Source organism: Nicotiana tabacum, chromosome 3 (assembly GCF_000715075.1).
Source record: "Nicotiana tabacum cultivar K326 chromosome 3, ASM71507v2, whole genome shotgun sequence".
Lineage (NCBI taxonomy): Eukaryota > Viridiplantae > Streptophyta > Magnoliopsida > Solanales > Solanaceae > Nicotiana > Nicotiana tabacum.
In genome coordinates, this window is record NC_134082.1 from 180,345,663 (window position 1) to 180,417,751 (window position 72,089).

General features: G+C 39.2%; 5 protein-coding genes and 1 non-coding gene across 17 annotated transcripts; 2 read left to right on the forward strand and 4 right to left on the reverse strand.

Annotated features, from left to right (window-relative positions):
* The first annotated feature begins 4,255 nt into the window (after nt 1-4,255).
* Nucleotides 4,256-5,747, forward strand: LOC107803175 (uncharacterized). Its single transcript, XM_016626809.2, has 3 exons — nt 4,256-4,399; nt 5,006-5,182; nt 5,341-5,747. Exons 1-3 carry the CDS (start codon nt 4,385-4,387, stop codon nt 5,593-5,595), a joined length of 447 nt encoding a protein of 148 aa, XP_016482295.1. The 5' UTR covers nt 4,256-4,384; the 3' UTR covers nt 5,596-5,747.
* A 213-nt stretch (nt 5,748-5,960) lies between these two features.
* TRNAR-CCU (transfer RNA arginine (anticodon CCU)) lies at nt 5,961-6,033 on the reverse strand. The gene has a single exon. It is a non-coding gene; the product is annotated as a tRNA-Arg (tRNA).
* Nucleotides 6,034-13,561: 7,528 nt separating this feature from the next.
* On the forward strand, nt 13,562-17,096 carry LOC107760943 (protein NUCLEAR FUSION DEFECTIVE 6, mitochondrial). Of its 12 annotated transcripts, none has more exons than XM_075250273.1 (5): nt 13,562-13,824; nt 13,942-14,063; nt 14,682-14,722; nt 15,341-15,360; nt 16,049-16,407. In XM_075250273.1, the coding sequence occupies exons 1-3, from the start codon at nt 13,673-13,675 to the stop codon at nt 14,699-14,701; spliced, it is 294 nt and encodes a 97-aa protein (XP_075106374.1). In that variant the 5' UTR covers nt 13,562-13,672; the 3' UTR covers nt 14,702-14,722; nt 15,341-15,360; nt 16,049-16,407. The 12 variants fall into 12 exon arrangements, with proteins under 12 accessions (XP_075106374.1, XP_075106373.1, XP_016434565.1 ...); XM_075250272.1 differs by lacking the exon at nt 16,049-16,407 and adding an exon at nt 15,506-15,701; XM_016579079.2 differs by lacking the exon at nt 15,341-15,360.
* Nucleotides 17,097-18,478: 1,382 nt separating this feature from the next.
* LOC107809353 (uncharacterized protein At4g28440) lies at nt 18,479-26,922 on the reverse strand. Its single transcript, XM_075250274.1, has 2 exons — nt 26,442-26,922; nt 18,479-18,903 (listed from the first exon to the last, which is right to left on the reverse strand). Exons 1-2 carry the CDS (start codon nt 26,734-26,736, stop codon nt 18,713-18,715), a joined length of 486 nt encoding a protein of 161 aa, XP_075106375.1. The 5' UTR covers nt 26,737-26,922; the 3' UTR covers nt 18,479-18,712.
* A 23,215-nt stretch (nt 26,923-50,137) lies between these two features.
* On the reverse strand, nt 50,138-53,866 carry LOC142178272 (uncharacterized). The gene is made up of 3 exons (XM_075247602.1): nt 51,724-53,866; nt 51,041-51,279; nt 50,138-50,470 (listed from the first exon to the last, which is right to left on the reverse strand). Exons 1-3 carry the CDS (start codon nt 53,864-53,866, stop codon nt 50,138-50,140), a joined length of 2,715 nt encoding a protein of 904 aa, XP_075103703.1.
* Nucleotides 53,867-54,953: 1,087 nt separating this feature from the next.
* Nucleotides 54,954-55,364, reverse strand: LOC142178277 (uncharacterized). The gene has a single exon (XM_075247608.1). It carries the CDS (start codon nt 55,362-55,364, stop codon nt 54,954-54,956), a length of 411 nt encoding a protein of 136 aa, XP_075103709.1.
* Between the last annotated feature and the right edge of the window lie 16,725 nt (nt 55,365-72,089).

Consider the following 72,089-nt stretch of genomic DNA (forward strand, 5'->3'; position numbering starts at 1 on the left):
GGTATTCCGTCTTCGTCCTGCTCAACTTGAAACCTTTAGACTCAAGAGCATGTCTCCAAATCTGTAGCCTCTCGTTGACGCCGTCTCGTGTCTCGTCAATTAGAATAATGTCATCAGCAAATAGCATGCACCATGGCACCTCCCTTTGGATATGATGTGTCAGTGCATCCATCACCAGGGCAAATAGGAATGGGCTGAGCGCAGACCCTTGGTGCAACCCTGTAATAACTGGAAAGTGTTCAGAGTCGCCTCCTACTGTCCTAACCCGAGTCTTAGCTCCAGCATACATGTCTTTAATCACCCTAATATAGTCAACTGGGACCTCTTTATCCTCTAAGCAGCTCCATAAGACCTCCCTAGGAACCATATCGTACGCTTTCTCCAGATCAATAAACACCATATGGAGATCCTTCTTCCTATCCCTATATTGTTCCACCATCCTCCTAATAAGGTGGATAGCTTCTGTGGTAGATCGCCCCGGCATGAACCCGAACTGGTTGTCTGAAATAGACACCGTCCTTCGCACTCTCATTTCTACCACTCTCTCCCAAACTTTCATGGTATGACTTAGTAATTTGATGCCCCTATAGTTGTTACAGCTCTGGACATCACCTTTGTTCTTATACAACGGGACCATTGTACTCCACCTCCACTCTTCAGGCATCCTATTAGTCTTGAATATAACACTAAACAATGCAGTAAGCCATTCCAAGCCTGCTCTACCCACACACCTCCACAGTTCAACCGAAATTTCGTCTGGCCCGGTAGCTCTGCCCCTTCTCATCTTACGCATTGCCTCCATGACTTCATCGATCTCAATGTCCCTACAATTACTTAATTCATGGTGACCGTCGACATTCCTCAATTCCCCAAGTATAATATCCTGATCCCCTTCTTCACTTAGAAGTTTATGAAAGTAGGTCTGCCACCTCCTCTTAATCTGGTCATCTCCCATCAAAACTTTGTCGTCATCATCTTTTATGCACCTTATTTGGTCCAGATCCCGAGTTGTCCTCTCTCTCGCCTTAGCGAGTCGAAATAACTTCTTCTCCCCGCCTTTGTTCCTTAGTTCCTCATACAGATGAGCAAAAGCTGTCGGCTTAGCCTCCGTCACTGCCATCTTTGCCTCCTTCCTAGCTACCTTATACCTTTGATTGTTCTCTCTCTTCTCCTCCTCGTCAGTGCTCCCTACTAACCGCAGGTAAGCCGCCTTCTTTGCTTCCACTTTACCTTGGACAACTGCATTCCACCACCAATCTCCTTTGTGGCCACCATTGCGGCCCGTAGATATCCCTAACACCTCTCTCGCCGCCTTTCTTATACAGTCCGCCGTCGTCGACCACATTGTGTTTGCGTCCCCACTACTTCTCCAAGCTCCCATTGTCGATAACCTTCATTCCAACTCCTTAGCTTTATCCTTAGTTAAGGCTCCCCACCTAATCTTGGGGCGTCCTTGTACTGACCTCTTCTTCCTCCTTATCATAATACAAATGTCCATCACCAAAAGCCTATGCTGCGTTGAGAGAGTCTCATCGGGGATAACCTTGCAGTCCTCGCACAACCTTGTGTCGCATCTCCTGAGGAGGAGATAGTCAATCTGAGTCTTCGCTACCGAACTTTGGTAAGTAACCAAATGTTCATCCCGCTTCGTAAAACTCGAGTTCGCAATGACTAGATCGAAAGCCTTGGCAAAGTCCAACAACGAAATGCCCCCTCCGTTCCGCTCCCCGAAACCAAAGCCGCCATGCACCTCAGTGTACCCACCTGCAGATGACCCAATATGACGATTGAAATCTCCTCCTGTGAATAACCTCTCAGAAGGCGGTATACTACGAACAATCTCATCCAACCCCTCCCAAAAGCGCCTCTTAATATCCTCATCCAAGCCTGCTTGCGGTGCGTACGCGCTAACGACATTTAAAGTACCCTCACCCACCACCAACTTAATAGTCATTAGTCTATCATTCACCCGCCTGACCTCTACCACGGACTCTCTAAGATGGCTATCTACCAGGATACTCACTCCATTCTTACCCCTCAGGACACCAGATTACCACAACTTATACTCATCCATGTTTTTCGCCCTCGATCTGACCCACCTAGTCTCCTGGACACACGCTATATTAATCTTCCTCTTCTGCAGGATTTTCGCCAACTCTATGGATTTACTCGTTAGTGAACCTATGTTCCATGACCCTATTCTCAACCTATAGGCTCCCTTGTCCCCTCTACCTCCCCTGCTACCCGACCCACCCCCTGACTCCAGCCCCACACTCTGCCCCACTCGAGGACATGCCCTTATTCTATCATCCCAGACTGCAGCCACTACACCTACAACAATCTAGAGAAGACTCGCTAGTACACAACGGACAACAAATCAAACCAGAAGGAAACAAGTGGTAACTAGTATCCTAGATGAAAGGTTTAACTATTGCGAAGTAAAGTAACAGTAATTTAGCTAACACCAAAAGGGAAACAGTAAAACAGGAGGTACCAACTCCCTTTAACAAAACCTGTGACTGATTTGCTGTACTCGATGTAGTTGTACGCTCACGCACCACTTCCTACCGCCCTTTGCTGACACTCGCCCAGGTTGCTTTCCTTTGCCAGTGCTCGTGCGCCCAACTTGGCTCCAATACTCCGAGAATTCCTGAAAACACAGAAAATACCACGACCCAAAAACCAGAAGGAGCTATCACCGCTACCACTGGTATAGCCCCAACAATATAAAATGTACCAAGAAAGGCGAAGAAAACGAGAATATAAGGGGGGTGGCAGATTTGGGACGCAAAAGGACAAAACCAATAAACCGGAAAATGCGAACGGAGGATAACACTACGAGTTGTCTAAATCTCACACTTATCTCTACATTGAAAGCTCAATTATTTTGGGTGGAATTAAGGTACAGGAAATTCAGATATTGTAAAATCTCTAGTATACCAATATAACTTGTATTCAGAATAGAATCAAACGGAAAAACTTAAGAAAACAGGATAACCTAAATTTTAATCACAATATTCAGTCAAACGAAGAACTCTAAAAAACAATAAAGTCAGAAAAATAAATCGACAACAATGCAAATACCAACAAATAAAAGAATGAACATGATATTCAAATTAGGGAAATGAAGATGATGGATGGTGGAGGGTTGGGATATTCTGGAAAGCGAAACAAGAAGAAGAAAATAGGAGAGAGAAAGAGAGGAAAAGAAGACAAAGATGGGGTAGGGGTAGAGGAGGGGGGAGCTTACTTGGTCTGGTGGGTGGGGGAGGGGGGAGCTTACCTGGGGTTGCCGCCGGTGAAACAGAGCTTAGGGAGCAAAGAGACGTTAGAGGAAAGTTAGAGGAAAGAGACGTTTTAAACAGGTAGTCCAACAGATACAAAATATACAAAAAATATATTTTATAAAATTTATATAAAAATTGTACAAACTTCTTGTTATTCCAAATTGAGCAACAACCAAACCACAACTTCTACTGGGTAAGAACCTGAGAATTGTCGGAAAGGCAGTAATCAGGTGGGGGGAGGGGGGGACAGGATTTGGTGTTCGTTCACATACTGACTTCCCTTAGCAGAATACTCTTTGTCATTGCACTTCTCAATTCTTACAAGTACCATAATTCTCTTTCTCGTTACTAATTTAATATGCAAGTAATTAAGCTTTTTATATTATCTTATATTGACATGTGTGACACAAAGGAATAGGACTGCTCTTCAATATTCTATATTTTGCTACTTAACTTATTGAGGAAGCTTTTTACTTGTAACCAATAACTAGGCATTTCTGGAGGAATGGGTAGCTACTCGTACTTCCAGGGAGAAGCATCCTGCCCAGATTTCAAATGCTTTTGGGAAATTCGTTATTCAAAGCACTCCGTTTACTTGAGATATGGGGAGAAAAAGAGAATTTGGAGAGCAGAGGGGAGAGAGGAGAGGAAAAAAAAGTGTAACTAAATTTCTTGATTGAATGCACAAATAATGGATTGAGAGTTTTTTAAGGTGAATTATATATATTTTGTAAACAAAACTTATTTATGTTGGGTAATTAACTAAATATGTAATCCAATAGCGTATGATACGTAAAAATCCCTATTTTAAATGATTGGAGCTCAAAATTATGGACTAGCAGAAGTCACGTACGTGAAGGGACCGTAACTCGATATAAAAGCTGAAGCCCTGAATGGGGCCCTTGAAGGGCTATTCAACCGCTTAATTGTTGTATGGAAAGAATGTAATAAAGACTCCTCTCTCCTTTATTTATCTTGGATTTAAGTACTCACTCCTTCCAAATAAACTCTTTTTGCTGTCCCTTTTGAATGATATATATTCAGATCATCTTGACTCCTCATCTTTTGCCAGATAAACGCTTCGTAATTCTACAGCCATGGTTGTAACACAGGTACGATATTGCACCGGCAGTCTTCTGAATGATTTGTTTGTTTAATTTGCCTAGGAATTAGGATTCAAAGTTATTACATTATTTCTTTGGTTTATTATCTTAGCAGCTTTCTATAATATGAACACTCCGATTTGCACACTGAAACTCTTGGTTCAGTATTTTCAACCATACCTCTGCCTGGAAATAGGTTAACTGTTCGTTTTTCTTAAGGAAGTAGTGGGATGCTGTTTGGGGTAGCCGGGTAGGGGGGGGGGGTATCCCCCATATAATATGGAGTATATATTATAAAATGATTGTAGCAGATTAAGGAACAAATGAAAATTGCCCTTTTTGCAGTGACTAGCTAGTTTGATTGAATAACTGCATCCAAAGACTTATTCACTGCTCTGCTGTGATAGACCAGCAAAGATTTAGAGCGAGTGAGTTCAGAATTAGTGTGATCTTATTATATCAATATATATGTATACCTTGTAAATTTGCTTTACATATGTGTACATAATTTGGATTCAAGAGCAATGGATACAGTTGAAAGTTGAAACTACCAAATCTGCTCTAGATCCGGCTGTGCGTTCTTGATATTTTGCATAAATTAATATGAATTGTCAGGAGCATGAGGAGCCCAGTGGGTGGCCCCTGGGGCTTGAAAACATGAATATAAGACTTAGGGTGGCTGAGAGATCTCAGGTTGTAACAGCTGCAGCTGCAGCAGAAGAAGCAGCATACCGATTGTACATATCTTCACCTAGCTTCTCATCTTTTTCATCCTCCAACCTTGACACTGAGGTAATTACTTACTCACAGAGTCACAGTTGTTCGAATTTAGTATAATTGTATTTTCTAAAAACTTTTTAACTATGTATATATTATATAGCTCAATTCAAAAGCAGTGAATGCGCCACAATCATCAACATATTAATGTTACTTTGTGGGATTTGTTTCAGTCCACAATGTCTTTCTTCCAAGATCAAAGTGTTTCTCTTGGCCGACTTATCGGAATCAGACCAGTAAACAGACGAAAATCGGACGTTACAAACAGAGCCCACCTTGAGAAAAATGAGAACGTTTCTGCTAGACGATCAGAGTTAGAGGATTACAAGTGCCAAGAAGGGGATATGTCACAGAAACTTTGTGTTCCATTGCTACATAATGTGTTAGAGAAGATGAGTCGTAATAAGAGTAATACACCTAAACACTGAGTTTTCTTACAATTTAGGCCAGTCGGCAGTCACCATAATGATTGTGACACTAGAATGAAGTTTCTTGTCAATTCTGTTTCTTCTTTGTATTTTACTAATAAAATTGTACTTATTGAGTAAATAACACAGAATTGTTAACAGTTGAATACGAACTGAACTTTCAATTGTCAACAACAGATTCTTATGGTTACTTCCTATAGTTTAGGTTCAAGTAGTACTTCTGCATTTGAATTTACCTATATTTTCATCGTTAAGCGTTGAAGCGTAAAACTAAAAATTTACTTTTATGAACCCAAAAAAGACCATTCAGAAACAGGGACCCAGGATTGTAATGCAATGAGAAAACAGATGACCGAAAAAGTTAACGCGCCAGGTAGGGGTCGAACCTACGACTTTCTGCTTAGGAAACAGACGCTCTATCCACTGAGCTACAGGCGCTTCTTGTTGTCAAGCTCTTTCTCCAAATATTATACACCCAACTTTTATTATTGGACGCTTTACCCCTTTTTAAGGGCTACTCGTCTTGCGCCAAGAACTAACAATTTCTCTAGTGAAAACTGCAGTAAAATTAGACGATAGTGCTCTTGTGGCTAGGTTGATTCAGCCGAAAACATACATCTTGCAATCTTCCTAAGTTATTCCTAAGCTTAAGATGATTCCCAATACTTTTGTGAAAAATCATTTCCCAAACGAAGGACACTTATCTATCATCTTTAATGCATAATGAAAATACTTAATTTGATCCTTAATTAATAGCTCTCAAGAACTCGTAAATAGAACAGAAATAAAGTATAACTCACTGAGTAAACTAAAGAAGTGGAAGCAAAATACACATCGCAATGACGAAAATAGGTCCAAGAGGAATATCTTTTATCTTTTCTTGTGATTAGTGAAGTGATTAAAAAAAGTGCTCACTTCTCGCTTTAAGCGAGAAGCGAAGCGAGGCGTGAAGGGCAGCGCTTCAGGTAATAAAAGCGACTCTGGTATGAAAAAGCGACCGCTTCTTTGTAAAAAGCGAGAAGAAGCGTTAGAAACGCCCACTTCTATTTTTAAAATTAACTAAAGCCCTATTTTATTAAAAAATAAGGTTTCTTAAACCGTAAACATTGTCTGGACTTCTTCAACAACATCGAGACTAGGGTTTTTCTTCAACAACATCAGCGATTTCTTCTTCTCTTCTTCATCACCTTCTGATTTCTGAAATAATCTCAAAGCATCAACTAGGGTTGTTCTTCTTCTTCTTCTTCAACAGTACAGGTATGTTCTGCTTCTGCACTTTTGATTTTCGGTATTCTTCTTCTCCTCCTTCTTCTTCTTCTTCTTCTTTCTAAATGTCCAAAAAACAGCGAAATGCTGGCGAATTTTTTTCAGAAAATTTCTGCCCAATTTCTGGCCAATTAATTGAAGTATTGAACATTTGCTTACAATTACATGTGTTGTCTATGCAGTATTTATTTTAATTCCGCTTCATTTAAAAAAGCGAGCACTTCGCTTCTCGCTTCTCGTGAAATGGGGTTTGTCGCTTTTCCTCACTTCACGCTCTTCACAATAAAATGCTAAGTTAGTACCCATGACACAAGATAAATTGATTGAGAGACTTTAATGATAGGTTGTCTCACTAACAATCTAATCTGAATGATTTCCTTTTGTAAATCAGGATTGAGCAAAAATGGTTTTTAAAAAAATCTTCTATATTGATATGTTCACAAAACAAAGATAAAAAGAACTAGATTCAAGTTAAATTTCACTTTTTGTTATAAAATAAAGACTGTAAAGTAAAGACAACTATAGAGAGAAATTGATATATTATTCGAATTCAAATTGATGTACATAATGAACTGAAATCTTTTTTATTTATAGAAGAAAGGAAGTTGTTGTGTAAGCTGTTACTATACCATATATGGATAATCTTCTACTGAGAGCAATGTTTATTCATAATGGAGTACTGAAAAGATAAGCTTATTATACCCGGTATGGTTAATCTTCTACCGGGGATAATGTTTATCCATAACTGGGTACTGAAAGGATAAGCTTATTATACCCGATATAGATAATCTTTTATCGGGGGTAATGTTTATCTATAACTGGGTACTAAAAGGTAAGCTTATTATACCCGGTATGGATAATCTTCTACTGGGGGTAATGATTATTCATAACTGGGTACTAAAAGGATAAGCTTATTATACCCGGTATGGATAATCTTCTACTGGGGTAATATTTATCCATAACCGGGTACCGAAGTGATAAGCTTCTTCAGGAAGCTTATTTCCAATAGAGTACTAAATAGATAAACATATTTACGGTGGAGTCCCATATGGATAAGCTTCTTCAGGAAGCTTATTTACAACGGGGTACTAAATGAACATCCATAATATAATATATTTATAACACTCCTCCATGGATGTTCATTAAAAGATAATGTGCCTCATTAAAACCTTACTAGGAAAAACCACGTGGGAAAAAATCCCAGTGAAGGAAAAAGAGTACACATATTTAGTAAGACGCATTGTTAGGTGCCTCATTAGAAACCTTATAAGGAAAACCCCATGGAAAAAAACCTTAGTAAGGAAAAAAGAGTGCATCGCGTATTTTACTCCCCCTGATGAAAACCTTGTTTCAAATATTTGAGTCTCCGCATTCCAATCTTGTATACCATCTTCTCAAAAGTTGAAGTTGGCAAAGATTTAGTGCATAAATCTGCTGGATTATCCCTTGAACGAATTTGTTGCACATCAATGTCACCACTTTTCTGAAGACCGTGCGTGTAGAATAATTTTGGTGAAATGTGCTTCGTTCTATCTCCTTTTATAAATCCTCCCTTCAATTCGGCTATGCATGCAGCATTGTCTTCGTATAAAATTGTGAGTCTTTTCTCACATTCCAAACCACATTTTTCTCGAATAAAATGAATTATTGATCTCAACCATACGCATTCCCTACTTGCTTCATGAATAGTTATTATCTCAGCGTGATTTGAAGAAGTAGCAACAATAGATTGCTTTATGGAGCGCCATGATATAACAGTACCTCCATATGTAAATTCATAGCCGGTTTGAGATCGAGCTTTTTGGGGATCAGATAAATAACCTGCATCTGCATAACCGACAAGATCTGCACTATCTTTGTTAGCATAAAACAAACCCATATCAAGAGTTCCCTTTAAATATCGCAATATATGTTTAATCCCGTTCCAATGTCTCTGTGTAGGAGAAGAACTATATCTTGCTAGTAAATTAACAGAAAATGTTATGTCAGGCCTTGTAGCATTAGCAAGATACATTAGTGCACCAATTGCACTGAGATAGGGTACTTCGGGACCAAGGAGTTCCTCGTCGTCTTTTGGAGGTCAGAACAAATCCTTATTCACTTCAAGTGATCGAACAACCATTGGTGTACTCAATGGGTACACTTTGTCCATGTAAAAGCGTTTTAAGACCCTTTCTGTATAGGCAGATTGATGGATAAAGATCCCGTCTGCTAAATGTTCAATTTGCAGACCAAGACAAAGTTTTGTCTCTCCAAGATCTTTCATCTCAAATTCTTTCTTAAGATATTCAATTGCCTTTTGGAGCTCTTCTGAAGTTCCAACAAGATTTATGTCATCAACATAAACAACAAGTATAACAAATTCTGATGTCATTTTCTTTATAAAAATACATGGACAAATAACATCATTTATGTAACCTTCTTTCAGCAAATATTCATTAAGGTGATTATACCACATACGCCCAGATTGCTTTAAACCGTACAAAGATCTTTGTAATCTGATTGAATACATTTCCTGAGATTTTGCTTCAGGTATTTTAAATCATTCAGGAATTTTCATATAAATTTCATTATCAAGTGAACCGTACAGATAAGCTGTAACTACATCCATTAGATGTATTTCAAGTTTTTCATGTAGTGCTAAACTGATGAGATATCGAAATGTTATGACATCCATAACAGGTGAATATATTTCATCAAAATCGACTCCAGGTCGTTGTGAGAATCCTTGTGCAACAAGGCGAGCTTTGTATCTTTCAACTTCATTTTTATCATTCCTTTTTCGCACAAAAACTCATTTATGACCAACTGGTTTTATACCAGCAGGTGTTTGGACTACTGGTCCAAAGACCTTTCTTTTAGCAAGTGACTTCAATTCCGATTGAATTGCCTCTTGCCATTTTGGCCAATCAGATCTTTGTCGACATTCTTCGACAGATCGAGGTTCAAGATCCTCACTATCTTGCATAATATTAAGTGCAACATTATATGCAAAAATATTATCCACCACTATTTCAAATCGATTTAAATTAATCCCATCACCGTTCGAACTTATTAAAAGTTCCTCACTCGCATGAGCTTCGGGTTCATTGATTTCTTCGGGAATCTCAGAACTAATCAGATTTTGGGTCTCTTCAGGAGATCCCTTCATAGTATCGTTTTGATCATTTGTCGATTTTCTTTTTCGAGGATTTCGATCCTTAGAACCCAAAGGCCTTCCACGCTTCAGGCGTGCTTTAGGTTCACTAGCTCTCATGCTAGTAGATGGTCCTACTGGGACATCAATTCGGATAAGCACATTCTCTGCTGGGATATGTGACTTAGTTATCCTTTTCAAATCAGTAAATGCATCTGGCATTTGATTTGCTATATTCTGTAAATGGATGATCTTCTGGACCTCCTGATTACATATAGGGGTATGGGATCAAAGTGAGATAATGATGAAACTTTCCACACAATTTCTCTTTTGATTTCCTTTTTCTCTCCCCCTAATTGTGGGAAATTTGTTTCATCAAACCGACAATCTGCAAATCGAGCAGTAAATAAATTTTCTGTCAATGGTTCAAGATAGAGTATAATAGAGGGTGATTCAAACCCAACATATATTCATATCCTTCTCTGTGGTCTCATCTTACTACGTTGTGGTGGTGCTACTGGCACATATACAGCACATCCAAAAATTCGTAGATGGGCAATATTTGGTTCATGACCAAAAACTAATTGTGACGAAGAATATTTATTATAATGTGTCGGTCTGAGACGGATAAGTGATGTTGCATGCAAGATAGCATGGCTCCAAGCAGTAATGGGCAATTTTGTTTTCATAAGTAGTGGTCTTGCTATCAATTGCAGGCGTTTAATAAATGACTCTACAAGGCTATTTTGAGTATGAACATAAGCTACAAGATGTTCAACTTTTATCCCAACGGATAGACAATAATCATCAAAAGCTTGAGATGAGAATTCTCCAGCATTATCAAGGCGAATAGCCTTTATAGGATAATCTGGGAATTGTGCCCTTAATCGAATTATTTGGGCTAATAGCTTTGCAAACGCCATGTTGCGAGATGATAGTAGGCACACATGAGACCATCTTGAAGATGCATCTATTAGGACCATAAAATATCTAAACAACCCACTTGGTGGGTGAATAGGTCCACATATATCCCCATGTATACGCTCTAAAAAGGCAGGGGATTCAATACCAACCTTCATTGGTGATGGTCTAGTGATCATTTTTCCTTGATAGCAAGCATCACAAGAAAATTCGTCATTTGTAAGAATCTTCAGGTTCTTTAATAGATGCCCACTCGAATTTTCAGTAATTCGTCTAATCATTATTGATCCGGGATGGCCCAAACGGTCATGCCAAAGCACAAAAGTATTTGAATTCGTAAACTTCTGATTTACGATAGAGTGTGCTTCAATTGTACTAATTTTTGAATAGTATAAGCCAGAAGATAAAGTTGGTAACTTTTCTACAATGCATTTCTGGCCAGAAATATTCTTTGTAATACAAAGATATTCCATGTTAATTTCATCTATTGTCTCAACATGATACCCATTTCGGCGGATATATATAAAACTCAACAAGTTTCTTCGGAACTTGGAGGAGAACAATGCATTGTCTATAATAAGTTTTGTTCCCTTAGACAGAAATATTATGGCTCTTCCGGAGCCTTCAATCAAACTTATATTACCAGAAATTGTTGAAACATTTGCTTTTTTCTTATGCAAATAAGAAAAGTATTTCTAATCGTTGAATATGGCATGAGTTGTTCCACTATCAATAACACAAATATCTTCATGATTTGTCTTTGATCCAAACATAATTTGAGGATTATCCATATTCTTCAAAATAACATAAATAAAATATATTATAGTAAACATCATTATCAAAGCATAACATTTATTTATGTACAACAATTACATAACCATACTATCTATTACAAACAACAAAAATTAAAATATTTACATTTCTACAGATTCACTACCGATTACATGACTTGTTTCTCCTTCTGGGAGTGCAAAGTAATCAGCTACATCCAAATGCATGAAGTCTAAATTATCTTCAGAAATAAAATTTGCTTCAGCATTTTTCTCTGTCTTCTTCAGGGAGGCTTGATAAAGCTCAACCAGGTGCTTTGGCATACGACAGGTACGTGATCAGTGCCCTTTTCCTCCACATCTATAACATGCATTTGGCCCTTGCACCGCTTCATGCTTTTGTTCCTTCCTTTTCCACTGCTGGTGGTGATGAGGCTTCTTTGGTGCATTATTATTACCATGATTGGGGTTTCTTCCCCGACCACGGCCATGACCACGACTGGGGCCACGACCTCTTCCACGTTTAGCTTGGTGGAAGTTCGTCTCATTCACTTCAGGGAATGGACAAGAACCAATAGGTCGGCTTTCATGATTTTTCATTAATAGCCCATTATGTTGCTCTGCTATAAGAAGATGTGAGATAGGTTCAGAATACTTTTTAAATCCCATCTCTCGATATTGCTGCTGCAGGAGCATATTCGAGGCATGAAAAGTGGTCAAAGTTTTCTCCAACATATCATGATCAGTAATATTATCACCACATAATTTCAATTGGGAAATAATTCTGAACATAGCAGAATTATACTCTCTGATAGATTTAAAATCTTGTAGTCTTAGATGAGTCCAATCATAACGTGCCTGTGGAAGAACGACCATCTTCAGGTGGTCATATCTATCTTTCAAATTATTCCACAGTATGACTGGATCTTTAATAGTGAGATATTCCATTTTCAGACCCTCATCAAGGTGATGACGTAGGAATATCATTGCTTTGGAACGGTCTTGGTTTGATGCCTGATTTTTATCCTTGATGGTGTCTGCCAGACCCATCGCATCAAGATGAATTTCAGCATCAAGCACCCAAGACATGTAGCTTTTGCCCGATATATCCAGGGCTACAAATTCAAGTTTAGAAAGATTTGACATTATTTAGGAAAAAAAAAAGTTCTTACTTCTAATACTTTCAAAGTATTTTCTCGAGATGTCAGAGTCTCGTGTTGATAACGTGTTATAAAATAAAGACTATAAAGTAAAGACAACTATAGAGAGAAACTGATATATTATTCGAATTCAAACTGATGTACATAATGAACTGAAATCTCTTCTATTTATAGAAGAAAGGAAGCTGTTGTGTAAGCTGCTACTATACCAGATATGGATAATCTTCTACTGAGAGCAATGTTTATCCATAACGGAGTACTAAAAAGATAAGCTTATTATACCCGGTATGGATAATCTTCTACCAGAGATAATGTTTATCCATAACTGGGTACTGAAAGGATAAACTTATTATACCCGGTATGGATAATCTTCTATTGGGGGTAATGTTTATCCATAATTGGGTACTGAAAGAATAAGCTTATTATACCCGGTATGGATAATCTTCTACTGGGGGTAATGTTTATCCATAACCGGGTACCGAAGTGATAAGTTTCTTCAGGAAGCTTATTTCCAATAGAGTACTAAATAGATAAACATATTTACGGTGGAGTCGCATATGGATAAACTTCTTCAGGAAGCTTATTTACAACGGAGTACTAAATGAACATCCATAATATATTTATAACACTTTTATCTTTCTCAAAACAAATTAGTGACCTCTTATGCCATTTGCTCATTCTTTTGTGGTCTTTTAACCAATTAGATAAAAAGAGACGGAAAAGGCCCCGAAATCTGAGAACCTAAAACCCCAACAAAGCCCTTTTAGCACTTCGCCGGTCGAATCTCATCTCATCTTTCTCTCAGAGCCCTCGCGATCCGAAGCATGGCCACTTTCGCCGCCAGGTCCGTCCTCCGCTCCGCCACTTCCTCCGCCAGAACCGCCGCCACGAGAGTTGCCGCCGCTGCCAAGCCTAAGGCCTCTCCTTCTCCCTTTCGCCTCCCCACTCAAAAACCCCTCACTGCTCGCATTTTCAGGTCAGGCAGTAAACACAAATGATTATTTATTTCATTTTCATCGATTACCTGAGTATCTATTGTTAAATTTAGTTATATGATATTCAAGTTTTTGAATTTTACAATTATTATTGTTAGGTCGCCTGTTGAAATGAGCTGCGCAGTGGAAACAATGCTTCCTTATCACACTGCCACTGCTTCTGCATTGCTGACTTCAATGCTTTCCGCTACGCCTCGGAGTTATGGTTGGACTCTTGAAGGTATATTTCATACTACTTTATTTTGCACTTCTTATATTAATTTATATATGTTTTTGTTTGTGTGTCCTTTGTGAATGTGAATTGTAGTTGTTTGACCTTAAATTGTGTTTGCTTAGGTCTCAAAAAGATTGTGCTATGTACAGATTTGATTGTTTTGATTTGCCAGTAAGCTAAACATTCTGTATCTTTAGATGTTCTCTCTTCCTCCATTTTGGCCTTTGAGTCGAGTGGTAGACGTCTAGACGATATATGGGCAGTGTTGATTGCCGGAAGCCGCGCTTAGCAGTATTGAAATGTGTGCATTTATTTTAGCTCTGAACTTCAAAAGACGTTTTTTTGGCTCTCGAGGTCCCTCCCTTCACAAGGAAAGAATAAGTGGTGATGAATTAAAGTATGTATATACGGCAATAGAATTAATTGAATTATTCTGTTAATAACAAATTTTGTAGGAATATTTATACTTTTTTCTTCAAAATATCAAAGGACTTTATTCATTGATAAAATGGTTTTAGCTTTTTAACTTCTTCAATTTTTATTTATCAGCCAAAGTTGTTACTATATGTTACTTCCTCTTTCCTCCGGTAAAGGTAAACGATGCATATTCTTTTGATCTTGTAGGGCAAAAGAGGACTAGATGAAGATCATGAAATGAAGTCCAAGTATATCTTCTTATGCTGGAGTCTTAAGTAACTTGTAGCTGCTATTTCTTTTTCCTTTTTTTGGTCCACTTAGGGTTGATGAGGGAGCTCCACTCTGTGATTTTACAAACTTAAGCTTGAATTTGCTGAAAAGTTTTGGATTTGCTAAGTAAAAGATGTCAGTATCCACGGAAAAAGGATCATATTGGTTTACGCTACCACTCTTTTTCTTTCTCCAGTGTTGAAGAACCACTTAATCATTACTCGCCTTTCAAATGCCTAGCCAAAGTTGTAGGCTTGATGTTTGATATAAGTTGATGAGAAGATGCAGCTATTCATATCATAAATATGTCCTACACACTGCTCATTGTTTTACTGTTGACTTAGATGCTAGAGTTGCATTTCTGATACTGTAGTGTTTTTTGCCTTTTCTCCTTCTTTTTATCCCCTTTTTGGCCCTTCTAATCTATGAAGAAATTTCTGCAGTAGCTAACTCGCAACTGAAGCTCCTTTAATCCTTATGACTTCAGCTTACATGATATAAATGTATTTTGCCATGGTGTTGGGACTTGAAATGCTCATTTATATGATTTGTGCTGTCTGATTGTAGATTGATATCGAAATACCTATTTCTTGCAGATTTGTGAATCATGCAGCTGGTATTGATTGTTGATGAGTTAATTTCATATTAAGCTTCAAGAAAACTGAATCAGATAGTCTGTGGGACCAAAAGTTGCTTAGATATGAATTTTGCATTTCCAGTTGTAGTTGTCAGCATCATTCTAATACTTGGTATTTAATCAGATTGCAATGATGATGTATGATGATTGTCAGAGAGTTCAAGCGAAGTTTTATATCCATGCAGTCTAAGCAACTGATAAGTAGAGTACTGAATGAGAACATGGGACACTTTCCTTTCTGTGAATTCTGGCTTCTGTTGGACTGTATTATCATTTGGTATTTACATGTTGAAGTCCTATGGAAGCACATTGTTATTAGATATTGTGGGACGGCTAAAGCTTTAATTTGTCTCAAAAACGTTTTACCCAAGCCTTAATAATGTTTTCTTTTGTGGTGTTAGAGAAGGTTCTTTATTGACCATATTCTAGTTTCTTGGGAGTATTGTTTGAACTTTGAAGCATCTAATTTATCTATTTGCTGCAAGTTGCTATTCTTGTCTGATTATAGATTGATATTTGATTCTTGATGAGTAAATGCCTTAAATAACCCTCCAGATAACTGAATTGGGTAGGCTGAAGGCTTCTTGCTTACAATTTTTTTCCCTTTCTCATTTTACTGTTAGTTTAATCATGCTTAGGGTCATTCTAATACTTGGTATTTAATCAGATTGCAATGATGATCTATGATGAATGTCGGAGGGTTCAAGCGAAGTTTAATGTCCATGCACTCTGAGAGAATGTCTGAAAACTAGAGTACTGTATGAGCTCGAATGAAGAAATATATATTTTCTTCTGTGACTGTCATCTGATTTTCATTATAATCTTCCCATATGACCTTTTCCAGTAAATTCTGTCTTCTTTGCAGTTTTTATTGGGTTGTATTTACTTGTTTAGCTCTTTGAAGCTCCTAGTGCATTTATGACTATACAAGAAAAATGAGTAAACTAGTATAACTCAAGGTATCAGATTTATACTATTTTTGCCAGTTCAAATGAAATAAACCTAATTTTTATCTTTGATTGGTTATATATTGCCAATCTGTGGAAAGTTGTAAGTTTTGTTCAAGGAGTTATACTCCATACCTGGATACATCAAAATCTGAAGAATGTAATATGTAGGTTCTTGGACTGAGCGAAATTTTGAAGTTTGATGTATTCGTTAGTGTGGTATGTGCCTCAGATTTAAAATTTAATTTGTACATAATGTTCCAGATGACTTAAGGAACCGGTTGGTACTAAAATCTGGTTTGAAAGCAAATCATTATAGAAAGCTCTTGTGCAGGTTTAATTTATTGAATCAAGAAACTTATGTCTAGAGTGGTGATAGCACAGCACAGTGTTGTAGGTTAAATTCATATAGTTGTTAAATCAGTGTTTGATTTTGGTTTTTGCTTGGTTAGGGCTGTGATTGCTGCTTTGACTACCTTTCAGCTTGAACATTTTAGATCTTTCCAATCAATGCTATGAACTTTCAATAAGACTCTTGACTTTAGAATTCTTTACATGCCTTCTCTCCCCACTGCCCCCGAACCTTTTAAACTGACTTCTTACGGTAATTTACTTAGTTATTTCGGTTGCCTGCCTTAAGTGCTTCCTTTCCTCTTGTATTGTAGATGGATGATTGGTAAAATGTTTTGGGATGCAGTGCATGTCTTTGTAGCCCAATGGATCTAGATGGACAGTGTAACACTAGTACCCAAGTTATTTTCTGATGTATTTTGGAGTGAAATGATGATCTTTGTTTTCTTTGGCACACAGTCGGTTTTATTACCAAAAAGAGGTACTAGAATTTATCCTTCCCCTGAAAATTTTAGTGCAAATACAGATAATTTTTTCCATATAAATTGGATGTCTGCTAGTTTAAGTTGTGAAGAGTCTAATAAGAGTCAGAGTTGTGGTATAATAAACTAATTCAAGCATCTGCAGTGATGCTAATGAAGTTTTTCCCCCTTTAATTTTCCGTTTAAAGAGGCTAGCATATTCAGATGTACTTGACTGATGGGTTTTCAGTCTTGATCTTCTCATTGGTATGTCATACTTGATCTTGTAGTCTTAAAAGCTTAAGGGGGTAAAAGCTTTGTGGGGCTATGATATTTGTGTGGTTATAAAAGCTTTTCATTAAGGGTAAAATGAAGAGTTTAAAGTTGAATTATTTTCAATTATAGAAATGTGTCATATTTTTTGTAACGGACTAACAAGGAAAGTGTGTCATCTAAATTGAAACAGAGGGTAGCTGATTCACAATTATTCGGTTTATTATAGTCACAACGCTTTAATAGGAGTTATTGTTTTCATCCTGTAGGCTGCAGCGGATTAAGTTGAAATAACCAAAACATGCCTAATCTTTTTAAAGAAATATGATATTTTGCGTCAAAAAATATTCCACTTATTTTATTTAGTGCAGTCACTCAACCAGTGCAAGCTTATGACCCACATGCCGGGGAGACCTAAATGGAGTATGGTTTGGGTTTTCGAGTCAATTAAACAAGCAAGCAGACAGGAACAAAACCCCAAACGTCATTTGGGGAGTATGTATCAGTGTGCATGTTGCAAGATTAACCGCACTCAATGTTTACACTTGTGTGAAATGCATCTTGTATATACACTTTTATCACATAACTATATTAAGTGATATGCATCCTTAATATAGCATGTGATTTTTAACGTTAAATTGTTTGATTTGTAACACGGCATAGGGTAAGTATTTTCCTCAATGATTTTCTCTGCAACAGCCACTTAACGTGAGATACGAGGCTGCCATTTAAGAACCATTATATAGAAAATAAAAACAATAATATAATAGGAACTCAGACGGAGATAGACTGTTCCGCACAGTTATTTTGGCACGATTTAGAAACATTAGCAGTATCACCATAATAAAATTCGTCAGTTGCTCAAGAAGTGAAGACTGAAGAGTAACCAACTTTAAAATCTTAATAAAGTTTTGGATTTCTCATATTGGTGTATGAAGATACATGGAGGATGCAAATAAAAGGTTTTGAGGTGAATCCCATCACAGCAGGCATCAGTCCAATAAGCCCCTCAGGAACAAGGATAACTACAAGAAGAAAATTGCTAGAGGAACATAATCTGGATCAATAAATGCACTGAAAGCAAGATATATTAGGAAAAAACTAGTGCTAACACCCACCTTAACACTCTTTATAAGGTGAATCCTTTTTACAATGAACTGATATTAGATTAGTCCTACCACATGTTAAGCATCTTCAACGCAACAACTAATTTATTGAGTGAGATTCGTATACCAAAAACAGATAGCCACAAAAGCAGATTTACCCAATAGCACCCCCTTAGTAATTTAAAATTCACTTCTATTCTTCAACATTCACCAACTCGTACTCAACCAAGGATAAATTGTTTTCTTCATTGACCACAAAATTTGCAGGCTCAGCAGCAACCTCAACACGACCCCATTTATCAACAGCTAGCCTCATAGACCCCTTAAACATGTCAATCTTAGCATTCCGAAGTATGATTGTGGCATCTGGCTTCATCATGTCAACTGCAAAGAAGTCAAGATGTTACCACATCAAAGAAGTAAAGTTCATTCTGTATCCCTTAAGAAAACAATATTAAATTAAGGAAATCCACAATTCAAAAATCATTTGGGTACATCAACATCACAAGAAGTAGGTGGAGGAGAGCATGCTCACCACATCACTTGTCAATGCTATGGCTAAAAAAAAAAAAAAAGATCCATTTTGGCAATTTAGGAGGAAAAATCCGATCATGTGTATTACTCAATTGTAAAGAAACAAAAACAAAAGATGCAAGGAAAAGAGAAAAAATTGAAGGAAACACACCCTTAATCCACAAAACCACATCAATAAAACTTGATTCTGTACTAAATATCAGGTTAATCTGCTTCAACAAAATCATTAAAAATTATAAATAGCAAACACACAAGACATATTTACATGGTGCATAATTCTAGGCAACCACCTTAATGAGCTTTAGGATCAAACAATATTTCATACTAATGCTGCAGCAGCTTCATGCTTATATATCTCTTGGACTAGTATATGGAATAGACACAGCCATGAATACCTTTCCAAGTAATGTGAACTTCACTCTACAAGCAAAAGGTTAACTAATATTTCAACTTGATCAAGGAATTGGAAATGTTTTTATGTATGGGAGAAGAAATATTGACAGGTACTACTTCAGCTTGCCATTTATTTTGAGCACTGCAAACATTAGGGTCTAATCTCAATAGGAGTCTTTTGTGAATTTCCATTTCCTTTCTACAAAAACCAAAGTAGAGGGAAAACAGGAAAAGTTGCTTAGTAGCCTAAGATATGAAAATTTTAGAGATGAGTATTGAGACCATACAGGAAACACCCAAGTGGTGGGTTTTCTGCATTTTCACACTTGAAGGTAGTCGCTGTTTAACAAATTAACTTAATGATATCTCGCCTTTAAATCTGATCACCTACAATCATCTAATCCGTGCTACTCGTCTGACTTCTTCCCCATTTTCTGGCTACCTGCATATCCCCTTGCATATCAGCTTCTCAAAATCCCTTTTACTCCATGCTCACAAAAATCACTTCCTCACCTCCACCAGTCAATCCTCTCTACTTCTTTCCAATCCAGTGCCACCAAAAGTACCAAAAAAGCAGCCAACAATGACATAACCCAGCCAAATCAAACACACCAGTAAGAGAAAACAAGTTTCTTACATATGAATTGGTGCATCCTTTCTCAATACAAAAAGATGAAAGCTTTCCGCGCGTAAAAAGGAACACTGAAATGACTGTGCTAAGGTTTCATTAGCAAGTCAGGGCAGTAAGGAAGGAGGGTTACAGGAGTTTCCTTTTGTAACTAGTGAGAAGTAAAAAGTATATCCAAACAAGTTCTTTTTATCGGGTGGGGGAGAAAGAGGGTGTGTGTGGGGGGGGGGGGGGCATTAAATTAAAACGAAAAGATGGAAATGAGATTTTTGAACTCAAGTCTTTCTATCAAATTCTGCCTTACATTTCCATAATTGAAGGATAATCAATGGGTAAAAAGTTTGTTCTTTCATGAGGTGGTTTTATAAGGTGTGAAAATAAATTGTGCCAATATAGACTCATTTAAGAAAGGCACATGGATAATGCTCTACTCAATGAAATTCTAATATGACGTGGTAATATTCCACCACCCAACCCCTGCACCCAGGAGTTCAGCCGTGACCATATCCCAGTTTGATCCCTTGGTGACTAGAATCCTCCAACCTTATGGTTGGTTTGGGGAAGGTCTTTACGAATATTTTATCTGTCCCTCGTCCAAATGCTAAGAGTCAATAACCTAAGCAAATACATTTCTGTTCGATAAGTAAAATTATGATAAATTGGCACATTAAAAATGCAGATTCACATAAATAAACACTAAGAAACACACTTTCAGATCCCCCTAGCACATACATTTATAACTGCATTGCAATAAAAATAGTTTGACATAGCAGGGAGGATCCTACAATTTCTGGGGAAGAGCATCAACATTAGATTTCAAAGCTTTGCTGATGTGCAGAACAAGAAATATCTGGATGCAGCAAAAATAATCCAGTGGCCATTACAGCAGACTGAGTCACAGAAGCAAACTAAGAATGATAGGGACGACAGAAACAGAGACGATGAAAACTTCTTCTCCAAATGCTTGGTTGGGACATTCAACGACGCCTTTAATCTCAGCCCCAACACAGAAGTTATCAAAAAATGGTTCCTTTACAGGTGGAAGATCACTGCAGGGCTCATTGTTACACCATTAGGCCACAATAAATTTCTCTTTGAGTTCCCATCAAGGCTTGAAGCGGTGCGAATCATAGCCGGTGAGTGGTTCTGGAATGGCAGGCGTCTCGCGCTTCAATGGTGGTCGCCGGAAAATGGTGCAGCTCCGACCAACAGCAAATCTGTGCAAAAATGGATAAAGGCTTTTGGTATACCATTGCATGCATGGAACCCCAATTCCTTTCGGTTTATTGGAGACAACTGTGGTGGCTTCATTGACACTGATGAAGACACGAAGCTTAGATCACACTCTTTCTGGGCCAGAATATGTGTTAAATTTAAGGAAGGTGGTTTACCCAACAATTTGGTACTAGAAATTGGGAAGTTGAAGTACAAAATCACTATTTTGGATGACAAACTCGTAGAAATTATCACCGGCAGCGGAATAGAGACAGCCGGAGTGGGGGTGAAGAAGATGAAGTCAAGTACAGTAGCTTCCTCGAGCCAAACAAAGGCTACTGAAGTACAGCCTGTCAAACCTAAGCTTTTGCAATTGGGTTTGAACCACTTTAATTCAAATAAAGTGGTCAAAAAACATGTTGACCAGGTCAACAAACCAGCCCACTTGATGAAAGCCCAAAAGAGTAAAGAAAAGCAGCAGGTCTGGGCCATAAATCAACTTTATTACTCTAAGAGTCCAAAAAACAAAGCAAGGAGAGCAAATAATAAATCAGTATGGAGGGTTGTTGGGCCAATCTCTGATCCTTGCCTCAACAAGTCTATGGAGCTCTTGATTGAAAACAGGTTTGACCCTCTATCGGTGGAAATACAAGCAGCCTGTGCAAAACCCACTAAAAGAACTCCATCTCCACAGGCCAACACTTTTCAGTCACAGATGGAGGACACTTTTGAGCTCGTTACTGGAGCATCCGAGGAAACTTCCAATGAGGCAGACGATGAAGCAGACCAGTCACAATGCATGCCAATATCCTCGCTCCCATGTCTGAAGCTGACACCTACTCTGGTTAGTGCTTCTGATTCTGACCTCTCTTGCAGTCAGTTTTTGGCACTACCCTGGTACAATGGTAGCTCTCAGAACAACCGCTCTATTGCCGACCCATCTGTGATTGAGACAACTCAATGGACAAAAATTATCATGGCAAAGGCATGCAAAGCTTTTGGTATTAATGTCTCGGGTTTGAACATGAAATCCTTGACATGATATTGAGGATGGAACAAAAGAGGAGGGATCAACTCCAATCTCAAAGAACTGGGGCAAGGGCAGATAAGAAATCGAAAAAGAAAGGGGAAATTGAGGTAAACAACCTCAGGAGTATGATTAATTATGAAAATGGGAGCTGCAGTTCAGTGGAAAGGCTTATGAGGGGTAGGAAACAAAAAGCTCTTTCTGAATGAGAGTTAAAATTATCAGATGGAATGTGTGGGGGTTACATGATAGTGGTAAAAGAAGCACTATCAAATCTCTGGTGCAAAAGTGGAAGCCAGATATTTTGTGTATACAGGAAACAAAATTGGAAGACTGTACTGTTGCGATGGCAAGGAGCATCTGGGGTTCAAGATGGGTAGACTGGGCGGAACTCAAGGCAAATGGTTCTAGTGGGGGAATAATAATTTTTTGGGACAGGAGAATATGGACTTGTACTGATGTTCAGCAGGGCTTCTATTCTTTATCCACAATGCTTGAAGGGGTACAGATGGATCTTAGGTGGTGCTTCACTGGAGTCTATGGGCCTCACTCCAATTGGGAAAGAACGGTTTTTTGGGAGGAATTGTCTGCCATAAGGGGCTTATGGAGTGAACACTGGGTGATAGGCGGAGATTTCAATGTATGTAGATTTGAGCATGAAAGGTTCAATTGCATAAGAAGATCCGGAGCTATGAGAAATTTTTCTGACTTCATCCAAGAGATGGAATTGATTGATCTCCCACTCCAGGGAGCCACATATACCTGGTTTAGGGGAGAAAACTCTGCTCAAGCATCTAGGATTGAGAGATTCCTCATCTCCAATGAATGGAATGACACCTTTGGCTCTGTGAAGCAATTAGCTCTCCCAAAGGTTATATCAGATCACAGGCCAATAGTGTTGGAAAGTGGTGACTGGTCATCAAATCCTTCCTACTTCAAATTTGAAAATATGTGGCTACAACACGAGGGTTTCAGGGAAAAAATTTCAGAATGGTGGCAAAGTTACATGGTTAATGGCACCCCTGACTTTATCCTTTTCCAAAAGCTGAAACATCTGAAGAAAGACATAGCCATATGGAACAAAGAAGTATTTGGCAAAATAGAAACAAGGAAAGCCAGAGCTTTGGAGGAACTGACGCTACTGGAGCAACTAACTGAAGGCAGGATCTTGAGCCAAGCTGAAAAAACAACGATGTTGAACTTAAAGATTGAACTACAGCACCTGGCAAAGACAGAGGAGATTTCATGGAGACAAAAATCCAGGTGCTTGTGGCTTAAAAAAGGGGATAGGAACACAAAATTCTTCCAAAAAGTTGCTAACTCCCACAGAAGATACAACTGCATAGACATGCTAAAGGTGGACGATGAAATCATTGAGGACAAAGATCTTATCAAAGGTAAAATACTCGACTACTACCAGAATCTATACTCTGAGGATGAGGATTGGAGACCTACAACACATTTTGAGGGTCTAGAAGCGCCTAACACCTGAAGAAAGGGTGGATCTGGAGAATGCCTTTTCAGAAGATGAAGTGAGAGATGCCATAAACAGTTGTGCCCCTGACAAGAGCCCCGGTCCAGATGGCTTCACAATGGCCTTCTTTCAGAAGTCATGGGATACCATTAAGCATGATGTACTTGCCGCCATCAACCACTTCCATCAAAACTGCCACATGGTTAAGTCTTTCAACGCATCATTTATTGCACTCATCCCTAAAAGAAAAGGAGCTATAGAGCTAAGAGATTATAGACCTATAAGTCTCATAGGCAGCATTTACAAGATTGTAGCTACAGTGCTAGCTGAAAGACTCAAAGGGGTGATAGGGAAGCTTGTTTCTGGTCATCAAAATGCTTCTATCAAGGGGAGGCAAATAACTGATGCTACTCTTATAGCAAATGAAGTTTTGGACTGGAAAATGAGAACGAGGGAAGCTGGACTTTTACTCAAGTTGGATGTTGAAAAAGCTTTTGACAAATTGGGTTGGTCTTATCTATTCTCAATACTTAGACAAATGGGATTCAGAGAGAATGGATCAAGTGGATTAGATACTGCATCACTACAGTCAAGTACTCCATTCTTGTTAATAGAAGCCCAGTGGGATTCTTCTCTCCAAAGAGAGGGATTAGACGGGGGGACCCTCTTTCACCCTTCCTTTTTATACTGGCTATAAGTCCAATGCTTGAAAAAGCTAAACAACTACAATGGTTTGAAGGGTTCTCAGTGGGTAATAGCAGGAGCTCTCCTATTTCTGTGTCACACCTTCTGTTTGCAGATGACACCCTCATCTTCTGTGGAGCAGAAAAGTCTCAAGTCCTTCACCTAAACATCACTCTTATGTTATTTGAAGCTATGTTTGGCCTGCACATTAATATGCTCAAAAGTGTTATCTACCCAGTGAACTCGGTACCAAATTTGCTAGAACTAGCAGACATTATGGGTTGTAATACAGGCTCTTTCCCCACCACATATTTGGGTCTTCCTTTAGGTGCCAAATACAAGTCTACTGAGATATGGAATGCAGTAGTTGAAATTCAATTTGAGAAGAAATTGGCTACGTGGCAGAGGCAATACATATCTCTTGGTGGCAGGCTTACTCTTATCAATAGTGTATTAGATAGCATACCCACCTATTTCATGGCACTCTTTCCTATCCCAGCAAAGGTTCAAAAGCAATTGGACAGGATAAGAAGGAACTTTCTATGGGAAGGGAATAACATCAGTCACAAGATTCACCTGGTGAAATGGACCAAAGTCACACTTCCGAAAGCACTTGGTGGACTTGGAGTTAAGGACCTAGCCTTACATAACAAAAGTATGTTGATGAAATGGCACTGGAGGTTTAATCAAGATGATGCTGGCTTATGGAAGGAAGTTATCATAACAAAATATGGTAGACTCAACCATTGGTGTACCAACAGAATTAGAACTCCTTATGGCACAGGATTATGGAAGAGCATACACAATTTATGGGGAGCTTTCTCTAATAACATTCATTTTCAGATTGGCGACGGGGCCACTACAAAATTCTGGACTGAAAAATGGATAGGGGACTCAACACTAAAGGAAGCTTTTCCAAATCTCTTTCTTATTACAAGAAATACAGAATCCCTTGTTTCTCATAAGGGAGAAGGCAACACATGGAGCCCGATCCTCAGAAGAAACCTGCAAGATTGGGAGGTGGAGGATTACATAGACCTGCTAAAGTTATTGGAGAATCGCACTATAAACACTCAACTGAAGGACAAACTGAAATGGGGAAACTCAAAGGATGGAACTTACTCTGTCAAGGCAGGGTACGCTAAAATGTGCTCCAACAGTATGATGATTGATCTATGGCCTTGGAAACTAGTATGGAAGACAAAATTGCCACCCAAAGTCTGCTGCTTCAGCTGGTTGGCCTTAAAGGATGCATGCCTCACCCAAGACAACCTTACCAGAAGAAATTTTCCACGGGCCAACAGGTGTTACATGTGCCAAGTGAACTCAGAATCTGTTAACCATCTTTTCCTACATTGTTCAGTAGCCACAGACATATGGAACATGTTTCTTAGTATTTTTGGTCAACACTGGACTATGCCATTCAATGCCAGAGAGGCATATGTGAGCTGGAGCTCAAGGGAAGTTGACAGAACCATCAAGAAAGTCTGGAATATGGTACCTGCAAGCATTTTTTGGTGTATCTGGGTCGAAAGGAATAGTAGATGTTTTGAAGGATTATCAACTTCAATAGGTTGCTTAAAGGCTAGATGTTTGGTTAATTTGTTTCACTGGGCTAACTTTACTACTGTAAACAACTCTGATGTTTTTTTGGACTTTGTCAGCTCTTTAGTTTTGTAGCACTCAATTGTAAATAAGCTGTCAAACTCACTTTCTTTATAACTTTTGCATCTTCCTGATGCATTTTATGATATATTCCACTTACTTCATCAAAAAAAAAAAGTTTTATTTTCAATCACAAACAACTCTCCTTCGACCACAATGCAGATCAGCATAACCATAATCTACAGACCATATAAAATTAAACAGATTAACAAAATGTCAAAAAAGGGGGGGGAGGGGGGGGGGGGGGGTCCAAAATTGCAACAGAAAAGGTGAAAACATAAATAAGAGAAGGGGGAATAAACCTTGATCGTTACGAGCAGTGAAAAGGATGGATCCAGATTCATCTCCAACAAGACATTCGGAGATGCGGGTGTTCTGTTGGGGTCGTGCTGGCACACGCAACGATGATGATGGATTCCTAGGTTTCTTGCTGAGTACTGTGTTGGCACTCACAACCTTAACCGTCAGATTGTGACCACTTGTTCCCGGTTTCAACTGATCCACTTTTATGAATACTGGCTTTCTCATCGCTGGTTTTGCTGTGTTTGCTGCTCCACCGGCGTTAGCCTGTTGTCGGTTGCCGGATCTGCTTGCCATGTTTGGGATGGGATATGGATGATGATGGGCAAAATCTTTGATTTGTGTCTGTAACCCTAATCCTAATAGTATTGAATTCAGAGAATTAGAGGAAATGGAGGAGTACGTTTTGAACGGGATTGCTGAATGGTTTCCCGTATGTGGCGTTGACGCTACGATAACAGCGACGTCGTTTCGCTATCCCAGAAGGCAACTGTCCCTTTTGGGTGTTTTCTTTTTCTTTTTTTATGTTTTTCTCCTTCTAAAGATATCCTTTTGGTATTTGATTGCAATTATTTAATATGTTGCACCATTTAACCATTTCATTTATGATATTCATAATGAGGCACAATGAATTATTTTTAAATGTGCCAAAAAACATGAGGCAGATGAATAGTTGGAAGTTGATTCTGAAAATTAGATTATTGGATTGCATGTTCTTATTGGTCAAAAGGAAATAATATTACATAAATAAGGAAGAAATTATTCTCTTGAACAATTAGGGACCATACATCAAATTTTGTATGGAGCTAAATTGAGATAATTCACTCAGTTTAGTATAATATTCTAGTTTGCTTCTCATTACCACTCTTTATCACAAAAATCACGTGATTGGTGTATAGATCCAAATTTGGTAACCACGACAACGGATTAGCAAGACAAAAGACGGGGTCGACCACGACACAACGACTGAAGGTCGTCCTCATAAAGGCCGACGCTAGAAGCGAACAGTTAAGATAGGACAGTAACGGTAACTTAAATTCAGAAGTAAGCCTAAAGAATATTCCTATATTCTTTATGTTGTACTTTTTAGGTTTTTTTTTTGTAAATGCCCCTTATAAATAGGAAAAGATAGGGAAGAAAAAGGGGGGATTTGCATTCCGAACAAAAAATATATATATTGTAAAGTTGAGAGAAGAATATACGAAAGAGTTGTCTTATTCATTTTATTCAAGCACATATTATTCAACATTTATCCATAAATCTCAAGATCCCATATACATCTTGACGACTTGCCTTTCTACATCGTCAGAGAAAGGAAACACCCAATCATACAATCATTGGGTGACGATTCCTTTACACTATAACCCTTGTCATTTCTTGTATTTATTATGCATTTATGATATTGCATATTTTGTCAATCATAGCATATCAAGTGCACTATTTAATGTACCCAGACTCAACTTGTTATACACGAGTTTTGTTTTATTCGGTCTAGGATTTATTAAGTTCAACTGAGATTCTCTCTATTAACTTATTATAAATTGGTTTAACATATATTTGCTCAAACAATTTGGCGCCGTCTGTGGGGAGGTTTCAATTAAAACTATAGTTCTTTCTAGATCATAAAAAACCCATCTCTTCCACGTTTACACAAATTAACGATGGCACGAAAACGAGATGCGAGACTGAAAGCGATACGAAGATGGCAAGGGAGACGACGAGAATGTGACACCAAACGCTACGCCCAGGCGAAGTATTTCACCTCCCCCTCATGAAAGCGGGACAGTTTCACGCGAAAGGAGAGCCTCCACATCCACAACTGAAGAAGCACCACCAGTAGTGAAGAAACTACTAGAAGAGTGGCTGACAAGCACTCTAAACAATATACTCGACAGACCTGCTCAAAGGGAGAACAAAAACACCGCGCAAACAGATATCGTAACAACTACTGGCGAGCAGCCCCTTCCTCAAACAGGTAACACTTACCCCACTATGGATGCAGGTAACGATGCGCTCGCACTCATTCTAAAGAAAATGGAAAAAATGGAAAACAAAAACAAGGCATTCCGCGACCAGATGAAAGAACACCAAGAAAGGGTCGACAAGATACCAGGCGCCCCAAAGTTACTACCAAAATGAGACGTTGGTCGATTCATCGAACAACCGTACAACAAAGAAGCAGCTTCATGCGCCATTCCCAAAACCTTCAAAATGCCACCGTACCTGAAGATATACGATGGTACTACAGACCTAGAAGATTATATCGTCCACTACGCTACAGCGGTGAAGGGCAACGATCTTTCGATGGAGCAAGTACCATCGGTGCTACTGAAAAAGTTCGATTAAACCCTAACAGGGAGAGCCCTAACCTTGTATTCACAACTGCCAGCTTGGTCAATTGCAACGTTCCAGGAAATGGTCGACGAGTTTGCATGCCCATGCAGGGGCTAAGAAGGCATAAGCCAGGGTAAATGACATATTCGTCGTTAGGCAATCGTCTGGTGAGGGACTCAAGGAATTTCTCGCCCGGTTTAACAGGGTGAGAATGAGCCTACCAAATGTATCAGAAGGGATGGCGGTAGCGGCCTTTCAGAACGGGTTGAGCAGGAACGGGTCGAGAGCAACCAGAAAACTATTAAGCAGGCTCATGAAATACCCTACCACCACTTGGGAAGAAATCCACAATGCATATTGCGCCCAGGTAAGAGCCGACAAGGACGACCTTAACGGTCTGACCCAATGGCCGATGTCAGTTCAAGCAGAATTGAGGAAAGATCGTCGTAATGATGTTCGAAGGGATCAGTCGGGCCCCCGTCTCAGCCGAGAAAGACATCATCCCAACATTAGAATAGCCATCCCACCACTTTCTCGACATATGGAAGGGCCGCCCAGGCCGCACACAAGGACTCAACGAAACGAAAGAGGTATGCCTCCACTCTTATCCGCTCACAATTTTTGTATTTCCCCTTCAGAAATAGTGTACGCACTAAAGAAGCTCGGCACGAAGGTGAAATGGCCACAAAAGATGAAGTCCGACCCAAATACTCGGAAGTCGAACATCCTCTGTGAATTTCACCAGGAACGGGATCACAAAACTGAGGACTGCATAGGTCTGCGACAAGAGGTAGTAAGAATTTTAAATCAAGGGCACCTGAGGGAACTTATGAGCGATCGTGGACGAGCCAACTTTGCCCGCGAACGCGAACAACACCAGGGACCTCCAAAGCCACTCTCCCCCGCTTGTACCATCCAAATGATTATCGGTGGAGGTGATGAAGCAACGATCAACCATGTGAAGTTCACCACTACGCATAAACTGAAATGGTCGATCACCCACGAACGGTACGACGACCTCGGAGACAGTATCATCTTCGACAAGTCGGATACCGACGGTTTGACTTGACCTCATTTCGATGCTCTTGTTATTACTTTACATATTTTAGACATTGATGTAAGAAGAATAATGGTAGACGACGGAAGCGGCGCGTGTATTATCTGCCCTCGAGTCCTCGCACAAATGAGACTCGAGGACAAAATAATACCGCGTTGCATAACACTAACAGGTTTTAATAATATAGTTGAGCGAACCTCTGGGTAGATAACGCTACCTATTCTGGCCAGGGGCATCACCCTGGAAACAACATTCCATGTCATGAACCAAGACACATCTTACAATGCCATCATAGGGCGGCCATGGATACACGCCATGGGGGCCATCCCATAGGGCCTCTATCAAGTTATCAAGTTCCCTACTCTATAGGGAATATTCAATATCCGGGGCGAACAACGCCGCCCAAGAATTCTATCGTATCGCCCAAGATTGCACGTACACCCAACAGATGAAGAGAACGGACGTAGAGGCATAACAATTACCATAGTTAGGGGCCGGATTCGACGTACAAATAGACATCATCAGGGACCCCGACATCATAGAAGCGGCTGAGTCAATGGTAAAAGATCTCGATCCCATCCAATTGAACAATAACGACAACAGCAAAAAGGCTTACATCGGACATAAGCTCTCAGAACCAAGTAAATTTCACAAGTTTTTTATTGACAATGCCGATCTATTTGCTTTCTCCCATGCAGATATGCCGAGTGTCCCGAAAGACGTGGCCACGCATAAGTTGAACATCGACCCACTCTGTCCACCAGTACGACAAATAAAAAGGAAATTCAATGTTGCAATCAACGAGGCCGTAAGTGATGAAGTGGATAAGCTCTTCGCCAACAGTTCCATCTGAGAATCAAAATACCCCTAATGGGTCGCCAACGTGGTCATGGTAAAAAAGAAAAATGGAAAATGGCGGATGTGCGTAGATTTCACATACCTAAACAAGGCGTGCCCAAAAGATTCTTTCCCATTGTCGCATATCGACCAGCTCATCGACGCAACAACAGGACACGAGTTGCTAAGCTTCTTGGACGCCTACTCGGGTTACAACCAAATCCTCATGGAGGAAGAGGACAAAGAGAAAACTGCTTTCATCATTCATCAAGGAACGTACTACTACAGAGTCATGTCGTTTAGGTTGAAGAATGCAGGGGCAATGTACCAAAGGTTGGTCACCAAGATATTCAAAGATCAACTCGGCAAAATAATGGAAGTTTACATCGACGACATGTTGGTTAAATCAAAAAGAAAGAAGACCACATCGATCACCTGAAAGAAGCCTTCGGCATAACCTCGGGCAATTTCTTGGTATCCCAAAGAGGCATCGAGGTCAATCCAAATCAAATCAAAGCCATTGAAAGGATACCTGAGGTGTCGACCAACAATAAACAAGTGCAAAAACTGACTGGCCGTATAGCCGCTCTGTCAAGATTTATCTCGCGGTCATCCAATAGATGCCACAAATTCTTTAACGTGCTGAAAAAAGACAATGGGCTTTAGTGGAACTCAGAATGCATTGATGCCTTGAAAGAACTAAAAGCGTACCTATCCTCGCCCCCACTACTTGCCAAAGCAGAGCCCGCGCGAGCGCCTCTAAGTATATTTGGCCTTCTCAGAAGTCGCGGTAAGTGCGGTGCTGATCTGCGAGAATAAAGGTACGCAATTCCTAATTTATTATATTAGCAAAACCCTCGTCAGCGCCGAAACGAGGTACCCCCACCTTGAGAAATTGGCCTTAGCATTGGTTATAGCTTTACGAAAGCTTAGACCCTATTTTCAATGCCACCCCATATCGATAGTGACGACTTTTCCCCTACGAAGCATCCTACTTAAACCCGAATTGTCGGGAAGATTGGCCAAATGGGCCATAGAACTGAGCGAGCATGATATAACATATCAGCTGCGAACAACGATAAAGTCGCAGGTACTCGCCGACTTCGTTGCCGATTTCAGTGCCAAAATAATGCCCGAGGTCAAGTAGGAAGCTTTTCATACTTCCTCTGGGCAACCCGACCTCTAGGTTCTTTACACCAATGACACATCCAACGCATGGGGGTCTGGACTGGGACTCGTACTCGAGGTCCCAACAAGGGAAATTATTCACCAATATACGGTGCCTCGATATGACTAATAATAAGGCCGTAATTGTAGGGTTAAAGCTAGCTCTCAAATATAGAGCACAACGATTCGTCCTCAGATGCGACTCGCAACTCGTTGTCAACCAAGTTATAGGGACTTTCCAAATCAAAGAGCAAAGCCTACAAAAGTACTAGGCAGAAATTCACAAACTACTGCCAGAATTTGATGAATGCTGACTCGACCAGATACCCCGAGCTCAAAACATCGAGGCGGATGGCCTCGCCAAACTAGCAGTCGCCACCAAAAATATCACTAAAGAAAACGTGGTCATCCTCATCCACTCATCAATAGACCAGCTCGAGGTACATTCTATAAATTTGATTTGGGACTGGTGCAACTGCATCATGACATATTTGCAGGAGGGAACACTCCTACAAGACAAAAAGGAAGCCAAAAAGCTTCGAATGCAGGCGGCAAGGTACAACCTCAAAAATCACGACCTATACAAGAGAACATTTGGGGGGGCCTTGGCAAAATGCCTAGGGCCGAGTCAACAAGGCGCGTGCTCAAAGAAGTACACGAGGGTCATTGTGGTGCCCATACAAGCAACTGAGCCCTCGTCAGATGCCTCATTTAGGCAGGATATTACTGGCCTACTATGAAAAAGGAAGCCGTAGATTATGTCAAGAGATGCGAGCAGTGCCAAAAGTACGAGCCTATGATACATCAAGTGGGCTAACTCCTCCACTTTGTCACTTCACCATGGTCGTTCATCAAATGGGGAATGGACATTGTCGGATCCCTCCCAGCGGGGCGAGGTAAGACGCGCTTCCTTTTAGTTTTAACTGACTACTTTTCCAAATGAGTGGAAGCAGGTGGATTCACCCAAATACACGAACAGGAAGTCATCATATTCATATGGAAGAACATTATACGTCGCTTCGGCATCCCCAAAGAAATCAGCTGCGATAATGGGCCCCAGTTCACCGGGAAAAAGACAACCAAATTCTTCGAGAAATGGCGCATCAAGCGAATACTCTCCACGCCATATCATCCCGCTGGCAACGGTCAAGCCAAATCCTCCAACAAAATAATATTGAATATATTAAAGAAAAAGCTTGAGAACGCCAAAGGGCTATGGTCGGAGTTGCTACCAGAGGTATTATGGGCCTACCGCACCACGCCAAAAATGAGCACAGGCGAAACGCCATATTCATTAGTCTATGGGACTTATGCCATGATACCTATCGAGGTCGGAGAGCCTAGCCTGAGATACTCCAATGAAAGCGGACCAAACAACGATGAGAACAAAAAATAAGACCTTGACAAGGCAGAAAAACTAAGAGACATGGCTTATGTAAGGATGGTAGCCCAAAAACAACAAGCAGAAAGATACTACAACAAGAAGGCCAAAATACGACCACTCAATGTTGGAGACTATATTCTCAAGTCCAAAACACAAGCGACCAAAGACCTGAAAGAAGGCAAACTAGGAACCAATTAGGACGGGCCGTACAAAATCACAGCGACAGTAAGCAAAGGAGCATTCCAAGTAGAAACAATGGAAGGAAAACTACTACAAAACAACTGGAATGTCGCCCACATCAAATACTTCAACTTCTGAAAAAGGATGCCCCTTAAGTCGTACTCTTTTTCCCTCACCCGGGTTTTGTCCCAATTGGGTTTTCTCGGGGAGGTTTTTAACGAGGCAACGAGGGGGACATCTCGAAGTTCAAAGTATAATTCATCGCCCCGCTTGCCGATAATCTCTCCAGGTCGAACGATGAAGGGACTAGATACATGGAAACTTCTCCAATATATGTATGAAACAGACATGTATAGTACGCCAGTGAATGGAATAAAGCAGCATTTCGTACTCCACCAAGATATTCTCCAACGAAGTGAAATAAAGCAACATTTTACTCTCCATCATTTTTTTTCATCTAACATTCGACCTCGCTCGAATTACAACGGGTTAACATTTCGATCTTAACTCGAAATAACAGCCTTATGGCCAAAATTCATCGCCAAAAAAAACATTTGACCTCGCTCGAATTACAATGGGTTAACATTTCGACCTTAACTCGAAATAACACCCCTACGGCCAAAGGCCATCGCCAAAAAAAAATTCGACCTCGCTCAAATTACAACAAGTTAACATTTAGACCTTAACTCGAAATAACACCCTACGGGCAAAGGCCATCGCCAAAAGAAAAAAATCTTAACATTTAACATTTCAACCTTAACTCGAAATAACACCCTACGACCAAAGGCCATCGCCAAAAGAAAAAATTCGACCTCGCTCGAATCACTTAACATTCGACCTTGCTCGAATTACTTAACATTCGACCTCGCTCGAGTTACCAAAATATACGATCGACTACGCCAAAACATTATACACAAGCGACGGAAAAGCTAGCGACCCCCTCACAGCAAATAAATAACAATTCGGAAGTACACAACAAAAAGGTAAGAATTTCATTACAACTGTTGTATTACAAAAACGTTTTATAAAGGCTCGAAGACGCCCTCACAAACACAACAAATAAAAACAAAATAAGTACAACAACCTTACGCCGCATCATCCCCCGCGGCATACTCCTCGTTATACCAAGAATCAAAGGTGAGCCTATCCGCATCATCATCATACACGTCATCCCCGCCAGGCGTATCGGGATCTTAACCGCTGGCTTCACGGGATGCACGTGCTTTAACACGAATACCCTCGAGTTCTGCCTCAAAAACCTTCTCGTTAGCCTGTAGGGACTTGTACACGTCAAACTGAGCCTCGGCATGGACCCACATCTCATACAACTCCCGCGGCACGATGAGATCAAGTGAGGTATGAGACGTGGAAGGAACACCTCCTCTGCCTTCAAAGCAACAACCCGTTCATTTAACACAAACAATTCCGCCTCCAAATCTTGGATCCGTTCCTCTAACCTCGCTACCTTGAGCGCCAACTTCTCCATCTCATTATCCCGCTCAGACCTACAAACACGAAATGCATCTTCTAGAGCCACTACCTTAGATACGGCAGTCACCCTGCCCTTTTCAGTACGAGCCAATTCATTAGCCTTAATGCTCAATTCACCCCTCAGATCGACAGCCTCCACCTATATTCGCCCAAGCTCAGCAGTCAAGGTGGCCACATGCGCCTGAAGGTCGGCATTCTCGGCCATCACCCCCTTGCTCACTTCGAGCTTATCCTCCTTGGCCTTAAGAGCCGCCTCTAGTTCACTGCATCGGCCAATGGCCTTCATCAGCTCTTGTCACGACCCTAAACCTGAACCCGGTCGTGATGGCGCCTCGCATGAAGACAAGGCCAACCAATTATACCCAATTCACTTTTTAAATAGTTAAATATCATAAAAGCACTCTAAAACATGATATAACAATACTAAGTAGCAGATAATGTCAATAAGGTGCAGAAGTACAACCCAACACAACCTTAATCGGGGTGTCACAAGTCATGAGCATCTACTAGGGTATAAATACAACTGAAAACCTGGAGTGTACAAATACAGTCTAATGAAAAGAAGAGAGAGAAAAATAGTGCTGCGAATGCCGGCAGCTACCTTGCTAAACTCTGATGACTCTGCCTCCGATCAACCAAAACATACCTGAATCTGCACACAAGGTGCAGGGAGTAATGTGAGTACTTCAACTTAGTGAGTAATAATAATAAATAAAGACCGAAGGTAAGAAATCACGTAAAACATATCAATATGTTGTATATAAGCAGTCCAAAACCAGTAAGAAAACAGTGAAGCTATAAAAATCTCTTAAAATATCTTAGCTCAATTTAATCTTCTTTAAAAATGACTTTTTCAACTGTTACACAAACGAATGCAAACAATTAGTACAGATAAGCACAGAAATTCGCCCCACGGGCAAAAATACACAATCAACAGGTAATGACAGGCAATTAAGAAGATAAACACATAAAGGTTCGCCCCTCGGGCACAATCTCAAAATAGTACCAGCCCCTCGGGCTATATCTCACATCACAATGGGTACCTGCGCTCACTAGGAGTGTGCAGACTCCGGGAGGGGCCCCTTACGGCCCAAGCGCAATATCAAGCCATCTCGTGGCATCAAATTTAAGCCCTCGGACTCATATCAATCAACAAGCTACCTCGTGGTGTACATATCTCAGGCCCTCAGCCTTATAATCAAATCAGTATCTCACTGTTACGGCGTGCAGCCCGATCCAAAAGTATCCTCACAATACAGGCCCTCGACCTTACTCAGTCAAAAATCACATAAGACACTCGGGCAACAGTAAAACATGATGCTCAGCCCAAAAATGTTGTTTGAAATATCATTTCAAGTGTTAAAGCAAAATAAACTCGGCTGAGTTTTGAAAACAGTGGAAAATAACATGACGGAGTTCAACTATAAAATCAAAACAATGAGGAAATATCAACAACAATCTTCGAAGGGTTCAAATAGCTGGCATTAGGCCCAAATATGGCATTCAGCCCAAATAATGATGATAGCAAATAGTTTTCAGTCAAATACGTGGTAAAATTATCAATTGGGACGAACCAAGTCACAATCCCCAATAGTACATGACCCCACGCTCGTCGTCAAGCGTGTGTCTCACCTCAATATAGCACTACGATGTGCAATCCGGGGTTTCAAACCCTCAGAACATCATTTACAATCATTACTCACCTCTATCTAGTCCGAACTCTAGCCCGCGATACCTTTGCCTCTCGACTCAGCTTCTTGATGCTCCAAATCTAGCTGAAATCAGTACAAAACCATCAAAATATGATAAGGGAACAAAGCGCACTCAAAAATAATCAAATTACCACAAAATTCCCGAAATTGGTCAAACCCGACCCCCGGGCTCACATCTCAGAATTTGACAAAATTCACAAAACTAAAATCCTTATATTCTCACGAGTCTAACCATACGAAAATTATCCAATTCCAATACTATTTGGTCCTTCAAATCATCATTTTACATTTTTAAAAGATTTTACAATTTCTTCCCAAATTCCATCCCAAATCACGAATTAAATGATGAATTCAATGATAGATTCATGTACTCTAGCCAAATCTAAGTTAGAATCACTTACCCCGATGAATTTTTTGAAAAACCTTCAAAAAATCGCCAAAATCCGAGTCTCTAGGTCAAAATATCAAATAAAACCCAAAACCTCGTATTTATAGAGTATCCCACAGATTTCCACCAGTGCGGTCCGTGCAAAAATGACCGCGAGCGCACATGTTTTCCTTTGCAGTGACACACTTTAGTATTTTGGCCATAACTTTGGCTACATATGTCCAAATTGCAATATCTTTATCTTTCTGGAAATCAGACACGAAGGACTACAACTTTCATTTTTGAATCATCTCAAAATTCCTTGTAGATCAAAAGATATGAGCTTCCAAAGTAGGACCAGTGAAATGTTCCCCACCGCGGCCGCACTGCATTTTGTGCGGTCCGCGCAACAACTACCGCGGCCGCACTTCATTTTGTGCGGACCGCGCAGGTGGGTTCTGAGGCCTGCAACCCTTCTGGACCTGCTGCAGCTATGATTTTCGGCCTAAAACATCCCGGAACCTACCCGGAACTCTCGAAACTTCAAACCAATTATACCAACACATCCCATGACATTGTTCAAACTTGTTCAAAACTTCAGAACGCTCACAACAACATCAAATCACCAATTTAACATAGGATTCAAGCCTAAGAACTCCAAAAACTCTTAAATTATGTTTTCAATCAAAAAGCCTATCAAATCTCGTACGAATGACCTGAAATTTTGTGCACACATCCCAAATGACACAACAAAGCTACTGCAACTCTCGGAAATTCCATTCCGACCCCTATATCAAAATCTCGCCTATCAACCGGAAAACGCCGAAATCTCAATTTCGCCAATTCAAGCCTAAACCTTCCACGGACTTCCAAAATACATTCCGATCACGCTTCTAAGTCCCAAATCACTTAACAGAGCTAACCAAACCATAAAAAATCCAATTTGAGATCAAATACACACTAGTCAAATCTTGGTCAAACCTTTCAAATTTTAAACTTTCAAGTGAGACTGTTCTTCCAAATTCATTCTGATTAACCTGAAACCCAACACCAACAATTTACATAAGTCATAATACAACACACGGGGCAAGTCATGCCCGAGAACTGGCGAGCGAAGTGCAAAAGCTCAAAACGACCGGTCGGGTCGTTACATCCTCCCTACATAAACATACGTTCGTCCTCGAACGTGCTTAGAGTTGTTCCAAAAGCCAACCAATCGCTTGAAGAACCTTACCATGCATATACCCGGGGGTGATCCCACGTCACCCTAACTCATATAGGTCCGATAACACAATGAAACTGCATTTCCACATTCCAACCTAGCCCATAAGCCTTAGAACCACATTTCCTCTTCTGAAAACATTCACAAGATCAGAATCTCACATCTATTTTTCGAATAAGCCCAAACAAGCTGTAATCACCCATACTTGTAATCTCAGGTGCAATCACTTGATATACCACATAACTCAAACACTCGTAGTGATAACTTCTAATTACAACAGCTGCACAGAACACCCGAATATCGATAGAAAACTCTTATTAACTAAAGTCTCACCCCAACACTTTCATATACTGCCAAAGATCATTAAAACACGCGGTAAGCCATAACCATTTCCCAGATCAACCATTGAAGAAGCTACTTCTCCTTTGCCAAATACCGCAGCAAATTTCTAAGCCGAAGCTCGATATTATCCCTCTGATATGCTGAAATAGAACCCGTTCGTATTCATTAATGATCCCAACGGTCTCCTCTAATCAAACACACTACTCTGGTGACACGACACCTCAATGTAGGCCTAAGCCACAACTTGCACAATACGTGCACCAATAAGCAATAGTCCGGACATACTAAAATCATGAAAATGACCCAAATGAAAGAGATGTACCTCAAGCTCACCAGTACCACCACAACACAAGGCTGAGAACCCATCCGCATCGTGGGATATTAGGAAAAAAACATATGAATCTAACCTGCAAGGTTATACCTCCACATAACTTCGCTGCGATGTGCGACCTTATCCAATACTGCTCCACATGAACCACCTTAAGTCACTATGCTCGAAATTGACAACCATGGACAATTCGATGTTTGGAACCAAACCAAATCATCATACCCACGGTGAAGCAAATAACATACACCACACTAACCCGAAAGGACATAACCGATACGCCATTCACTAAGCAACACCCAATCACTCTTCCCACTCGACTTCCACTATGAAACCCCAATAGAACCGCACCCTAGGTGCCTATAACCGACAAATCACAACACCTCTCTCAGCAATACAATTCGGAGCCACCCAAGCCGACTCAAGTTAGAACACGCATCCACATTGGCCTGCCAATGAAACTCCTCATCAAGGAAATCCTGAGGTTGTTCCTTCAATTCCTCTAACTCTGCCGGTGCCATATGATACGGCTCCCGGCATCAAATTAATACCAAAATCAATAACCTTGCTCGGCCATAAGAAACACATCCGAAAAGTCCCTCACCACCGGAACTGAATCAATGGTAGAAGCCTCTACACTGATATCCATCACAAAAGCCCAAATAAGAAAGACAATCCTTCCCAGTCATCCGCTGGGTCTTCGAAATATAAAACCACTCCACCAGGGCATAATCCTACGGACCTCGCCACTCAATCCGTGGCATTTCCGGCATAGCGAATAGTGCCACCTTAGCGCAATAGCCCAAAACAACACAACACGGAGACATCCAGTCTGAACCCAATATCCCATCCAAAATCTAACATGCCAAGCACAAAAGATCCGCTCGGGACTCCAAACCGTGACAGTCACTAAATAGTGCTGACACACACGACTCACAACCACAACATAGCCTGAATGTGAAGACTTCCCTGTTTCCAAATCCATATGGCACATGAATCAATATACCTGATCCCAATTCCGCCGTTTGAATGCATACTGCACCTCAAATACCCAATCATTCCACCAAAAATACTCTAAAATTCCTTGGTGCCACCAAGCAAACTAGAACACCAGCCATCGATCTAACAAGAAGGTGCCGCAATACTACCAAAATACCATCAACTTAATCACATTGCCTTTCCTAAAACATATACCCTCGTCAAGTCACTCCAACTAGCAATACCATTTTCTTAATCATCTGAAGATCATCCCCCTAATCATCTGAAGCTCATTTCTCTAATCATCTGAAACTGCCCGTGCTGCCTAAGAATTTTATGACTTTCTATTCAAAACTGAATCATAACCTTACACACGCAAATCTCGATCCTCCATGTATACCGCATATACCATACCATCCTAAGATAACCATGAGAACTTCATATCCTTCATATCCTTCTGAACCACAAGCAATTATGCACTCAACCAACCAAGAACTTTCCATTGAGCCCAACCTGGAAGAAAATCACAATACTTCCCATGCTCCTCACGCCGACAGAACTATACATCTCTAATCACGGTAGAAATCGACAAGAATTCTCCAACTCCCCTTTGCACAACAAGTCCGTCAGGATTGTATCTTCCTAACTCAGCCAACCTATGCAAGCCACTAAAACCCAAGGGATTGCCGCGGAATACCCGTAAAAACTCATTACCTTGAACACCCCAAGGAACTAATCATATCCTTACCATGCCGATCCGGCCTACTACCAAGTTATCCCATCTATCCGAGTTCCCTTCTGATTTACCTTCAGCTTGATATCCCTCCTTGCTATATCATCACAATTCCTCAACCCAGACTTACCACACGGAACCCGCATAAAGCCACACCGTCTAAGGCTCATAAGCCGCTGAATACTCTTTTAAGTGTTCCCTTAAGCCATTACCTTCACCTTCCCGATACTGATATATAGAATCCCATAATAAATATAGAAAATACTACAAGTCTTGTCATCTTCCACTGAAAACTCAGTTTCAAGCCATAAGTACAAATGGAAAGCCTCCAATTATTGCATGTAGAGATTTGAACACAAAAGGGCCATTCTCTAGAGCCATCCACTCTACTCAACCCGCAGTTAGATTGATTAAACGAACTGAACAACCTTTGCTTCACTAGCACTCCGACACTGCAGAATGTGACCTCATTCCAATATAATCAAGTAACTTCATGCCCTATGCACCGAGCATTCCTTACCAACCACAACTCAAATCATTCCCCGATTCTCGTACACCCATAAAACATAACATAGCCTTTATTGAAATTTCCTTTACTCGAGCCATAACTGATTCACAAATAATCATCGAGCTGGAACCATTAGAGCACATAACCGTGCAATCAACTATTCCATAGCGGACTCCCCTACTTGGCTCGAAGCCATAGATCAAAACACGCACCATAACTCATAACACATACACTTTATTGCTGCCATAACACCATAGTGAGATTAACTCAATCCTTTATAAGCTCGTGGAACACAGACCATCTGGTACTTCATATCTTCTACAAATCTCGCATTTACTCTCATAACAATTAAACTAACTCTCTTAAGCGACCCAAATTAAGTTCACACATATATTTCACTTGTAAATAGGATCTTCTAACAGACAACATAAAGATCACACAACTCCAGAACACTTCGCAGGAGATAACCCACCTGCTTTGCCTTAAACTAACATTTGTGTATACCTTCCACCGTCATAACCATTATGCAGTCACTTAGTCTTCCTGAGTCTGAACTCATACCGCAACATGAAATCTACTCCACTCCCAAGAAGGAGACATGAAAAGATTCTTCACACGCCCATAACTCGGGTTATAACTTGAATCAAGACGAAAATCAAGCACCTAATAGTTCTTCTATCCTCCAGCATACCTTTCTCGTCACTTCCAAATCATACGAATACATCTCGCAACACTAACATTCTCATTACATAGCCATCCAACCGTCACTTCCACTAATAGGGAAAGATACCGAACATATAAATTCAAAAGCACTTGCTCACACAATCAACACCACGGTGCTCAAGCTATAGGCAAAAATCCGGCCTCAAGTCCTTCAGACTGGCCCAACATCAACACACAGAGAACGTATCTCGCTTCTCAATCAGGGAATCACAAGCAATCGATGCACATCTGATATTGAATGCTCATGCACGCACACGAATGCGTGGAAGGAATTCAAAGAGTTACATTTCAAGCTGAATCAAAGGACGCACGATAAGAATTCAAGAATGTGAAGTTTTCCTAAAGGTTCTGCAGCCTCTCGAGGATAAATACAGAAGTCTTTGTACCGATCCGCGAGAATCTACTAAACCTGCTCATGACTCGTAAGACCTATGTAACCTAGGCTCTGATACTAACTTTTCATGACCCTAAACTCAAACCCGGTCATGGTGGTGCCTCTCATGAAGACAAGGTCAGCCAATTATACCCAATTCATTTTTTAAATAGTTAAATATTATAAAAGTAGTCTAAAACATGATATAGCAATACTAAGTAGCAGATAATGTCAATAAGGTATAGAAGTACAACCAACACAGCCCTAACCGGGGTGTTACAAGTCACAAGCATCTACTAGGGTATAAATATAATGAAAGCCTGGAGTGTACAAATACAGTCTAATGAAAAGAAGAGAGAGAAAAATAGTGTTGCGAACGCCGGCAACTACCTTGCTAAACTCTGATGACTCTGCCTCCGATCATCCAAAACATACCTGAATCTGCACACAGGGTGCTGAGAGTAATGTGAGTACTCCGACTCATTGAGTAATAATAATAAATAAAGACTAAAGGCAAGAAATCACGTAAAACATATCAAGATGTTGTATAGAAGTAGTCCAAAAGCAGTAAGAAAGCAGTGAAGGTATAAAAATCTCTTAAGATATCTTAGCTCAGTTTAAACTTCTTTTAAAATGACTTTTTCAATAGTTACACAAACGAATGCAAACAATTAATACAGATAAGCACAGAAATCTGCCCCTCGGGCACAAATACACAATCAACAGGTAATGATAGGCAATTAAGAAGATAAACACATAAAGGTTCGCCCCTCGAGCACAATCTCAGAACAGTACCAACCCCTCGGGCTATATCTCACATGACAATGGGTACCCGCGCTCACTGGGGGTGTGCAGACTCTAGGAGGGGCCCCTTACGGCCCAAGCACAGTATCAAGCCATCTCGTGGCATCAAATCTAGGCCCTCGGCCTCATATCAATCAATAAGCCATCTCGTGGCGTACATATCTCAGGCCCTCAACCTTATAATCAAATCAGTATCTCACTGCTGTGGCGTGCAGCCCAATCCAAAAGTATCCTCACAATACAGGACCTTAGCCTTACTCAGTCAAAAATCACATAAGCCACTCGGGCAACAGTAAAATATGATGCTCAGCCCAAAAATATTGTTTGAAATATCATTTCAAGTGTTAAAGCAAAATAAACTTGGCTGAGTTTTGAAAACAGTGGAAAATAACATGACTGAGTTCAACTATAAAATAAAAACAGTGAGAAAATATCAACAACAATCCCCGAAGGGTTCAAACAGCTGGCACTAGGCTCAAATATGGCATTCAACCCAAATAATGATGATAGCAATTAGTTTTCAGTCAAATACGCGGTAAAATCATCAATCTAGACGGACCAAGTCACAATCCTCAATAGTACACGACCCCACACTCATCGTCAAGCGTGTGCCTCACCTCAATATAGCACTACGATGTGCAATCCGGGATTTCAAACCCTCAGAACATCATTTACAATCATTACTCACCTCTATCCGGTCCGAACTCTAACCCGCAATGCCTTTGCCTCTCGAATCGGCCTCTGGATGCTCCAAATCTAGCCGAAATCAGTAGAAAACCATCAAAATGTGCTAAGGTAACAAAGCTCACTCAAAAATAATCAAATTACCACAAAATTCCCGAAATTGGTCAAACCTGACCCTCGGGCCCATATCTCGGAATTTGACAAAATTCACAAAACTAAAATCCTTATACTCTCACGAGTCTAACCATACAAAAATTATCCGATTTCGATACCATTTGGTCCTTCAAATCATCATTTTACATTTTTGAAAGATTTTACAATTTCTTCCCAAATTCCATCCTAAATCACAAATTAAATGATAGATTCATGTACTATAGCCAAATCTGAGTTAGAATCACTTACCCCGATGAATTTTTTGAAAAACCTTCGAAAAATTGCCAAAATTCGAGCTCTCTAGGTTAAAATATCAAATAAAACCCAAAACCTCGTATTTATAGAGTATCCCACAGATTTCCACCAGTGCGGTCCGCGCAAAAACGACCGCGGGCGCACAAGCTTTCCTTTGCAGTGACATGCTTTAGTATTTTTGCCATAACTTTTGTTACAGATGTCCAAATTGAAATATCATTAGCTTTCTGGAAACTAGACATGAAGGAATACAACTTTTATTTTTGAATCATCTCCAAATTCCTTGTAGATCAAAAGATATGAGCTTCCGAAGTAGGACTAGTGAAATGTTCCCCACCGCGGTCGCACTGCATTTTGTGCGGTCCACAACACCTACCACGGCCGCACTTTATTTTGTGCGGTCCGCACAACACCTACCACGGCTGCACTTCATTTTGTGTGAACCACGCGGGTGGGTTCCGAGGCATGCAACCCTTCTGGACCTGCTACAACTATGATTTTCGGCCTAAAACATCCCGAAACCTACCTGGAATTTCAAACCAATTGTACCAACACATCCCATGACATTGTTCAAACTTGTTCAAAATTTCGTACCGCTAACAACAACATCAAATCACCAATTTAACATAGGATTCAAGCCTAAGAACTCTAAGAACTCTTAAATTATGCTTTCGATCAAAAAGCCTATCAAATCTCGTGCGAATGACCTGAAATTTTGCACACACATCCCAAATGACACAACGAAGCTATTGCAACTCTCGGAAATTCCATTCTGACCCCTATATCAAAATCTCGCCTATCTACCAGAAAACGTCGAAATCTCAATTTCGCCAATTCAAGCCTAAAACTTCCACGGACTTCCAAAATGCATTCCGATCATGCTCCTAAGTCCCAAATCACCTAACGGAGCTAACCAAACAATAAAAATTCAAATCTAAGATCAAATACACACAAATTAAATCTTGGTCAAACCTTTTAAATTTTAAGCTTTCAACTGATACTGTTCTTCCAAATTCATTCTGATTAACCTGAAACCCAACACCAACGATTTACATAAATCATAATACACCACACGGGGCAAGTCATGCCTGAGAATTGGTAAGCAAAGTGCAAAAGCTCAAAACGACCGGTCGGGCCGTTACAGCTCATCATCCAGCTCTTTCAACTCTTCAACTTTCTGTGCCAACTCTTCCTTTTTCTGCTTAAGCCCATCGCGAAACAGCTGAAAATCGCTATCTTAAGTGAAAACATCGGCCAATGCGTGATGCTTGGTGCGGTACTTTTTGTACTTGGAGGCCACCTTCCCAAAAATGGTCGTCCTTCGTTCATCCCTTCGGTCACGCTCGATCTCCATAATGAGAGTCTGACATGCAAAGGAAAGAAAGTCAGCTTAAGTAGATTACACATGCAAAGCAAATCCTAACAAAAAAAGAGCACTTACTCGCAAAGCCATGCCGGAAATGCTCCGCGATAGCTCCAGCGTCACTCATCGCCTGAAGCGCCGTGTTCTTGGAAGCGGCACACAAGGGAGCAAATGTCGACACTGCCTGCTTAGAATTTTCCAAAAGATCGTAACCCATTGGAATGATTATATGTCGGTCAGGACCCTCCGTTCTCACTTCCACGCAGTTATTTCTCTCCAAAAAGGCCCGCACATCTTCGGGATCGACGTCCGAGCCTGAACCATCCTCCTCTGCAGGCACCGCTCCATCCCCTCCAGCAGTCGATGATGCACCACCTTCAGCAACCCGTACAGGTCCCCCGCCCTGGCATGTCTCTTCGACGCTAGGGGACCCCCCCCGGTCGAAATAGCATCCGTAATAAAAATGGCCCCTGTGCCTGACCTAGGTGAAGACGCCACTCTCGAAGCAACTGCTTTATTCTTTACGGCGCTGGTGGCGATGGCTTTCCCGAGCTCCACTCTTCTCCTCTTTCTCGACTCCTCCTCCTCCCTGTTGACGGACTCATCTACTGGTAGGTAGGACGGGAAGAGATCTTGTGTCGTACACTAACATCCTAAGGAGGGTCCCTTGTTGGCAAAGTATGAGTACGACCCGCGCGGGTGGACTCGGCCAAAGTAAATTGCATCCCTGCCGATGCAATGGCCTGGCGAAATGTCGGTACTGGAGCTTTCTTTTTGGAAGCCCATTGACCTGTCACCACAAATAGGTCGTATCAATGAATGACAACAAATAGCCAAAGGTCAAAATACGTAAAGTAACACTTACTAGATGGGACCTTCGATCCGAAGCGTTTATAAAAAATGGCCCAATCTCGGATCCCTTTATGTAAGGTAGAATGCGAGCCACCCAATCCTCAATACCAACGACGGGGTAATGGTGCATGCCTCTTAGCTGGGATGAATAAGAACTAGAAAGAATGAAAGTAGATAACAAGTGTACGTCACCGACACCTACGGTTATGATTACACTATTCAGGAAATCCTGCGGGGTCTGACACCAAGTGCTCCATTTTGATAAAAAAGTACTTGTGCCAAAACTTACGTCTCGCCCTGTCATCCATTCCAACTGCCAGCCCCCTGGTCCTCTGATGTCGCAGATGTATCATGGTACCTCTATGAAAGCTTGGGGAAAACAAATGTAATAGGTGACAGATGTCGACCTTACACCCAGCCAACTCCGTGTACTTTGTCAGCATCAGGAAAAATTTATATAAATATGGGGATAGTTCTACCGGGCAGACGTCATAAAATCGGCAGAACTCTTCCGCCAGCGGAAGAAGAGGAAAAGTATTACCAATTGCGAAAGGGTAAACACAAAAAGCACAATACCCAGGTCTATGGACCTCTACGATGTCCCCCCCAGTTGGAACCATCTCGACATGAGAAGGAATATAGTATGTAGACCGGAGTCCATCTATATGAGACGATATTAGAGATTATCGGAACGGGAGAAGGAGTAGGTTCTTTATGAAAATCGTTCCTGGATAAAGGGTTTCTGAGGAGTATCTCTTCTACGGTAGGAAAATTCTCATCCTCCTCAACCACGAAATCCTCACCACCGGAAGGAGGGGCCACTGACAACGAAGTGGTGACGAGACCAATGTGTATAGGATTTTTCTGCTCGTACTCAGTCAAATTCTAGTATAGTTTATGATATCGTCCCACAGAGATTGGTTAATCTAGGCTACAGACTTTTAATATTTTTACTACTATTTGAGAGAACCAAATTGATTAAAGGTGAGTTTTAAAACTTGTTAATTAATTAAAGCAAAGCAAATAATTTCCGAAAGATTTATAATTTAAAAAGAGTTGGGAATCGTTGAATTCACTTGATAATATTATTACAATAAAATCTCAATTTCTACATGTATTTCTCTAAAGAATAATTGCGTATTGCTAATACAATTATATTTGTTCACTAAGAAAAAGTCAATTAATAGCACTCCATGAGGTTATGTAATTAATTGAGTTAAAACTAGTGACGATCAAACCGAAATATTTTCTTGCTTGAATTGTGCTAAAAGATAGTAAAAACTTTGTGAGAATATTTTTACTAAAAATCAGTAATCTTGCCTACAACAATTCCTCCGTGAGAATTAATATTGAGACAAACAAGATTACAGATTTGAAATAAGAGTTTTACAAAAAATTATTCTCACTCTACTATTTTATTCATTGGTTATTATATATTAATTTTGCTCCGTGAGAATTACAAAATTAATATAAGAATAACTTAAATAAAATATATAGAAGTGATAATAATGATTAATTAGAACCATTATTTTAGCACAGTATAAATTATACAATGAAAATTTCAAGCTAAGGATGTATTAAAACTGAAATAATATTATAAAAATAAATATCAAGGTTCATCAACTATCCCAACAAAATAGATTACTCCATTATAGAGTATTTAAATCTCACAACAAAAAGGAATTCTAGAATATTTTTAATACTCTTAGAAAATCCAAAAACTAATAAGAAGAAAATAAAATAGTTAAAGAAGGAAGTTAAGACCAAAGTTTAGATAAAAGTAGTTCTTCCTTCCTTCCTCTACTCTTCCGATGCCAAATTGTATTCTATTTATAGATAAATCTTGCAAGCATTAAATGATTTGGCGTGTCCAAGGAATAAGCTTGGACACGTCTGAAGAGTGAGCTTGGATGTGTCCGAGGAGTGAGCTTGGATGTGTCTGAAGACATGAGCTTGGAGACGTCTGAAGACATGAGCTTGGACACGTCCAAGATAGGAGCTTGGATGTATATGAACTTCAATTATAGGCTTTCGTTTCCCATCTCAATTCTTGTGCTTGCCGTAGCAGACTTTCATCGAGTATTTTGTCTTTTCGTTATGTTATTTTTAATCTTTTTTTTCTGCAAAAATAGTTAGAAAGAGGAAAAATACTAAATATAAATTTAAGTATATTATTTAAAGTAGAATATTAATAATATATAATAAGTAAATATTTTAGATTCATCAAATTCCTCCATGCTTGAACCATTGCTCGTCCTCGAGGAGAATAACTTTATTAGTAATTATTCTTTCTTGTAAAGTAGAAAATTGAAAAAATAAAAATTTACATAAAGTTCAATGACAATAATTTTTTCAAGTTCACCAAATCTTTACCTTGTTTTTGCTTCTGCTTTTATTTAGCAAAAGAAATTTTGCATCTCGTAGTCATGATGAACCTTTTGAGATTTATAACTTTATGATCACAACTCTTGAGTTTCTCAATTTTTTCCATCCATAAGTTTGCCCTTCATGTTAGTCTCTACTAATATACGATCAACATTGATTTCTAAAATCTTCTTAGGGCTTTTTTGGTTTTGTAATATTTGGCTTAATGCTGGTAAGGGTAAAAGATATATTTATAGTGACTTGATCTTTCTAGCTTTATCATAAGAGTTAATTATATTGTCAACCACGAATTTATTTTGCAAGAATATATACTTTTTTTTGTATTTTTGTATGGGACATTCATATATACATGAAGCACAGTTTTTAGAATACTCATTTTTTCATCTTTTTTTTTTTGATAATTCTCCATCCCTTGCTTTGATAACCATTTCTTCTCAATTAAGCTTGGAAAGAGTAAGAATATTACTTTTGTATTATTTCTTACTTTTCTTTTCATGATGGTGTAGAAAGAAATTGAAGGCTCAAATTTGGGTGTTAAAAGGATATATATGTACAATTTTTTTTTCCGGAATAAAGAGGCTAAAAAAAGTTAAACAAAGAAAGCATAATTTTTAAAAATTAATGTAGTCTGAAATTTCGCCTCGATAGACATTTGGGGCAAGTTCTAGCTAAATTATATTGATTCTACCTGTTTGTGATCATAATGCTTCTCAATTTCAACAATTTCTTATATTTGGAGATATTCATCCTTTGCCTTCATAAAAACAAAAATCACAAACTTGAAAGTTAGATGGCATAAATAAAAAAAATTATGTTCAACGGTATGTAAAATTTTATCTTAACACTTTAAAATCGTACAAGAGCAATACTTACGAATAAAGGATGATTATAAACTAAAGAAAATTAGTTATGCATAGATAAATATATTAGTAAATCATATATATATATATATATATATATATATATATATATATATATATATATATATATATATATATGTAGATCAAATCAATTATAAAATAAAATAAAAAATCTTTTTGTCTTTCAAATTTACAATCACAGAAGAAAGTTTGAAAGAAACTGTGACCACACATGTTCTATGTGTAATAGACTGAACTAATTTAACACTTTAACACTCATAAAGTGCTGGTTATGAATATAAACCAGAAAATTTACCTGTGTCAACATTCAAATTGAATTATTAAATGGCTAACCAACCAATTACTTAGGCATACCGATCACCATGGAGTTACTCCTATGTAGGTGACACTATTTTTGTAGAGGCCTTCATGAGATGTTCCGGTTGTACAATAACTTGGATATTAACTAGATTAATTGGTTAAGCATTTAATTACCCAAATTTGTATCGGACTTATGAGGCTTTATTGCTTCACCCTCAATGGCTACGGGTAGGGTCTCATAGTTCTAAATTTAACGTCGTCAGCTCGACTTATTAACTTTGAAATTCATCAGTCTGTCAAAGTGACCGATGAATTTTGCTCAAAATGTCCTCCAAAGTACATTTTTAGCCTGTGTCCATTTACCTTAAACTTGTCTCCGCCATTATTTTGCTGAATTTCAATTGTACCATATGGAGTTACATCTGTAACATTGTAAGGACCTGTCCACCTGGATTTCAACTTTCTTGGGAATAGCCTGAGTCGACTATTGTAAAGAAGTACCTGATCTCCCACTTGAAAACTTTGCTGTCGGATCAAATTGTCATGCCAGATTTTTGTTTTATCTTTGAAAATTCTTGCATTTTCATAAGCTATTAATCTCAATTCTTCCAACTCATTAACCTAAAAAAATCTATTTTTACCAGTAGAGGCTAATTCAAAGTTTAGTGCTTTTAGTGCTCAAAAAGCTTTGTGTTCTAATTCAACCAGCAAATGACAAGCTTTCCCAGAGACTAATCTATATGGGGATGTTCCACTTGGCATTTTAAACGTCGTTCGGTATGCCCATAATACATCATCTAATTTTATAGCCTAGTCTTTTCTTGAGATTCCAACCGTTTTTTCGAGAATTCTTTTTAACTCACGGTTGGAAACTTCAACTTGCCCTTGAATTTGAGCATGATATGGTGTTCCTGTTTTATGAGTCACACCATATTTTGTCAGCAAAGCAGAAAATTGTCTATGCATAAAATGAGTCCCTTGGTCACTAATGATGACTCGTGGTGTGCCAAATCTAGTAAAAATATTTTTCTTGAGAAAATTGTACACAGTTCGAGCATCATTTTTCCTTGTGGGGATGGCTTCAACCCATCTTGACACATAATCCACGACCACAAGGATATATTCAAAAGAATGAGAAGAAGGAAAAGGACCCATGAAATCTATTCCCCAAACATCAAATATTTCACATACCTGTATTGATTGTAACAACATCTCATCACTCTTAGTGATGTTACATGTTCTTTGACACTTGTCACATTGTGCAACATATGCTCGGGTATCTTTAAAGAGAGTCAGCCAGAAAAATCCGGCTTCCAAAACTTTAAAGGTTATTCGATTTGCCGCATAATGTCCTCCAATTGCTCCATCATGACAGTGATATAAAATATTGCTCATCTCATCTTCAGGCACACATCTTCTAATGATATTATCTGCGCAATTTTTAAATAAGTAAGGTTCATTCCACAAATAATACTTTGCATAAGATATAAGCTTTTTTCTTTGTTGGTAAGAGAGATCTTGGGGTGTCCACTTTCCAACCAAGTAGTTTGCAATATCTGCAAACCAGGGTGCTTGAGTCACAATTGAGTTAACTGAGAAAATGTGTTCATCAGGAAATTCTTCCTTTATTTCGCTAAACTCAAGGGGGGATTTTCCAATCTAGACAAATGGTCAGCTACTTGATTTTCTGTTCCCTTTTTATCTTCTATCTCAAGGTCAAATTCTTATATAAGTAAAATCCATCTTTACAATCTAGGTCGAGCATCTTTCTTTGCTAAGAGGTATTTAAAGTTGCATGATCAGTAAAAACAATGACCTTGGTTCCTATCAAATAAAATCGAAACTTATCAAAAGCAAATACTATTGCTAGTAACTCTTTTTTTTGTTGGCATAATTTAGTTGAGCCTCATTCATTGTTCTACTAGCGTAGTAAATGGAACGAAAGATCTTATCCTTTCTCTGGCCTAAAACAACTCCAACTGCTATATCACTAGCATCACACATGACCTCAAAAGGTTGATTCCAGTCTGGGGACACAACTATAGGGGCGGTTGATAACTTTTCCTTAAGGGTCTCAAATGCTTTCAAACAATCACCTGAAAAATCAAACTTAATATCTTTCACCAAAAGGTTAGTCAACGGTTTTGAAATCTTTGAAAAGTCTTTTATGAACCGTCTGTAAAAACCTGTATGACATAGAAAGCTTCTGATGCCTTTAACTGTTGTGGGAGGGGGTAATCTTGTTATAAGATTAATTTTAGCCTTATCAACTTCTATCCCTTTAGCAGTGATTTTATGTCCTAAAACAATTCCCTCACTAACCATAAAATAACTTTTTTCCCAATTAAAAATCAAGTTTGTCTTTTCACATCTCTTAAGAACTAAGGTCAAGTGATGAAGACAATCCTCAAATATTTTGCCAAAGAGTGTAAAATCATCCATAAAAATTTCAAGAAATTTTTCAGTCATGTCAGAAAAAATTGCTGACATACAACGCTGAAATGTAGCAGGGGCATTGCATAGACCAAATAGCATTATCCTATAGGCATATGTTCTCTGAGGACATGTGAAAGTTATTTTGTCCTGATCTTCAAGTGCAATTGGCATTTGGTTATACCCTGAATAGCCATCAAGAAAACAGTAAAAATCATATCCTGCAATTCTTTCTAACATTTGATTAATAAATGGTAAAGGAAAATGATCTTTTCTAGTAGCATTATTGAGACGTCTGTAATCAATACAGACTCTCCGTCTTGTGATGGTCCTGGTAGGTATGAGTTCATTACTTTCATTTTTTATAACAGCCATACCTCCTTTCTTTGGTACTACCTGAACTGGGCTTACCCAAGGGCTGTCTGAAATAGGATAGATAATACCTGCCGCCAAAAGCTTTACGATCTCCTTTTTTACTACTTCCTGCATTGTCGGATTCAATCTTCTTTGGGGCTGGACTATTTGCCTGTAGCTATCCTCCATAAGGATTATGTGCATACAAACAGCTGGGTTAATCCCTTTGATATCTTCTATAGTCCATCCCAAGGCTCCCTTGTGCGCTTTCAACACTTTAATCAGTTTTTCTTCTTGTCCTGCAGTAAGAGAAGATGAAATAATTACTGGAAATAATTCTTTCTCAAGGTAAACATATTTTAAATAAGATGGGAGAACTTTGAGTTCAATTTTTGGTTGAACTTGTTCTGGTTGGACCTCATCTTCAAAATCTTTTTCTAGTATTTCGGCTTCTCTTCTGATGATAGGATCATCATTTTGTGTTGTGCCAGACTTGGCCAAACATCTTTCCATTGAGTCTAGAATTAATTGATCATCTTTGAATTCATCTGTAAGATAATTAAGCATGTCAATCGAAAAACACGAAGATGGCGTCTTATCTCCTGAAAATCTTAATATCTTTTGCATATCAAAAATGATTCTTTCTTCATCAAATCTCAAAATTAGTTGTCCTTGATGGACATCTATGATTGCTTTACCTGTGGCAAGAAATGGTCCACCCAAAATGATTAGTTCATCAGGACATTCCTTCATTTCAAGTACTATAAAATCTATAGGGAAAACAAACTTATCTACTTTTACGAGCATATTTTCAATTATTCCCTTAGGTTTCTTAGTACTTTGATATGCAAACTGAAGAGAAACACATATGTCTTTCATTTCACCAAGATTCAATTTTCTAAAGATAGAAAATGACATCAAATTTATTGAAGCTCTAGAATCATAAAGTGTTTTTTCAAAATATACTCCTCCCAAAGTGCATGGAATTGTAAAACTGCCTGGGTCACCAAGTTTTGGTGGTAGCCTATTTTGAAGTATAGCACTGCATATTTCAGTAAGCATTACCACAAAAACTTCTTCCAATTTTCTTTTGCTTGACAAAATTTCTTTTAAAAGTTTGGCATATGAAGGCATTTGCAATAAAGCATTAGTGAACGGAACATTGATGTGAATCTGTTTTAAAATCTCCAAAAATTTGGCAAATTGAATAGCAAGATTTTCTCTTTTCATTTTTTGTGGAAAAGGAATTGTCACAGGGAGAGGATTTAATTTTCAATATTTTTTTCTTATTTTTCTTGACTTCTTTCTTTTTAGATGGTTCAAAGGGTATTTCAACATTCTTACAGTTATTTACCTATTATTCTGACTGATCTACATAGGGTTCATCAAGCTCCTTACCTGACCGTAAGGTGATGGCCTTAATGTACTCTTTTGGATTTTTCTCTGTATTGCTTGGTAAGGGATCTGAATCTTTTTTGACACAAGAGCTGCCAATTGGCTTAATTGAATTTACAGATTTTTAAGGGCTGAACCCTGACTTTCCATCTTTTCATTAGTGACCTTAATGTACTTGTACAAAAGGTCATCAAGACTAGGATGGGCTTGTTGAGGCCTTTGCTGATATGTAGTTGTTTGCTGATAAGGTCTAAAGCTTGATTGACCATGGTTTGGATTTTGGTATCCGAGTGGACCCTATATTTGTTGCTTTTGGAAGCTTTGAGAGTTCTTAGCACCATTTGGATTGCTCCATTGAAAACCTGGATGTTTCTGTGTCATTGGACTTCCAACAGGATATTGCTTGTAACCGATGACATTGACATGTTCATCATTGTGATTGGTTGCTTGACATTCATAGTTCCGATGATTTCCTCCACACATGTCACGAATCTCAGATTGGCTTAGTTGTTGTGTATTCACCTGAAAATTTTCAAACTTTTGTGCCAAAGAAACAATTTGCTGCGTTAGTGTATTTAAAGCATCAACCTGATTTATCGTAGCAACCTTCTTGATGATTACACGCTCATATGGCCATTGGATGCCATTCTCAGAAATCTCGTTCAACAATTGCAATGCTTCTTCCGTGGTTTTTCTCGTTACAGAACCTCCTGCAGCTGCATCAATCACATTTCTAGAAGAGGGTTTTAACCCGTGATAAAAAATATACAACTGCATATGTTCAGGAATATCATGTTGTGGGCATTTTCTTAACATTGCTTTTAATTTTTCCCAAGCTTGATATACTGACTCAGTGTCAGTCTGCAAGAAATTAGAGATGTCTTGTCTTAATAGCAGGGGGAAAATATTTGTTTAAAATTTTCTAAGTCATTTGATCCCATGTGGTGATGGAACCTTGTGGCAAACTTCGCAACCAAGTCTTGGCATCTCCTTTTAAAGAGAAAGGAAATAGCCTTAACTTGATAGCTTCAGGAGGTACTCCATTATAATTTGTTGTTTCAACAAGTTCCAAAAAGTCAATTAAATGACTGTGTGGATTTTCATTTGCGTCTCCATTGAAAATGCAAGATTGTTGAATCGTTTGAATCAAGCCATTCTTGATTTCAAAGTTGTTGGCTTCCACTGGAGGTTTTCTGACACTAGATTCGCAATTAAAGCAGTCAGGTCTAGCATAATCCCTTAGGATTCTGTTAGCTGGCCTTGGTGCTACTTCATCAAACTGATCCTCCATATGGACTGGTAGTTGAATGTCTTCTACTTCTCGATTCTCCATACCTTCACGAGCTATACTTTGAGAAGATATTGTTTGTCTTTGTCACGACCCTAACCCCGAACCCGGTCATGATGGCGCCTCTCGTGAAGACAAGGCCAGCCATTTCAACCCAACTCAACTTTTAAAGTAGTTAATCAACATAAAAATAGTCTAAACAAGATTTAAATAATGCTAAATAGAGGAAATATCGATAACAATGCGGAAAGTCCAACTCGACATAGCCCTAACTGGGGTGTCACAAGTCACGAGCATCTCTAAACCATAATACTAGTCTGCTAAAGTCATAAACTACTACACGTGTTTGAAAGGAAACAGAAATGATAGAAAAGTAGAGACACGAGGTTGCGGTCGTCAACAGCTACCTCGTAATCTCCGAAAAACCGCCTGGAACTGGAGGAATCAACACTCAAGAGCGGTACCAGCTACACCTAGATCTACACACAGGGTGTAGGGAGTAAAGCGAGTACTTCAACTCAGTGAGTAACAAATGTAAATAACGACTGAAAGTAAGAAAACACGTAAAACACAAGGCATTCTATACTGAAGCAGTAAAATCACTTAAAGCAGTAAAACAGTAAAGAGTCAAGTAAATCCCCTTTTAACAAGTAAAACAAGTAATTGACAGGTAAGTAAACAAATAGAAGTTCGCTCCTCGGGCACAATATCAACAAATCCGCCCTTCGGGCAATATCTCAGAACAATATCAGCCCCTCGGGCTCAATCTCACATCACAATGGGTACCCGCACTCACTGGGGGTGTGCAGACTCCGGGAGGGGCTCCTTACAGCCCAAGCGCAATATCAAGCCATCTCGTGGCATCAAATCTAGGCCCTCGGCCTTATATCAGTCAAGCCACCTCGTGGCGTATATATCTCAGGCCCTCGGCCTCATAAACAATATCAACAAGCCACCTCGTGGCGTACATATCTCAGGCCCTCGACCTCAATCAGTATCAGTGTTTCCTCACAACTAGTCCCTCGACCTTACTCAGTCAAAAAATACTCACAAGCCCCTCGGGCATTAGTAAAACAATATTTCTCAGCCCAAAACATCATTTAAAATATCATTTAAGTCTCAAAACGGAGTAAAAATGACTGAGTAGTAAAACAATGGAAAATAACATGACTTAGTTAAATTAATAAGTCAAAACAGTGAGGAAATAGTAATAAAAATCCCTGAATGGTTCAAATAGTTGGCAATCAGCCCAAATATGGCAATCAGCCCAAATCATGATGATAACATATAAGTTTCAGTCAAATACGCGGTAAACTCATCAATCGGGACGGACCAAGTCACAATCCCTAATAGTACACGATCCCACGCTCGCCATCAAGCATGTGCCTCACCTCAATATATCACTACGATGTGCAATCCGGGGTTTCAAACCCTCAGAGCATTATTTACAATCATTACTCACCTTGAATCAGCTAAATCTCTAGCTCGCGACGCCTTTGCCCCTCAAATCGGCCTTCACGCGCGTCGAATCTATCCAAAATCAGAACGAATACGTCACAATATGCTAAGGGAACAAAGCTCACGTGAAAACAATCGAATTACCACAAAATTCCAGAAACTGGTCAAACCCGACGCCGGGCCCACATCTCGGAATTTGACAAAATTCACAAAACTAGAATCCTTATACTCTCACGAGTCTAACCATATGAAAATTATCCAATTCCGGTACCGTTTCGTCCTTCAAATCATCATTTTATATTTTTGGAAGATTCCACAAATTTTCTTCCCAAATTCTCTCCCAAATCACAAATTAAATGATGAATTCAATGATAGATTCATGTACTCTAGCCAAATCTGAGTTAAAATCACTTACCCCTATAAATTTCTTGAAAAACCTTCGAGATTCACCAAAATCCGAGCTCTCTAGGTCAAAATATTAAATCCAAAACCTCGTATTTATAGAGTACCCTACAGATTTCCACATATACGGACCACACAAAATCGACCGCGGTCGCACATGCTTTCCTCTGCAGTGATAAACTTTAGTAATTTGGCTATACCTTTCGCTACAAATGTCCAAATTGCAACATCTTTACCTTTCTAAAAAATAGACACGAAGGGATACAACTTTTATTTTTGGATCATCTCAAAATTCCTAGTAGATCAAAAGATATGAGCTTCCGAAGTAGGACCAGTGAAATATTCCCCACCGTGGCCGCACTGCATTTTGTGCGGTCCGCACAACACCTACCGCGGCTGCACTTCATTTTGTGTGGACCGCACAGCACATACCGTTGCCGCACTTCTTTTTGTGCGGACCACGCAGGTGGGTTCCGAGGCCTGCAACCCTTCGGACCTGCTACAGCTATGATTTTCGGCGTAAAACATCCCGGAACCTACTCGGAACCTACCCGAAACTCCCGGAACTTCAAACCAATTGTACCAACACATCCCATGACATCGTTCAAACTTTTTCAAAACTTCGGAATGCTCACAACAACATCAATCACCAATTTAACATAGGATTCAAGCCTAAGAACTCCAAGAACTCTTAAATTATGCTTTCGATCAAAAAGTCTATCAAATCTCGTTCGAATGACCTAAAATTTTGCACACACATCCCAAATGACACAACGAAGCTACTTCCACTCTCAGAATTCCATTCTGACCCCTATATCAAAATCTCACCTATCAACCTGAACCGCCAAAATATCAACTTCGCCAATTTAAGCCTAAATCTTCTCTACAACTCCAAAACTCATTTCGATCGTGCTCCTAAGTCACAAATCACCTCCCAAAGCTAACCGAACCATCAGAATTCACTTCCGAGCCTTCTAACACATAAGTCAACATTCAGTTGACTTTTCCAACTTAAGTCTTCTTAAAAGAGACTAAGTGTCTCAAACTTCACCAAACTCATTCCGGACTCGATCCGACCAAGCCATTACCACAAAACACGAATAATGAAGCATAAAAAAGCTAAAATGGGGGAAACAAAGCGGTAACGCATGAGACGACAGGACAGGTCGTCACAATCCTTTCCTACACAATCGAAGAGATTTTTCAATTTCTGGATCGTAACTAGCCAACTTTTTTTAAGAAGAGTGGGTCATAAACTACCTAAAATTTTAAAGAGAAGAAAAATAATAATAAAGTAACACTAATTTCTAAAGCATTACTAAAAATAACTAAAGAAATTTTCAAAAATAACAAAAATAGTTAGTTGAAAAAAAAGTACGATAATATATATTAAGTATAAGTAAAGATAGTACTAGTAATATTGTACTAAATATACATAAGGAAAACTAATGATAGAAGTAGTAGGTAGAAGTACTTAACAGTAGATAGTGAGAATACTGACAGAAAAAACTAATGATAGAAGTAGTAAGAAGTACTTAATAGTAGATAGTGAAAATACTGACAGAAATAATAATAATAATAATAATAAATTCTCAAATTAGTAACAAAATATTTAATCTGAAGTAGATGTATGCCAATCCCCGGCAACGGCGCCAAAAATTTGACGAGGCCAATGTGTATAGAATTTTTCTGCTCGTACTCAGTCAAATTCTAGTAAAGTTTATGATATCGTCCCACAGAGGTTGGTTAATTTAGGCTACAGACTTTAAATATTTTTACTACTATTTGAGAGAACCAAATTGATTAAAGGTGAGTTCTAAAACTTGTTAATTAATTAAAGCAAAACAAATAATTTTCGAAAGATTTATAATTTAAAAAGAGTTGGGAATCGTTGAATTTACTTGATAATATTATTACAATAAAATCTCAATTTCTACATGTATTTCTCTAAAGAATAATTGCTTATTGCTAATACAATTATATTTGCTCACTAAGAAAAAGTCAATTAATAGCACTCCGTGAGGTTATGTAATTAATTGAGTTAAAACTAGTGACGATCAAACCAAAATATTTTCTTGCTTGAATTGTGCTAAAAGGTAGTAAAAACTTGGTGAGAATATTTTTACTAAAAATCAGTAATTTTGCCTACAACAATTCCTCCGTAAGAATTAAAACTGAGACAAACAAGATTACAGATTTGAAATAAGAGTTTTACAAAAAATTATTCTCACTCTACTATTTTATTCATTGGTTATTATATATTAATTTTGCTCTGTGAGAATTACAAAATTAATATAAGAATAACTTAAATAAAATATATAGAAGTGATAATAATGATTAGTTAGAAACCATTATTTCAGCACAGTATGAATTATACAATGAAAATTTCAAGCTAAGGATGTATTAAAACTGAAATAATATTATAAAAATATATATCAAGCTTCATCAACTATTCCAACAAAAGAGAATACTCAATTATGGAGTATTTAAATCTCACAACAAAAAGGAATTCTAGAATATTTTCAATACTCTTAGAAAATCCAAAAACTAATAAGAAGAAAATAAAATAGTTAAAGAAGGAAGTTAAGACCAAAGTTTAGATAAAAGTACTTCTTCCTTCCTTCCTCTCCTCTTCCGATGCCAAATTGCATTCCATTTATAGATAAATCTTGCAAGCATTAAATGATTAGACGTGTCCAAGGAATAAGCTTGGACACGTCTGAAGAGTGAGCTTGGATGTGTCCGAGGAGTGAGCTTGGATGTGTCTGAAGACATGAGCTTGGATATGTCTGAAGAGATGAGCTTGGACACGTCCAAGATAGGAGCTTGGATGTATATGAACTTCAATTATAGGCTTCCGTTTCCCATCTCAATTCTTGTGCTTGCCATAGCAGACTTTCATCGAGTATTTTGTCTTTTCCTTCTGTTATTTTTAATCTTTTTTTCTGCAAAAATAGTTAGAAAGAGGCAAAATACTAAATATAAATTTAAGTATATTATTTAAAGTAGAATATTAATAATATATAATAAGTAAATATTTTACATTCATCAATAACTTAGTATTCAATCAAGTGTACCATCAAAACCTTTTGGAGTATATTGGCCAACAAATAATATTAAATCAATTCTAAATAAACAAAAGATGAGAAATGGAATCGCAGAAATAGGGCTGATAATAAGAACTGATAAAGATGATCAAAGGAAAATAATGTATACGCAAGAAAGGAAATGGCATAAGTTTCTCAAGAAACAAAAACCTCACCCATTTATAGGGCTGGGTGGCCCGAGAATCGAAGTAAATGATTGTCAATGGCGCTAAAACCGAAGCGATAAGCACACAAACGCTATCTCGGAAAGATGCGCAATGATGACGCACGTGGTAGTTGTAACGACCCGACCGGTCGTTTTGAGTTCTAGCGTGCCGTTCAGCAGTTTGAGGCCATGAGCAGCTTCACTTTAGGTATTATGACTTGTACATGTTGTCGTAATTGAATTTCGAGAAGTTCGGAGTTGATTTGGAAAGAGAATTCTCATTTAGGAAGCTTTAAGTTGGAAGTATTAACTAAGATTGGAGTTTAGAAGAAACGACCTCGGAATCGGGATCTGAAGGTTCCAGCAGGTTTGTATGATGTTTTCGGACTTGGGCGTATGCTCGGATTGGGTTTTGGATGAACCGGGAGCGTTTTGGCGCATATTGTGGAAGTTAGCAATTTGGAAGAAATTTCATAAGTTTGGCTTGAAGTGCATTCCAACGTTATCGATGTCTATTTGGGATTCCGAGTTTGAGAGTAGCTACGTATGGTAATTTTGGAGTTGGAGCACGAACGGAAGAGAATTTGGAGGTCCGTAGGTCATTTTGAAGTCGTTTGGCTAAAGATAGAAATTTGAAGGTTTTTCTGAGAAGTTTGACCGGAAGTGGACTTTTTGATATCGGGGTCGGAATCCGATTACGAAAGTTGGACTGGGCCCGTAATGTTGAATATGACTTGTGTGCAAAATTTGGGGCCAATCGGACGTGATTTGATAGGTTTAAACAACGAGAGTAGAGGTTTGAAGTTCTAAAGTTCATAAAGCTTGGATTGGAGGTCGATTCGTGGTGTTAGCATTGTTTGATATGATTTGAGGCCTCGAGCGAGTTCGTAATGTGTTTTGGGACTGGTAGGTATGATTAGTTGGGGTCCCAGGGGCCTCGGGTGGATTCCGGGTGGTCAACGAATCAAAAATAGATTTTTTGGAAGGCTAAAGTTGTTGGTTGCTGTCATAACCGCACCTGCGAGAAATGGGCCGTAGGTGCAGAGCTACAGAAGTGGCCAGAAGAGCCGTAGATGCGGTATTAGCGGAGGAGAGCTGGGACCGCAGATGCGGTCATGTTGCCGAAGATGCGGGACCGCACCTACAGTGGAGAAGATGCAGAAGCGGAAAAGGGCAGCTTGGTGAGGAACCGCAGAAGCGGTATTTGAACCGCACCTGCGGAACCGCAGAAGCGGTCAAGAGACCGCAGGTGCGGAAAGTGCTGGAGGCAGTGAGTTGTTTTAAAGTCGGGTTTTGGCCATTTCCTCTCATATTTTCTTGGCTTGGGCGATTCTTGGAGGGTTTCAAGAGAGGATTTTCATCATCAATGATAAGGTAAGCTATCCCCAACCTATCTTGAGTTAAATACATGATTATATACAGATTTGGGCATGGAACTTTGTAGAAAACTTGGGTTTGAGGGAAAACCTAGAAAATTGATATTCTTGTTATTTGACCACGATGTTGGGTATGGAATTAAGAGGAAATCATATATTTGAGTTCGTGAGTTCATGGGTAAACTTTATCTTCAAAAAATTTAGGAATCCGGGCAAGCGGGCCCAAGGGAAATTTTGTCAACTTTTTGATCGGGGGTTAGGAATTGCTATGAATCGGATTGTAATGAGTAATTGATCATATATTAATGGATTTACATAATCATTGGCTAGTTTTGGAGCATTGTGCATCGATTCGAGTCTTCGGAAGGGCTTGAATCGAAATATAGGTTTTGGAGCGAGGTGAGTCTCCTTTCTAACCTTGTAAGAGGGAATTGTCCCCATAGGTGAGTTAATTGGTTATGTGCTCCTATTTGTGGGGGCTACATATGCACGAGGAGGCGAGAGTCTGTGCGTAGCTACTATTATGCTATTGTCCGGGTAGTCTAGGACCCAAAAACATGTTGTACTTGGATTATTTGTAAACTTATTGACAGCTTGAATTGCTTAAATCTCATCGAATTAGTAAATGAATTTCTAAAAAATATTAAACTTCATTTTTCTTAAATCATTAAAAGAGAGCTGGCTTTTATTGGAATAAAGTCTTAATTGGTTGTGTGACTGTGTATGTCTATGCGTGCTCGCGTCACATGTATGATTCGCGAGCGGGGTATTGGTGTATTTAATGTTGACCGCGTCACATGTATGATGCGCGAGCGGGATAATAGATGCATCTATGGTTCGTGCTTTTCGACCCTCGGCAGTGCACATTTTACATTTCTGTTGGATCGGGTTGTATGACCTCGACAGGATTTACGCATGCTTGTATTGCTTCCCTTGAGATTATTTGAGATTGATACTTGCTCTCCCCAATTTGATATAATTGGAAACTATTGGATTATAAATCCGGCGACTTTTAATATAAAAAGGAACTTTCACCTATTCATGACTTACTTGAAATTATTGTCATTCTTAATAAATCCTTGATTATTCGCATTAATAATATATCATTATTGGACCTCTAGTAAGTGTCGAAATTGACCATCTCGTCTCTACTTCTTTGAGATTAGACATGATACTCATTGGGTACACATTGTTTTCGTACTAATACTACACTTCTGTGCATTTTTGTTGCACAGACATGCGTCTCTAAAGGCCTATGGGGCGTGACAACATGGTTGATACGGAGACTTAGATGAGTTGCACTTCTCGAGGCGACCCGCAACCAGAAGAGTCTCTTTCAGTTTTCTGTATTTACTTTATGCCCAATATTGTATTCTGGATGTTTGTTGTATTATATTATTTCCTAGAAATTGCTCATGCACTTGTGACACCGGGTTTTGGGTGGATTTTTGGATTATTCATTATTTAATGTGTAAAGGAAAAAAATGATTTTAAACAAATACTAAAATTGGAATTTAATTAAGTATTTTGGTTGGCTTGCATGACAGCGGTGTCCGATGCCATCACGACCCTTATTGTTTTTTGGCTCGTGACAATATGGTATCAGAGCACTAGGTTCCCTTAGGTTTCACGAGTCATGAGCAAGTCTAGTAGAGTCTCGCGGATCGGTACAGAGACGTCTGTACTTATCTTCGGGAGACTACAAGGATGTTAAGAGTACTTCCCTTCTTGATTCCTTATCGTGCAGTTTGATTCCTTTGAGGCTTATGCCTTTATTTCCTTCCTATTCGATCTTACACAACGCGAGCCGCTGGTTATAAATCAAGAATTTAAGGAATGTAATGGTACTACGAATGTGGTGCGGGGTGTTTCTCCCTGCGGGGTTGTTTGAGCTATTATCGTCGCCTTGTGGAAGGATATTCTGTCGTTTCAGCTCAGTAGCAGTACTTCTGAGAGCTTTGAGGCTAGGCACAGGTTGCCATGATGCTTATGAACGATTATTCCGCGGTATTGATATGATGGTATGATGTTTGCCTATGTGTCGAGGCAGTGAATGACTTGAAGGGAGGTTTACTCAGTGCATGATCTAGAGATTCAGTTTTTTAATCCTGGCAGGGGAAAAGCAATCGGGCTGAGAATGTTCAGGTTTGGGTTGATGGGGTAACAAGACTTGGTAATTGCGGGCGGGGTGAAGTTTTCTTCTATGATGAGGTGTCGTTGTCCTTATTGAATGTACTAAGTTCGCCGGTGTTATGATCTTCTACAATTCACCTCTGGAGCAGGATATTGCGGGTCAGTATTGAAGAAACGAATGTTAGATATCGCGGGGTGCAGGATTGAATCGGTGTTCCTAATATTGACGGCTCGAGAAAGATGATCTTCGGAAAGGTTTAAGGTTAGTAGCGATTCATGGGTTCAAATGCTACAAAGATGGATTTATTTAAGGCAACAACTTAGTATCAAAGGATGAGGAAGGAAATGTGGGAGGTGTCAGGCGGTGGCTAAAATTTCTAGGAGGCCAAGTGTCACACCTCCTTTTTCACCTACACCCCGCAAAGGGGCGTAAAAGGGAGTTTTTCCAATTAAAGGACAATCAAAACGGGATTTTATTTAAAGATTCAGAATCGCCACTTGGGAGATTTATGGTGTCCCAAGTCACCGGTTGAATCCCGAATCGAGGAAAAGATTGACTCTGTATTACAGTCCGCGAATCAGAAATCTGAGTAAGGAATTCTGTTAACCCGGGAGAAGGTGTTAGGCATTCCCGAGTTCCATGGTTCTAGCACGGTCGCTCAACTGTCATATTCGGCTTATTTATCTGGTTTTAATACATGTTGAACCTATGTGCAAATTTTAACTGTTTACCGCTTTTATTATTATTATTTTTAACGAGAATTGCAACGTCGTGAAAATACACCTCGAACCACGTCACATCAATGCACCCGTGGTTATTGACACATTTCAACTCTGTTGAGATTTAGATTTGGGTCATATAAATGTGCACCTGAGTTTAAGAAAGTAAATTATTAAAGGCGCGCCTAAAGCGATTAGCGTATCATTATTTTTGTGTAGGGCCGTGAACTTTTGCTAAATGGCTCATCCCGAAGTCTAAGTAATTTTACCAACACATATAGAGGGCCCCGCAGCTTGTGTATTTTTGTTTGTCGAGGCTCGTGTCATTCATTATTTTTTTTAAAGGAATTTGCAACGTCGTGGAAATGCATCTCGAACCACGTCACAATCAATGTACCCGTGATTAGCGACACATTTCGACTTCGTTGAGATTTGGATTTAGGTCACATAAATGTGCACCCGAGTTTAAGAGAGTAAATTTTTAACGCGTGCCAGAAGTGACTTCCGCGTTATTATCTTTTGGAGAAAGCCGTGAAATTCGCTGAACGACTCGTCCCTAAATCTAAGTATTTTGAAATAAATATTTATTGAGGGCCCCGCAATTTTGTATTTTTTATTCGGCGAGGCTCATCTTATTTTTATTCAAGGATATCCTAAAGCGATTAATTTTCTATTTATTTATCTCTAAGAATAAAGAAAATCCTAATCAATTAGTATTAAAAGTTCGGTCTTCAAGTTCAAGTCCAGGTCCAAACAAAAGGAAACACCCTCTAGTTTGAACCCGCTACCTAACTTAAGATCCGCCGCCTGCCGTTGCAAATATTAACAAACCAGCTACCATTTCGATTCAGTTCAACCTAGCTTTATTATATGAATTGGACTATTGGAATTAACTATGTGGAATACAAAGCCATTTTTTGAGCTCTTTTTACGATTTGTTGAAAAATGCATCAATGCATAAAAAAATTGTCATCAAGCTAACATTAATCACTAACATTTGAGAACTAACATTATTTACGTTTCTATTTAAAATGATGTTATTTACTCAAGTGAACTCGCAATTTCAGAATTACACCTATTAAACCAACATGCTGATTTCCATAAACTATTTGAACCTGTTTTGTGACATAAACTATTTGAAACTGTTTCACGACTACTGAACAAAAGAATTAAATACAGTATATTTCATAACTAGTAATCACCAACTAAGATTAATTACAATTGATATTCCATGTTTGTAGAAATAGATTCAATCAGTCCAGTTTATGCATTTCAAAGTCATTCCAATACATACTATGAAATATCAGGTGAACTACTGCTAATACATCAAATTAAACACAAAGAAACAGTTATTTTCAGAAATCCATTCCAACAACTCTTTACTTCCTTTCCTTTAAATTTGAGTGTTGTAGAACATGTACCTGGATAACGGAAACACAAGAAGATGAAGGAGCAGTCAGCAACAGTAATAACACAGCAACGCAGTGACAGAACAACCCAGTGACAGATTAAAAAGGAAGGAACCAGCAGAGTTCCAGCAACACCCAATGAAAACAGTAGCCAATAACCAATAGCAAACTCAGGAAGAACCAATTGAAACCCCAGAAATACCAAATAGCAACACCAATGAAACAGCAACAGTACTAGTTCTGATATTCAGCAGTAAAAGAAAAGATTCACTTTTCAGTTTCTTAGCTCTCCGAACACTGAACCTTTTAGGATTAAAAATCAGCCTGTTTTTTACTCTCAAATTACTGAACTTTTAAATGTTAAAAATCCAGCCTAAACTCTCTGGAAGAAAAGACTGAAAGAGAACTCCTCTTTTCCTTCCAAAAACCAGCCCCTTTTCTGTCTTGAAATGACCCTATTTATAACCCAAAAACAGATATGGGCAACATATTTTAACCTATCCTTTTTAAGCTTTTCATACCATTATGTTTTGTTCCTCACACTTGCATGCCTTGTTCCCCACACTTGCATGCCTTGTTCCCCACTAGCAAATGTCTTGTTCCCCACTATGTATTAAACAATGCCTTATTTTAATATTATTAGTGCTTAGTGGACAGAGCATTCAAATTAATCATTTTTAAAACTTTAAATCCCAAAATACCCCTGAAACTATTGAAATTACCATTCTACCCCATCAGCTATATCCAATCCTCCTAATCAATTAACCAAACTATAGCAGCTATAACCAATCTTAATTGAGAAATCCTAACAATTGACTAATTAAACACATGAAACTAACTCCCAATCAACAACATTAGGACAATTCAACAAGGCCAGATTCATATCAGAACAAACTTAACAGAACAATCAAGTATATCCAAATCACTAAACACAATCATCAATTGAACTCAAAACAGTAGGAAAGTCGTCAAAACGCATACACATATAATTTCAACGAATATGCAGTAGGATACTTCATGCGAAAACTTTATCAAAATGAACCCACTTTAAAACGAAACGACAAATAGATCCGTGAATAGCATAGATTTGAGCTAAGATATATGACCTTTACTACTGCACTTTCTTGCTCCGTTACGCACAGTGAAAATGAAACTCCAAAGAAAAAACAAAAAAATCCGTGAACGAGCTACGACTGACCTTTATGCTAATGATCCGACGTCGAATAAACTGAACTTCCGATGAAACACAGGTTTGTTCACAACACTATTTCGATGCTTGACTAACAAACACAGACTCGGACGGAACCTCGACGCACTGCCTCGACGTACGACTGAGCACGACCTCGGATGGCTAGTCTCGTTTTGGACTGGATGGTGGCTATGGAGAAGGTGAGGCGGGCTGTTTCAGGTGGTCGAACGAGCTGATGGAGAAGGCAGGCCAGTGGTCATTGATAGTAAGGCTGGCGTGAAGGGAGGTGGTCGTGGTGGGCGTGAGACGGGCTGTCAACGAGTGATGGAGTCGCCGGTGGTCGTTGGACGTCGATGGAGAAGGCTGGCCAGTGGCCAGTAGTGCAGCGATGGGAAGACTGGCTGGAGCTCGCGACTGGAGGGTCGTTGGGCTGTAGGTTGTCGACGAGAGCTTGGAGATGGCAGTGGGGTGGTCATTTGTTCGAAGAAGAAGAAGGAGGGCAGCCATGGATGTCGAGGGAGCTTGGAGATGGCAGCGTGGGGTCGTGGGTTCAAAGAAGAAGAAGGGCAGCCATGGATGTCGAGGGAGAAGGAGGGGTCGTTTGGAGAAGATGAAGAAGGAGAGTGGGCGGGTGGTTTAGGGTTTTTTGTTAGGGGTTTGGAAATGAAAAATGAAGTGAAGAAAGGGAGGTTGTTTGGTCTATGGGGTAGACCGGGTCGGGGATGGGGTATAGGCTGGGTATCTGGGTTTCAATTTCAAAGGGGAAGAAAAATTATTTGGGATGATGGACTTTAAATTAATTTGGCCCAAATATGACTTAACACTCTTTTATTTTGCCTTTCTTTTCTTAAACTAATAAAACTAAAAATTCCAAAAATCCTAAATTAACTTATAGGACTAGATTAATTTATAAAAGTACTAACTAACTTTTAATAATAATTAACACACACAATCAAATAAAATCACATAACTTGGACATGAAATGCTAAAAATGCAAAAAATACATTATTTTGTGTTTTTCTTTCTCTTAAAAACAAAACATGGTTTAATTAATTCCTAAGTGCACAATTAAATCTTAACTGTGCATGCAACATATATTTTTGTATTTTTAATTAATTAAAACAAACTAAACATTCACAGACAAAAATAATTATCCAAAATGTCACGCAAAGTTCTCAAAATTATACCCAAAGGCAATTTGTTTTATTTTTCGATTTCTTTGGGAGTAGTTTTCGTGAAGCGAAAATCACGTGCTCATAGCTGCCCCTCTTTGTCCGAAAACACAAAGAGTTTTCGTACAAAAGATAAAGTGAGCGGATAAGAGCGATTTTTGCCTGTTGGAATATTTCGTGTGAAGCATTTTTTGAAAAGATTTAACCGAACCTTTGCTTCACAGATTTCCTACATATCCCTGGCTAAAAGGGAATCATGTTAATGTAGTTCGGGAAGTTTTGGTAGCTGGGACTACCATGGGACTGCAATGTTACTGCTGTTGCATGCTGTTATTACTGCTTTCCGACCTCCTTATTACACCATTGATAGAAAGAAAACAAAAAGCTAGACTAGACTAATGATTACATAATCTTATCTATCTTCGACTTGCTCTTGTAGTCTTCTTTCAGATTTCTGAAATGGGATTCATGCTGGGGGTATTTTTGTTGTAACCCTCCGCATTACTGACTTCTGGCTTGATCTTGAAATGTATTCCTCTGTTCTGCAGGCGGGCTCCTGACTTCAACTTGAATGTGTACTCCTTTGTTCTACAGGCGGGCTCCTGACTCCAACTTGACTTTAAAAGATAATACGGCCTCCATTCTCCAGGCGGGCTCCTGACTTCAACGACTTCTTAAAAATATAACACCTCTATTCTCCAGGCGGGCTCCTGACTTCATCAACTTAAATTTTAACAACCTCCATTCTACAGGCGGGCTCCTGACTTCTTCGACTTAAAATTATAACAACCTCCGTTCTACAGGCGGGCTCCTAACTTCTTTGACTTAAAATTATAACAACCTCCGTTTTACAGGCGGGCTCCTGACTTCAACTACAACTCAGAATGTAATACCTCCATTCTCCAGGCGGGCTCCTGACTTCAACTACAACTCAAAATGTAATACCTCCATTCTCCAGGCGGGGCTCCTGACTTTAACTTCAACGTGAAATGACAACAACCTCCATTCTCCAGGCGGGCTCCTGACTTCAACTATTTCATAAAATATAATACCTCCATTCTCCAGGCGGGCTCCTGACTTCAATAAACCTTAGAATATAATACCTCCATTCTCTAGGCGGGCTCCTGATGTCATGACCCAATTCTCGAACCTGGTCGTGATGGCGCCTCTCATGAAGACAAGGCCAACCATTCAACCCAATTCATCCTTTCAAAATAATTAATTAACACAATTATAGTATAAACATGGTTTAATAATATCCAATAGCAGACAGTATAGATAAAATACGGAAATCCAACCCAACTCAGCCCTAACCGGGGTGTCATAAGTCATGAGCTACTACAGAGTTTACTAAAATTCTACAAAGTATGGAATTAGGAACAAAGTCTGAAGATATCATAAATAACAGAAGATAAGGGAGAAAACGGGTCTACGAACGCCATGCAGCTACCTCGATAACTCCGATGAAAACTGAACAGCAGAAAACTCGCTCTATGCCTCAGGAATACTTGTACCTGCACACATGGTGCAGGGAGTAATGTGAGTACTCCGACCCAGTGAGTAATAAATATAAATAATGACTGAAGGTAAGAAAACACGTTAAGGCACACAACATTCTATACAGAAGCAGTGAAATAATTTAAAATAACAATTCAGTGAAACATCATGTGAAATTTCTTTTAAACCAGTAAACCAGGTAATTTGGCAGTAAAATAACGAGTAGAAATCTGCCCCTCAGGCTTAATATCAAAACAACAAGTAGAAATCTGCCCCTCGGGCTCAGTATCAAAATAATAACTAGAAATCTGCCCCTCGAGCTCAGTATCAAAATAATAAGTAGAAATCTGCTCCTCGGGCTCAGTATCAAAATAATAATTAGAAATTTGCCCCTCGGGTTCAGTATCAAAGATCAGTATCATCCCCTCAGGCTCAGAACAGTAGTGAAGCAACAAGTCAATTAAGTCAGAGTACCAAATACTGAGACAGGTATAACAGATAAAAACAAATGCATGAGTGTAGTGCAATGCATATAATGGTACACTCTAGTACCCACTGCGGCGTGCAGCCCGAGCCATCCATTTATTTATCGTCGACGGCGCTCACTGGGAGTGTGTGCAGACTCCGGAGGGGCTCCTACAGCCCAAGCGCAATATCAAGCCATCTCGTGGCATCAAATCTAGGCCCTTGGCCTCATATCAATCTCAGTATAATCACCTAGGCTCTCAGCCTCAATATCAATGTAATCAACCAGGCTCTCGGCCTCAATATCAATGTAATCAACCAGGCTCTCGGCCTCAATATCAATATAACACTGCTGCGGCGCGCAGCTTGATCCATGCTCAGTCCAGAAATCATCATAAGCCCATTGGGCATTTGTAAAACAGTAGTTCTCAGCCCGAAATATCATTTAGAAATATCATTTAAGTTTTCAAATCTTAGAAAGATGACTGAGTTTGCAAAACAGTATTTAAAACCTTGGACTGAGGTCAAATGATATGCAAAATATGCGAAAGCAGTGATATCAATCCCTGAAGGATTCACATAATTGGCAAGAAGACTACAATTAGAAACATGACTGAGGATATAAATTCTTTAACAAAATAAGTGAGGAAAACCAGTCAAAAATCCCCTAAGGGTTCTACAGGTCAGCACAAGGCTCCAAGCATGGCAACAAACCCAATTCACAATAATAAAGTATACGTCTCAACCAAAAATGTAGTAAAATATCTCTCGGGACGGACCAAGTCACAATCCCCAACGGTGCTCTACCCCACGCCCGTTATCCAACATGCAAGTCACCTCAATATAGCGTTACGATGTGAAATTCCGGGGTTTCAAACCCTCATGACATCATTTACATCTATTATTCACCTCTAGCCGGCCAAATACTACTCCGCGATGCCCTTTCCTTTCATATCAACCTCCTCGTGCGTCGAATCTGGCCAAAACCACAACAAATACATCACAATAAGCTAAGGGAATATAACCCAATCGAAAAGACTCGAAAAATATCAAAAATCACGAAATTTGCAAAACCCGAGCTCCGGGCCCACATCTTGAAATCCAGAAATTTTTACATCAAAATATTCCTTATCTCGCCACGAGTCTATACATACCAAATTCACAAGAATCGGAGTCCATTTGACCCCTCAAATCCCAAATTTAGAATTTCAATCTCAAGCCCTAATTTCTTATAATTTGGTTATGTTTTCATTGATTTCTAGGATGATTCTTCAATAAAATCATGTATTTAACTCATAAAACTTACCTCCAATCGATCTTAGTTGAAACTCCCTTCAATCCTCGTCCAAAAGCTCTCAAAATGACTAAAAATGGTGGAGAAATGGGGTGTTTTTCGCGAATGAAATGTAAACATTCTGCCCATAATTTTTCGGAATTACTGGTCACCTCGTGTTACTGTTCACGGGTTAATGTTCACGGATACTACTTACCTTCAATCGATCTTAATTGAAACTCCCTTCAATTACGACACTATTCACGGGACTGTTAAGGGGTACTGTTCACGACACTATTCACGGATACTGTTACGGGGTACTGTTCACGGCACCATTCACGGATACTGTTACGGGGCACTGTTCGTGGGTACTGTTCATGGGACTGTACATAATTACTGTTCACAGTGCTGTAAAAAAAATGCA

Coding starts and splice junctions, on each gene's coding strand:
- LOC107803175 (XM_016626809.2), top strand. Junction 5,183..5,340: donor CCTCCAACCTTGACACTGAG/GTAATTACTTAC, acceptor GATTTGTTTCAG/TCCACAATGTCTTTCTTCCA.
- LOC107760943 (XM_075250273.1), top strand. CDS start 13,673: ATGGCCACTTTCGCCGCCAGGTCCGTCCTCCGCTCCGCCACTTCCTCC. Junction 13,825..13,941: donor CTCACTGCTCGCATTTTCAG/GTCAGGCAGTAA, acceptor TATTATTGTTAG/GTCGCCTGTTGAAATGAGCT. Junction 14,064..14,681: donor TTATGGTTGGACTCTTGAAG/GTATATTTCATA, acceptor TTGATCTTGTAG/GGCAAAAGAGGACTAGATGA.
- LOC107809353 (XM_075250274.1), bottom strand. CDS start 26,736: ATGGCAAGCAGATCCGGCAACCGACAACAGGCTAACGCCGGTGGAGCA. Junction 18,904..26,441: donor CACTGCTCGTAACGATCAAG/GTTTATTCCCCC, acceptor ACTTCTTTGCAG/TTGACATGATGAAGCCAGAT.
- LOC142178272 (XM_075247602.1), bottom strand. CDS start 53,866: ATGAAAAGAGAAAATCTTGCTATTCAATTTGCCAAATTTTTGGAGATT. Junction 51,280..51,723: donor TTATGCCAACAAAAAAAAGA/GTTACTAGCAAT, acceptor AAAATTGCGCAG/ATAATATCATTAGAAGATGT. Junction 50,471..51,040: donor TGTTGTTACAATCAATACAG/GTATGTGAAATA, acceptor AGATTTTTTTAG/GTTAATGAGTTGGAAGAATT.
- LOC142178277 (XM_075247608.1), bottom strand. CDS start 55,364: ATGGAGAATCGAGAAGTAGAAGACATTCAACTACCAGTCCATATGGAG.